Source organism: Cyanistes caeruleus, chromosome 2 (assembly GCF_971803275.1).
Source record: "Cyanistes caeruleus chromosome 2, bCyaCae1.hap1.1, whole genome shotgun sequence".
NCBI lineage: Eukaryota > Metazoa > Chordata > Aves > Passeriformes > Paridae > Cyanistes > Cyanistes caeruleus.
Genome location: NC_141702.1, coordinates 74680363 through 74743503, shown reverse-complemented (window position 1 = coordinate 74743503; position 63141 = coordinate 74680363). Strand labels below are relative to the sequence as shown.

General features: G+C 40.3%; 2 long non-coding RNA genes across 7 annotated transcripts; one reads left to right on the top strand and one right to left on the bottom strand.

Moving 5' to 3' along the window:
- Positions 1-4990: 4990 nt before the first annotated feature.
- LOC147654927 (uncharacterized) lies at positions 4991-7061 on the top strand. The gene is made up of 3 exons (XR_015283465.1): positions 4991-5107; positions 6388-6523; positions 6626-7061. It is a non-coding gene; the product is annotated as an uncharacterized LOC147654927 (long non-coding RNA).
- A 17749-nt stretch (positions 7062-24810) lies between these two features.
- Positions 24811-60778, bottom strand: LOC111927036 (uncharacterized). Of its 6 annotated transcripts, XR_015283456.1 has the most exons (9): positions 59437-60203; positions 48369-48473; positions 46909-47115; positions 32124-32276; positions 31434-31656; positions 29754-29951; positions 28794-28912; positions 26555-26733; positions 25830-26285 (listed from the first exon to the last, which is right to left on the bottom strand). It is a non-coding gene; the product is annotated as an uncharacterized LOC111927036 (long non-coding RNA). The 6 variants fall into 6 exon arrangements; XR_015283457.1 differs by lacking the exons at positions 28794-28912; positions 31434-31656; positions 32124-32276 and having other exon boundaries at positions 24811-26733; positions 59437-59753; XR_015283460.1 differs by lacking the exons at positions 25830-26285; positions 26555-26733; positions 31434-31656; positions 32124-32276; positions 59437-60203 and adding an exon at positions 60586-60778 and having other exon boundaries at positions 28792-28912.
- Positions 60779-63141: the final 2363 nt, after the last annotated feature.

The following is a 63141-nucleotide window of genomic DNA, read 5'->3' as shown; positions in this document are numbered from 1 at the left end:
GCTACCACTACTATGCCATTATATCCTGTAGGGAGAGCAGAAGCTTTCCCAATGTGGAATATTCTTCCACAGTTGCTGATTTAGGCTGCCCTGGGCAAAAAAGACCAAGAACAAGAGACAGAAGCTCTCCTGCTATGGCCACCACCTGCCACAGAGGAAAACACACCTTCTGTCATTTTGGTTTAAGAGCTGGGCAGCTCCAGGAAACTCCATTTTGATTTTTCAGTCTGCCATGATTTGTCAGCAGCCTGCCACGATACACTGAGCTAATCATATCAGCCCCAGAGCCTGACATGCAGCCTCTGGCCTATAACATCCTAAATGGAAGTGTTTGCCAGGAAAAAGATAAAAAGAAAAAAAATTGACTCCAGAAACCAATTATGGATGATGTAAATGAAGGCACTGACTGATGCAGGAGGATGAAGCCCCACACACTGCTCTCACCAAATGTCCAGACAAGGGTTCTCATGTGGACAGAACAGTTCAGGTTTTCCACACTAGCACACACTCTTACACACTCAGTGCCACAAAAAAATTGTTTTTTTACTTGGGTAAAGGATTTCTCTCCTGCCTAAATGAGTTTGCTGAGAGGAGCTTCACCTCTTTTTGAGAGCACCAGACCAGATGATGAGGACCCTCAATTATACTTTTAGGATATGTTTGAATATCCTGAACTCTGCCCAGGTTCCTGAGAGAGTTGATCCTCTCCCTGGGGGCCTTGGACCCAAAGCATCATCAATCTATTGGATTAGTGTCCAACAGGAAGCTAAATGGTACACCTAGGGTCTAAATTTGGGTCTGCTAAATTATAGATGTACTTTGAGGCCACTGGACCAGCCTCACTTGCTAATAATTAGAAGTTTAATGACATTACTGAAATTACAACCAAATTTTCCTCAGTTAGACTGATCAGTATCTAATTTTGAAAGTAGTTATATATACTGACAGGATGATTACAGCTTTGTTCACCCATTTTAGACTCAAATTTAAATAAAATACACTGAGATTGTATCACATGATAAATTGTAGTCAGCTCTTAAGTCTATTTCTTTCAGATTTAATTCTAACATTGTGAAGCTGACAGCATCACACTGCTTGAAAGAGGAGTATTATACACTCCTACAACAGAAGCTTGACAAAGGGACAGATAACACTTGCTTTGAGGCCTGGAAGGTCCCAAGCTACTGGCTCCAAACCATAGTCTGGCTATTGAATCACTTTAAAAATCTGTTGAACACTCACATGCATCTACTTAAAAATTCCCGCTTGTATTCTTAGCTAGGAGAGACTAGCATAACAATAACAATAATTTTATGTATGGCTTAGAAAAGTCTTTGTACTAAGTACCAGTGAATTTTCTAGTGATGCTGTGCAACTCAGCCCATGACAGAAGTGCCCAGTTCTGACACGTAAAGAGAACCAGGCAATTAGGTAGGTAAATGGTTTCAAATTGTTATATCTTGTTTCTAAAATGATCTTTCTATTAAACACAACCTACAGAAAAATAAATGCATTTTATGTAGTAATTTTGGTTGTGACCAGTTCAGAATCATCTGCTTAACCCATGTAAGTTTCCATTCATATGTAAAGCAATTCTCACCTATGTGTGGCAGCAACACACTATTAACAACACATCTTGCATTTAAAAATAAACCTGTACACGTGTGTATCATACAAGTGCCCTTGACACCAGTTCTCATAGCACAGCTGTGCGCATCCCACGCGTGAAGCTTTCATCTGTGCTCTGAAGCTGCTCCCACGTTTACTTTCCCTTTGGTTTTCCAGTCAAGTTTCATGTTTGCTTTTCTAAGCCTGCTTTTATTTGGACTTGTTTAAATGTTGGCCGTCACGGAGCCGGGAGAGAAGAGGCGACTGTAAGAGAGTTTGTGCCCTCTGGTGTTCAGCGCTGGATACTGGAGCCCCGAAGGGCCGCGGCTCGGTGCTACCGCAGCATCCTCCCCGAGCCTCGGCCGCCTCCAAACGCGCCTCACTCCAGCAGGATCCCTCCCCTCCTCTCCTCCACTGTGCTGCTCGCAGCAGCCTGCTGGGCAGAGATCACGCTCTCCTTTTAATTTCATCTGCACAGTTTACAGGCAAGATTTTAGCTTTGGGGATGATTTCTGTAGGCGAGAGCTTTACTCAGCAGTTTCCAAAACCGATGAAAACTCTGGATGTGGCATGACTTTGTGTTTTCATTAGAGCTAATCAGCAAAAGAGTACAGTGGGTAACTTCAGAAGAACAAATCATTTATTGACCAAATTCCCTAAGTTCCAAAGCTGAGGATGTACTCTAGCCTGTACTAAAATACAGAAGCTCCCATCAGCATGGCTTTCAGATGGCTGGTTCATATTTCCTGTTACCATGGCTGTAGTAAAATCTTCAAAATCCCAACTAAAATCAAATTTGCGGGCATAACCTTAACACTCAGGTATGCCCGCGAGCACTAAATCTGCCAGAAATTATTAAATTACAAATTTCATCAGGCAAATTCTGAATAGAAAGCCAAGCTTACTCTCCTTCTGAAATCTACCCAGTTTCTACAGTTCATTTTAAAGATGGTCAGATGTGAGATCTGGGACAGTTTGCAAGGATTTTAGTGACCACAGGGCTCAATCAGCACCACTCCTCTGTCTAAGCTATATACCTGCTGTCTTGCCATTGCTCAGGAGCTCTCATTTTGGAAGAGGGCTCTCACCTCAGCTCCTACAATTGATAAGGATACCAGGGTAGACTAATCCCTATCATTTGGAGCATCTACACCCAAATAACAGTAAGAATTTTTGGAGGAGTCCAGTGGCATCTGTCTATGACCTCTCAAACAGGCTCTCCCACCCTGCTTATCCGAAGAACCTGCTACAACAGCTCCTTTCTGCTTTGCAGTGGCTGCAAACAAGTGATAAAGCTAGTTTAAAGTCATATTCTGCCTTAAATAAACAAGGTACTTTTATTTATCCTTTTTGAGAAACCATTTTCCACCAATTCTCACAACCTTCCCAGTGTTCTGATGGAGCCATTTCTTCTCAGGTCGTTAAAGGAAAATACAGTGATGAAGATCTCATTTACAAAGGTGCCTGAATCTCAGCAAATGAATCTTGCACCATGACATTCAAAAGAGTAAGCTTTCACCACTAGAAGAAACTACCCTAAAAAAAGAAGAAAACTCATAGAAATGCCAAAACCCAGAAATAAATAAGAAAAAAACTGAAAGGAAAAATAAAAAGGGCAAGACTTAACAAAGGATTTGGATTTAATAAACAGTTTCAGTGGAAAGTTAGGAGCCTAAACACTGAATCTGAGTCTAATAGCCCTTTGCTACAATTATACTCACTTGAATGTTGAGCCCTGTGTCATTAAATGAGAGCATTCAGACAGCACACTGCAGTAATAATTCAAAGTGTTTACATTTCAACAAAGCCTTCTCTTGTGTGTTCTTCTAACCATAACGGCAAATTTAGACATTTTATAAACACAGCAGATTTGGTTTTAATTAAGGAACTTCACAGCTGTGAACTCTGATCACTTAATATTTCAAATCTGAAAGCATCACTATTATGGCATGTTAAGAGATTATTCTCTGTATACTTCATACTCAGTAACATTTCCCCCTAAAAAATGCAACACTGCCAGCAGACATTGCACAAAGAGAGTGGCAATGCTTTCCCTCCCTGCAGCTCTGCAAGAAAGCTCTACCTGTGACTCAGGAGAATATGCGCAGACACACTGCTTTCAGGAATCATCTACATCCCTCAGAAATTCTGTATCTTTTAAGCAAAGCATAGCTGAAATCAATACTCAGCTGCCAAGGAAAGTGGAGGGATTTTGCTTTAGTGCTTTGGGATTCATTTTCATGACTGTCAATCATACGATAATTTTCACAATTCCAGCACTGCATTCTAACAAGTGCAATAATCTGTGGCCCAGACCTCTTGCCAAGCAGGAGTGAGTTGAGCTGAAAGAAAGGGCACAAGAAAGGGGGAAAGAAGTGTATGTTTCATCTGATTTGACCAGTATGCAATCTACACTTGAAAGGAAAACTGGGGAAAGCTCTATCTGGTAGAAACAGTTGGCAGCAGGGCCTGTTTGCAGCTAAGAAGCCAAAAGAAGGATTGTATGGCAACAAGGCTTCTGGTTCCTGCATGAATTTCAAATCACAGCATTATGTTTAACCTCAAAACATCTGAAGGGAAACTATGAACAAGCATCAATCACCGATTAGTCATTATTTCTTGGACAGTCCATGGAAAACAAAGAATGCTAGGTCAGATCAGAGGATTGTAGCTTCTGTCAAAGCCACGGGGCTTTCCTCAGCAGTTCCTATAGGGGCTTTTCTATTAAATTGGCTTTTCTATTCCAGCTGGACATACCCAGGATGGCACATGAAGGGTGACAAGCCTTACCCTGGACTAAACTTTGAAGTATCTCACATTAACTGGAGCACACTCCCTCTCCAGCAAGAGGGCTGCTTCCAGTGCCTACCTGGCTACTAAACCAGAAGGTTGCCATCAATCTTAGCATGCCTTTTGCTATTCTCAAACATTTTCCTCCCGAGTCCTGCATTGTTACAACCAGGTTTGTTCACAAACACTGTGAACTGTTTCCAGGTAGTCTAAAACCAAATCATGATCAGTACATGAAAGGGAATTTCCCTGCACCAGTTGCTCCACTGCAAATATGAACCAAGACAGCCCCATGCAATCTGTGAGCAATCTGCAGGCTGAAATTACAGAGAGAGTGCACCATCTCTGTAACAGCTTCTGCCATTCTCCCTCAATTTCTGCTTGCTTAAAGGCTTTAATGATACTATTGGCAAACCCCCTCCATTTAAGCTTAAACTCATCCCTTAATAACACAGATGGTTTATCTGACCTTTAGCATCTAATCTGGATTTCTGTGACTTAGCGTGTGTCCTCTGTGAAGTCCTAGCACCGTGTGCAGCAGCACAATGCTGACCGGTGGTCAGAACTCTGTGCTTTCCCTTCTGTGACTCAGGGGTAATTGAATCCTTTCTCCTGTGAACCTCCCCGGGCCTGAACACTGCCTGACACTGATGATGAGGACTGCAGGAAGCATGGAAAACAGGATACTGCAGGAGCACACTGACAGCAAGTATTTGTGTCACTGTTCAAAATAAGCATGTAATGCTTATTGTATTACAGAATTTAATAAGATATAATAAGCTGTAATCAGATATTTCAGGTATAATATAAAGTAAATGCATTATAAATGCTGGAGAGTAACTAGAATTGATTAAACTGGATAATGCTGTTAAATGATATTTACTGCTAAAAGCAAAATTTTTGTTAACCTGGCACAAAAATCTGACAGTGAATTCAGAATAGTTTTGTTTGCAGACAAAATCATACATTACCATCTTTCTTCGTTGGTTAAAATGATGAAAATACACAGCAACAGATTGTTTCCAAAATAATAAAAATTGCTAGCAACTGAAAATATACAATTGTCTTACATGTAAACCACATACGTGATTTGCTGTCACAGTGTGGCATTACCTGACTGCCAAAGCTCATGAGATTTTCCATGTCCACTGTCATTCTGGCTGGTTTTGGACAGAAGTTGTTTCTGTAACGCTTCAAACTAAATCTGTTTCAGGAAGAGTGTGGAAGAAGCAGTATACCATACAGTTTCCTAATCACATATTTATTAACAAACAAAAAAAAAATGTAAACCACCAAGACAATCTGTTATTAGCTGACTGGAACACAGTAAACCTGTAGCATGGGCTGTGAACCAAGATATAGAATTTCCCTTTCTACTCTCATATATGAAATATAGAAGATGCTTCCCACAGAACTCCATTGGCAAAGTGTTACAACCAGAAGTGTTGCAACCAAAGAGCTTGCAAGCTAGCTGCTCCTACTCTGGCAAAACAACATGAAATAAATAATATCCACAGAGGGTCCACACCATGAAGGCAAAAAGAGATAAGCTGCATTACTCCAGGGGGTAAATTATATTTGGTAATATACAGCAGTTGCTTGCAGAGGAGCAGATCTTTTCCACATCACTAACTGTAAAAATTGTCCCATGAACTAGGGAAGATTACTTTTCGGTCAGTTCGGTTCTTCGCATCCTTTAAACCTCTCTCATTCCCACATCAACATCAAAGCCCTCTTTATCTTGTGTATGAGAGATGGCATGTGTTGCAGTTATGCCAGACTTAGGTATTTGGTTACTGACTGATCTGAACACTGGAGGACTGACCACCTGCATGCTCTCAAATACAGTATCACATGGTTGAATTTTGCCCAATGGTTTGGGGTTTTTTTCTTTGGGAACTTATTCGGGTCTTTATCTTCCATCGGCATTGCAATGGAAAGGAATGAAACTAATCCTATTTTAAACTTCTATCCCTTTTCAAACTTCAGCTAACTTTAGCCTGAGAGTTCAACAGTCAGAGAGAGAAGAGGGAAGAGGAAAGGGCAGAGGGAGGAGACCCAGACACACTGCAGCGCAGTTCCTTAAGAAACTAAGTTTTAGTGTGACTGGATTCTGCTGTGCCTGGTATGTATCAGGGCTGCACAGGGCTAGTGCACAGTGTTCCCCCTCAGGTAAGTATCTCCAGGTGACTTCTAAGGGGTCTACCCACACTCCATAATTTCTCAGCAGCCGAGTGCTTGCATCCGCACGCTGGACTTTCACAGCGGGACACAGCTGCTAATGATGACAGCCAGCAGTGAATCCAACCTCAGTTCAAACTGAAGAACAGTTCAGTTCTTCAGTGGAACTGAAGAACAAAGAGTTTATGCTGAGCATCTTGGCAAGTTTCACTTCTTGGTGCTGTGCCCATAGGAAGGCAAGGAGGAGGAGGGCACACAGTCAGCATGCAGAAACACAACGGTGGAGACAGAGAATGAGCACCATTGTCTCGTCAGCTGATTGGAGAGTATGTGATGCACAAGCTAGGCTGTAAAGTAAGCTTAGCAAAAGCACCACTGAAAGAGATGTAATTTAGCTTATTAACAGATAATAAGAAGCAAAGGTATAGTAACAGGATCATTATGCTAGGAAATAAGACAAAAAAGTCATCAATAAAGGAAAATGCAAGGAAAAATAAGGAAAAATTAGCTTTCCTCACATGTTTTAGTTTTGTTTCTCAGTCTGTGCCTCCAGATACAAAAATAAAATAAAAATTGAATTAATCAGGTCAGCTGTACTGTTTGGTTTGTGCCTGAGTGTAGATTGATTATGCCTGCACTGGCAATGTTCCAGAGTAGTTTCTCAATCACAACAATAAAACAGGTGTTACATTTCATAGATCTCTCCCCTCCTTACTCCCACCCATCTGATTCCTTTCCGTTCTCAACTCCCCCCTTTCAAGGGATATAGGCTTATCCTCTCCTTTCCAGCTGAGTGCTGCATCGGGGGGGAAAAAAAAAAAAAGATCAGGTGAATCTCATAATGAGGGTTCATGATGAAAGGTGTTAAGAGAAAGCTCTGCTTAACCATCTGGTACAAAGGAGGGTTACAAAACTGCCTAAGGATGGTCTCCAAGAGTTTGCTCTGCAATATTTTCAGCCAGCAGATAGGAAGGCAACATTGAGCAGGGTAAAAGGCATAGTAGCTAATAAATAACAGTGGCATTTAGTAACCATTTTCCCAAGAAACAGTGGGACATGCCCCTCCTGCCCCCAAAGAGATTTCCAGGTTGATTGTCCTTAAATATGCTAAATAGCTGCAGAACTTCTATTTTCCTTGCAAATTAGTGTATGCAAATAAGAAGCCTTTGTCTTTCATCACTAGCATGGTAGGACATGCCATAAAGACCGCAGGATTCCTCTGAGGCTTTTCTTCACTGCATTGTGTATCTTCACCACGTTTCCAGTCCATAGAACATTGAAGTAAACAAGAGGAGTCCTACAGATTTTATTGTTTCACCTCAGAGGCAGTTGGGGTTTTTTTTTTCAGTAGTCATTTCAGTGAGCTTCATAGTCTCCAACTGTGAAACCTCTCTTAATTCCAAAGGGACCTACAGAAAGAAGTGTGATAGCTGTCCTGTTCAAACATGGAATAACACAGACAAATCAAAATAAGAGATCTCTAGAATATACCAAAAGGTGTATTTCCACAAAACCCAAACCAAACAAAATCCCCACAAACCACAGACTGTCTTCCTCATCCCTTCAGCTTTTAAACTGTCCAGAGATGTGCACATAAATATTTAGTGAATGATTTCTCCACCACACATGTAGGTACATTTTCTATGTTCTACAGACACCTTAACTATTTTTTCAAGTTTTTCAATAAAACTCTCCCTTTGGGCATTGAAGTAAATGATAATGAAGAGTGAAGAATATTTATGCAGTCATCACTGCAGTGGTGATGCAAAAAACGAGCAGCCTGCAGAAAGAAAAAAATGATGGCATTCAGATTCACACATATTTCACTCTCACAGAGCCAGAGGATCTGCCAGGGAAGCTGTCTGGTGTTTTAAATCTGTATTTCAGAATGTGAGCCTTGTACTGATTCCCCATTAAACCAGAATCTCAGTTAGTGATTTCAGTATAGCTCAACATTTGATTTTTATCATTATGATCTGAAATATATCCCAGTATGACATACTGGCAGTTGATGCAGCATTGTCTGAACATGGCTGAAGAGACAAAGTGGCAGAATCTGTTTGGTTCCCAGATATGTTGATCTTTCTTTCTCATATTTCCCCAAAACTCAAATCTTTTTCCTCTGCCTTACACAAAACCTCGGTATCTCATACCATCTGGACAGACTTCATCCTTCTGCAGGGCCACACTCCCTAGCTCTGCTGTTAGACAATGGCTATTCCTTAAATATATTTCCACTCTTAAAATAATGGTTGGGGAAGGCAATGGCCATTGAATGAAATGTTTATGTGGCCCTGTTCCTTGCCAGATGAGACTGAAAGCAGCAAAGAATTCAGCAGCTGAGGAAGAAACAGCAAATGCATAGTTTTGGAGCACAATCTGAAAGCTGGATCATCCCACCAGCAGGACTCCAACTCTTTGAGGACCATCAGCTCCACTAGAAAGTGAATTTTTTCTTGTGTCCAAGAGCAGCTTGTGTTCCTTTTGGCTCAGACAGTAGGTTAATGTAGAGGAACTACTACCCAAGTAAGAGAGCCACAGCAGAAGTTAAGGTTCTTTAGAAAGAGCGTTTCTTGACCTGAACAGTCTTTGCTTTTGGAATAACCAGTCCTTTGGGGGAACTTGTTTAACATGATAGGAAAAAGAAAAGGAACAGAGCTTCCTAGAACAACTGTATTAGCAAAGTAACCTCAAAAGAAACTCTGTTAACTGCCATAGCCAGCTACACTTTGGCAGAAACAAACCCTGTAGTATGCCAAATGACTTGGTCTTAGAAAAAGTAATTTCTTAATCTAATTTCAGAAGAGAACATACTGTTGACCAATTCCCAAGTCAGGGAGAAGAGTCCAGGAAGCAAAAACAACCAAACTACTGTACAAGTAACCACAACATAATTCCTGTTTTCCCTCTGGAGAAATTCATAGCACTGTTAAGAAGTCTGAATGGGTTTTTGTGCAAATGGGATGGTTAAAACCAGCAGGAAATAGCAAAATGAACATTGTTAGGCTCCAATTTCCATGCTGACGCAAGTGGTGCTCTTGGTTAAAGAAGGTGCTGCACCTTTCAGTTCATTAAGGTATTTGTACATACTCATACTGCATTTGGAAAGAGCTAAAACTGGGCAGGTAGAACCCTGTGCTGAATTCACTGCTGCATGAGTTAGCATATCTCATTTAGGATATTGTGACTAAATAGAGCTAAACATTTATTTGTACAGGACACTTGTGGGATACAGTACATCTAAGTTATTATTGCACCTGCTGAATTAAAGACAAAGGTGAAGTACTCTGTCAATTCTTTTCTCCCATTTCAGAAAATAAAAATTTATTTCCAGAAATAGAGAGGACAAAGGGGAGAAAGGGAGGAAGCACCTACCAAACTGATGAAACAATACTTTTTCCAACTGGCTGGGTTCACCTCCCTTCTTTCATTATAAGGCAGTATGTCAGTTGATGTTGCCAGTTGTCAGTTGATGTGAATATCCCTTATTTGTAAGGGATGTTTTGAATATTCAGGGAACAGTTGATTCTTTTTTTTTTAGCTCAATATTTTTCAAACAGTATAAAAACACAAAATACAATTGTAGAATGGTACAGACTTTCACAGTTCCAAAACCACCAGCATGACAGCATCCTGATCCCATATGGGGCCCCTAGAGGCTCTCAGCATGAACCAACTAATGTCCTCTCTTATATACAATACATATACTCAAATATTTCATAAGCCTGAAGTTCTGTCACTTAAATCTGCTCCTATGAATACATGCAATGTCACTAATAGTTAAATATACATTTTGATGTGACTCTACAAATTTAAAAGTTAAAGAAGATGTTTCAATGTATTTTGAAGACCTTGCTATTAGCAGGAATGAAAGAAAACATACTCTACAATAACTTCAAGTAAGATCTGTATGTACAATTCTAAAAATAGATATAAAAATCATGTCCCTTGTGACAGAAGACAACTCATAAAACTCTTTGCCTCTATTAAACATAATTTCTAAAAAGAATATGTTGCAAAACTCTTCTCAGTACTGATTGGGGTCAACTTGTTAGTTAAACCAGAAATTTATTGGTACCAAGCAGAAGCCAACTTTTTTTTTTTTTTTTTTACAGCTGCTCCCATTCTATAGGTGAATTACCCATAGATTTTTTTACAGATAATGGACACACTTAAGTTCCTCAAACCATCTGAATCCACTGTGAATGTCTATATCCCAGGTGTCCATATCTTCAAAAGAGATATAAGGAGAACCTGAGTGTTCTCTCCAGGACAGGAAATAGAATCTGCCTGTTTAATTATAGATTGCAGAATCACAAAAAAATAGATGGACAACACCTCTTCACAAACCAGTTAGTGTCACAGAAATCACCCTTGCTCTTAGTCCTACTCATATTTTTTCCTCTGTATAAATGCCAGTGCTGCTTATTCACTGTAACACAGGAGACAAGTTGATGGTCTGAACACATTGTAACCCAGCAAAGTATCATGTAATCCTAAAAACTATCCTAACAATCCTAAAAAGGTAAATTTTCAAGTTTTTTTTTTTATTTGATCTTTTTTTGGATTTCCACATATCATTACTATGGGTTCTTTAGTACTGCAAAGACCTGTGTTGCAATGAATTGACCTTTCATGTGGGTCCCATAAATTAAGAACTTAAATAGCTACATTTATCCACATAGAAACAGAATTTTCTGAAAATTGAAATAGTGAAATTTAACTTTGCCCTTTTTATATCGTTGCATATACGAAACACGCTACATAGCTATATAATCTCAGCCATAATTTTGTTATCTATCAATGAGGTAAAAACAGCACAGGAGATCCAAAAGAGAAGTACAGACTGGGGTGCTTTCCTCTCACCTACCTTCCTGTCTTCTACAATTTCTAACACAAAGCTATTTGTCTGAAAACAATGAAACTCATTAAAAACTCACAGTTCAAAAAGTGTGCCCATTAATCTTATGACAAGATTATTTAAATGCCAGGAAAGGAAGAATAAAGATATACTCTCAGGGATTTTCTTTTAGGAAGACAGTTATTCTTGCACACAAACACGCCCTGAGCTGGAGACTGGAGAGCTGTGTTGCCAGGTATTTGAGCACTAGGGGAGCTCAGGCTGTTTTAAGTATCACAGTGTGGCTGATGACCAAACTGGAAAGGAAAAGATGAATGTCAGTCTGGATTAATTTCAGGAAACACTGATTTCTTATTTTAATGGTTAGATATTTTTAAAATAAGAGAAAATGAGAGAAAAGTCTCTTCACATCAAAATGAAGAATTCTTAGCTCCTAAAGTACAATCTTCTGAAAAATTACTGTGACTTATGCTTTTAACTGTCTACACAGAGCCCCTGCTTGGTGTCAATAGTCACCAAACTCACTGATAATGGTGCAGAAAACAAAAATTCTTTTGCCAAAGCTGGTGTTTCCACCAATGTAACATCTTGATTGAAAAGGGAACATACAGGTCATAATTACTTGCAATTTCTATGGGTTTCTCACAAATATTTAAGTAGTACAAGCCTCTCTTACCTAGCTGCTGCACATACCTTTAAGCCATTATCCCAAAGTCTCAGATGAGTGCCAGCACCTTTGGAGAGATTTGTAGATGAATGAGAAAATCTGGTAAAATTTAAGTCTTTCTTTGGCTGCAGATACCACTTCTGCTATACAGAATTAAGCAGCGTCTGTAAACGTTGTCTTCTAAATTGAAGGGAGCATTATTTTACTTCATTTGTAAGACAAAACCAGGCAAAACCAGAAGACATTTATCAGATAGAAACTGTTGCAGAAAATAACAATTCTATAACACAGGGAAAGGGGGATCCCTGTTTTCTGATCTGAGCTAAAACACTCTCTGGACATCATAGAAATAAATTTTTTACTTTTGATACAGTAAATGACAGTACTTTGAACTGCCATGGAAATTGTTTGGGATTTCAAGTGGGCCATTTCTGCACACTTCATGAATCACTAACTATGAAGAAACATCCTGGGGGCCACTAGCAGGGTCCTTTCTAACTGAGGACACCACAACTAGAACAGAAATCCAGGAATTCCTTCTAATCTTAATGCTTTGAACAGCTGGGAACACAATATCAAGTCTGCCTTTCCAGGAGTAAAGGAAGAAGGAAGAAAAGGAAAGAAAGAAATGAAATGACAGCAGAATTTGAGTAAAAGTAACTCCTATTTCCCCTGAGTTTTGAGAAAGCTATTCTTCTGCTGAAGGATTTTAGAGGACCACACAAGATGTTAAAATGGCAAGAGCATCAGGGTGTTCAGGAACTTGTACGATGAATGTAGTGACCAGACTGTGCATGCACTCCAAACATATTTTTATTATCTTGAGCTAACGTAAACAAATATCCACTTTTACAAGATAAGACAATAATGATGGGGCTTTTCCCAGTTTTCTTCCTCACAGCAAAGCACACTCTCTTCAATTAGTGTTGAGAAGGACAAAGATGAATGGTGAGCTTCCTTTGTGTGGTTCACAGGATCAAGCCCTGCTGGAATGCAAGTATCAGCCTTTACAATGACAAACTCCAGTCAGCATGGCCATGAGGATAATCAGAAGCTGTGTCCCTGTCTCATCTTCCTGCCAAGGACAGCAGAATTCAGTTCATTATGGCCATGGCAAATATCCTTCCAATGCCTTTGCATGAATGCACATAGACTATAGTTTTACACTCATGATCAAAACCACAGGAAGCAGACCTCCAAAAGGAAAGGAAAAAGGGGCATGAAAGAGGAACAAAGAAATACATAAGAGATCTGATTTTTCCCAGTGGGACAGTATGAGCTAGGACAAGGATTGCCTTTATATAAACTCTGAAACAATACATAAACAAGTGGGAAATGGGGAGTTCAAACAATGAAGACAGACTAAATCACTTGAATTCAGAAAGCTTGCTTCTCAACTCTCTAATTTGCTTTTAAATTGTCTTACTTTTTAGTACATTAAGATCAATTGTTTGAGCTAAGAATTCTTACTGAGCTTTAAAAGACAGAAGAAGATATACAGAGTAATGCTTCCAATTTACATTAAAGTCTATGCACTATTATCTTCTTATTATCTCCTAAAGATTTTTCCAGGCATTTAATTAACATATGACAAGATACCCAAGTTAGCGAGAAAAAAAGCCACCATTTAATACACTATCTGTAGCCTTTCAGAAGTTAGTTACCTATTGTTTTTTCTCCTAATGCACTACCTAGTGCACATCTATTATTCTATTTTAATAGCACGGATCTGTCACAGAAATAAAAGGAATGGAGTTCTCCAGGTACCCACATTACATTTGCTAATTTGATTCCAGCACAGTGTCTTTCAAAGTCAATGAAACATAGGTAAAGTTTGAAGGTTTCACCCAAGGACTCTGCTGTGACAAAGGGTGCTGGTATCGGCCTGCCTGTCAGAGCTCTGGCTAGGACCTGGGTCCCAGAGAAACCCCAGGGAGGCATTAACTTTAAATGAACACAGCACTAACAAACAGCCTCAGAACATCTCTAGAAAGGTGGCAAAACAATTACCAGGGCCCCAGGCGGTAGGCACTGCCCATGAGGTCTATCAGGGCAGGGTCTGCCCACCAGGACGTGTCCCACCAGCCCAGCCAGGTGCAGGTGGCTGGGGCTGGGCCCAGGTTGGCACAGCTTGTGGGGCTGAGGCTGGGCAGGGATGTGGGGAGCTGGAGATAAGCCCTGCTGCAGCTGCAGCATCACTGGGGCAGGGACTGATGGTTCCAGAGGGTTGCGCAGGAGCAGTCAGGCCTGTGGTGCCCACTGACAATAAACACCCCACGCTCCATTTTCAGGGATCCTCAGTCTTTCGCACACAGACACAGACCATTAACCTTTACCACTTTCAGCCTATTCCAATTCAAACAAAAAATTACCCTTGAACAAGTGGCAGGATATATTGGCATGCTTCACACTTATATTTTATGCATCCCCTTTCTACCAAACTCATGAAGCTCTCTGAGCTGCTGATCCAAGGGAGATCTGTGGGTTCTGCTTTACTAAAGTGGCAGAAAAAGCCTGCAGCAAGTGAAAAAAAGCAAGACGTGCTTTAGGATGAAAAGACACTGTTTAAAGCAAATTCTCCTATCAAACAAGAGTCTGTTTCTTAATAGCTCCATATCTAGTGCCTTCCACTGCATAAAATCCCTCACTATTTTTTTTTTTTTTTTTTTTTCCCTTGGAGAAAGGTAGTGTAGTAGCATTTTCCTGCTGCTCATCTGTGCAGTCACAGAATCTTGGTGGTGGGAAAGAATTTCTGGAGATAATCCATTCCCGCCCCCACTGACCCAAGCAGGGTCAGCTACAGCAGGCTGCTCAGGGCTGTGTCTAGTTGAGTTTTTTATATCTTCAGGGATAGAGACTCCACAGCTTCTCTGGGCAACCTGCACCAGTGTTCAATCACCTTTAAGCTTAAAAAAAAAAGTGTTTCTGATGTTTAAACAGTTCCTGTCTTTCAATTTGTGCCCATTGCCTCTTAAAGCTTTTGTGGGCACCAATAAGAAGAATCTAGCTCTATATTCTCCACTCCATCAGGAATGCAGAGGCATTAATCGGATAGCCTGAGTCTTCTGTTTGGTAGACTGAGCAGTCCCAATGCTCTTAGCCTCTTCTCAGATATCAAATGCCCCAATCAAGTCCTTTAACCACATGTATTGCCCTTTGCTGGACTCAAACTGAGCATGTCCACCCTTCTTGCCTCTGAGGCAATCTCAGACCTGTGCTTGGTGTCTCACCAGTGCCAGGTAGAGGGGAAGGATCACCTTCCCCTTGTCTACTGGCAGTGCTTTCCCTGATGCAGCCCAGGAGATGGCTGACTTTGCCACGAGTGTGCCTTCCTGTCTCATGTCCCTCTTGCTATTCATCACAAAACACAGGTCTGTTTCTGCAAAGCCATATTCGGACCAGTCAGCTCCCAGCCCGTGCTGATGCATGGGAGCTTGTCCAGGCTCAAGACCTTTGCATCTGTCTTTGTCAAGCTTCATGAGTTTCCTGTTGGCCCATTTCTCCAGGCTGTCTGACTTGCAGCACAACCATCAGGTGCATCCACCACTCCTCTGAGTTCTGTGTCATTTGCAAACTTCTTGAGGATACACTGTACCATCCTTCAGGTCATTAATGAAGATCTTAAATAGTATTTGTCTCAGCGTCAATCCCAGTAGCTGAACTCCAGCTGGACTTCATCCCACTGGTTACAACCCACCAGCTCAGGAAATCCACAGTTTTCAGTCCACCTCATTGTCCACTTTTCTAGCTTGTACTTTATCAGCGTGTCAATGAGGATATTAAAAGAGACAGTTTCAACAGCCTTGTTAAAATCAGGATAAGCATAATTTGCTCCTCTAACCACATCTACTGAGCCAGTCATCTCATCATAGGAACTTATCCAGCTGGTCAAATGTGATTTGACTTTCATAAATCCATGCTAACTACTCCCAGTCACCCTCTCATCCTTAATATGCTTTGAAATTATTTCCAGGGGAATTTGCTCCTGGAACGCTTTTACTCATCTCTCTGCTTAGAGAGCTGGCACAACATCTCACTGCCTTGGGTCTTCCGCAGGACTCTTAACATTTATGGCATCAGCAAGTCTTTGCTAAATCTAGTATCAGTTCTGTTCTCCATCCTTCTCACAGAGAAGAATGGAAAGAACAAAACTTTTCCAGTCACATCATTTGACTTTTCATTGAGCTCAGAAGCAAAAAGTACCTGTAATAGTCCTCACCAGAGAATAACTACATTTTCAGTTCTCGTTTCTTGGTGGAGAAGGGGAAATGTGAATGCCTCTCACTTTGCAAAAAAACCTGAAACACTTCACTCCTTGAAAAGGCAAGAAGGAAAGAGCAATAAGAAAAACCTAGATTGCCAAGTAGTTTAAGGTGACAAATCTTATCAGAAAATACCAATGTCAAGTAACATAAACTTGGGAGGTAGAGCCAAGCAGCTCTGCACTCAAACTTAGCCCCATTGCCTCATACTCTTAGGTCCAGTTCTACAAGATTTCACTTTTCTATACACAGCTAAGTATGTCTGCTCTAGGAAAGGCAACAAAATGCCATCCTGAATACGTAAATTAAGAACAGTACTATTTGCGCATTTTGGATTTTTTGTCAACCTCCTGATCAAAGTGACCTTCAATCTCACTTTTCATATTTATAATCATTCAGTGTAAGCCCATATTAATCCACCTATTTAGTAGCCTCAAAATACTTTAGAGGACTGGAGAATGCTGACTGATTTATAAGATGACCCAGGAGTTATGAAGAGGTCCTCTGATCGCTGTAATATGTGAGAAACCTCTGGAAGTCCTTTCCAGGCTGGTCCCAACTATCAGGCTGAAGGCTGGACTCTCAGAAGATACAAAGAGGGAACAGGTGAGCAAAGGTAGAAAAGGAAGAGCCACTTCAGTTTTTCTCCAAGGCTTTTACTCTGTTTCAGATGGCAAGTGCCACATACAACTGTGAAACGCTTTCATAAAGGAATACAGAGACTACCTTTGCACCTGATCTGAAGGTCTGTCATCAGACTACATGGATTTATCGAAATCAAAGCCCTCCACAAGAAAGACCCAAACCATTCATCAGGAATATGTCTCAGATTCTGGGTGAACTTTATTGTTAAGAGCAATATGAAATGTTTCTCTTCTCTGTCTTGCTAAAGAGTACACATCTAACTCTCAAAGGTAACAATCCTACAATAAAAATACCCAGGTGAGTGTCTGACATATCTGTTGGATTTTACACAATCAATGCAAGTTCATGAGCCAGTAAGACACCAGCTAATCTAAAGCATGTCATTACCTCCTTTCTCTGTGCGTCACAAAAACTGGCTGTAGGTTTTCCTCATCGCTGCAGATCAAAACAGTGTGAGAACCCAGCTTTCTTTATTAGAAGCCTCTGCTTGAAGCTTCCTTCTTTGCAGCACTGTGAAAAAAATTTTCAAGCATCTGGAACTTGACAGCTCTTAAAAAAATTTCAGTGTAATAGCTAAGCAGTAAGGAGGAAAGGTGTTTGGAATTCTTTTTTTTTTTTTCCTTTCTTAAAGAAGAATTCCCAAACCTCAGATTTTCTTAGCACCTTCAGTGGAACTACCTAAAACTTCATTCTTTCTGTGATACATAGGCTTTCCTTTTGACATATGTGAGAAAGAGATGCACACTACACTGCTCAAACTAGCAACAAGTGAAGACCTTTTGTGTTTTCTCCTCTCAAGACCTCAACAGGTTCCTTCATTTGGTATGTTTAAAAACTCCCCATTTATGTTACTCTATCATTTGTTTGTGTATTGTGTGCCTTTCTCCGTGTACCACAGGATGGCAGCAAATGTTAGAATATAAAGAAAACAGCTAGGCCAGAGACAAAATAAGAGCATTACAGCTGTTTTATATATATTATTGTCATTTGAAACAAAAAGACTAGTTCCTGAATCCAAGCTTCCAAATGCACATGCAAAAATACATGTTCTCAGGCACATAAACACAGTAATGCATGAATTGACACCATAGCAGGTCAAAGGCATTTAGTAAAATATTGTTTAAGGGAATAAAATTATATGGGATGCCATTACAAAAACTAACTCTGCAATTGGCAGGATGTTTTGTTTGAGCCAAAGTAAATAATAATCAGCAAAATTGAGACGGAGTACAAATTTGTGTGGAACGACAGTAAGTTGCAATTGAGTAGGATTATATTACTTAAATGTGTTAATATTGAAAAAGCATCCATAAAAACTAAGCCTGAGGAAACAAATTCAAAAATCATCTCAAGAGACAAGGACTCTTTCTGTTTCAGGTACATTAAAAATGCATGCAAAATGTTTTACATAGATGGGTTCATTTGATTGAGGGTAGCTGCCACAGGCAAACATTTTTTAGAATAAAGTAAATTGTGTATATATTTTGCATGGAGTTCACAATTGGTCTCAAAAATTTTTATTAAGCCTTCTCAGAAGGAGGAGCTCAAAAGGATGACAAGAAAAAGAGGACAACGTATATGGAAAAAGCACCAAATAATCTAATAGTGACATTTTCAATGTCACTATGGGAGCTGTACACTTCAAAAGCAGATATTTGAAAGTCTATATTTATCATTATTATAAAATTAAAGACTAAGAAACAATATAGAAAACCTCAAAAGCCAATTAAAACATTTTTAAAATGGGCCACGGGTAAGGTTTTAACATAATTTTTGTAGAATGACCTTAAATTGAAAATTATGAAGTAATTTGAGAGGAACTTGTTCATACAGTTTCTAGTGATGAAAGGATTGATAAAGAGATTCTACCATTGTGCAAAGTTATTCTCTCTAAATCTTCAAGACCTTTTTTAAGTTTTATAGTAAATTTAGATTAAATATTTACTTTTAATTTGTGCCACGTCTGCTTCTGCTTCTAAATGTTTCTGCTTTCTTCCCACCTCACCATTTTGCTTCTCTGTCTGATGCCAAACTAATCAAGAAACATGGTATGATAGTTATAGGGTATGTCAATTGTTTGCAATGCACCTCTTCCCAAAAAGATAAATGAACCTAATTAGAGGAAGCCATAAACACTGGCATGGCACGCTCTGATTTCAGGACTCCAGCTAATCAAACTTGTGATCTTTGCACTGTGACAGATAGACTTGACACTCCCTCCTAGACATCCCCTTAGAAAAGTGTGATAAATTTCCTGACCACTGGACATAAAATCAGAGGGCGGGTGCGGTATGTACGTGGCCAAATTGTTCTTAGGGGATTGGGAAGGAATGTGAAAATAAAAACTGGAATAAAGGCTTATGCCTTTGTCTCAGGCACAGAGCAATTTGTTTGGCAGACATTTTGGCTGGCCAAAGGAAATTTACAATCATGTTTTAAACTTTCTAAGGATTTTTTTTTTTTTTTTAAAAATCATATCTGATGCATGGAGAAAAATGACTTCTGGATGTTACATGCAGCTATGCTTCTCTATTATATCTGTTTGTGTTATAGCCATTGCCTTTTCCCTCAAAAACTGTGGGATAACCATTGTAGTTGGCTATTCCTTTTTATCTGCTGCCAGCTCCTGGCTGTACAATGAGGCAATTACAAGTGCACAGCTACTAGCCCAGTCTGTACAGCTTTCCCTCCCTTCAGGCCACTCTCACCCTACAAATACGAATAAAATACGAGTAAGGTTCTGAAAAAATAAGCATTTCCTATAGTCTTTTGCAACCTTCTTGCTGTAAAAATAGATTGCAACCATGCTTATGTCACATTGTTGCTGAGCAACCTTTTTACAACCCCCCCCCCCCCCCTTAATCTCTCTGTTCTCTAATATCTTATTGGTCTTCACCATGATCAGTCTGCAAACTACGACTCACTAGTCAGAAACAGCACTGCCTGCTAAGCTTGCAGGACACTCTGCCCTTCAATGATTACACAGCTTAGGGAGATACACCTTATAGAGTAACCAGAGACAGGATGTTGACCTAGGGGAAAAAAAGGCTAATAGAAAACATGAGGGGCAAGGAGAGAAGTCAGGGCTGGGGAGAAAGAGGGTCCTCTCTCTTGAGGAAGCTTGCAAAAAGAAAGTAAAATTTAGATCTCTAATCCCTTTCCCTTTTGTCAAGGTCAGCAAAGAGGAATCAATGACCTTATCATAGTCTGTCATTTTCCCCAATGAGCTCAGAACAAGGATCTTTCTTCAACAGAAAAAGGATTGTCAGGCAGAACAGCAAGGACTCACAGCTGAGCTTTGGAAAAGCTTATTGTTTGAGAGGAAATGACCAGCAAATGAAGCTTGCAAGCACAGCATTCACACACAGAGTCAATGGGCTCAGCAAATGAACATCCAGCAGAGCAGTGACACCAATGGGTAACGCCTAGATCCATAGAGCTATTTTGAGAGGAACTTAGGTGCTCTTAGAAGTCATAAGGTATTCAGTATGACTTCCAGCTGCTGCCCTAGAAGAGGGTGGGTCTCCAGTAAAGCCCACGTCTTAGCTGCCATCTCTTTTTATTTGCCACATTTTAGATGCCATCAAAATATTGCCATCTTTTGCCGATGTCTGGGGTACCACAGGAAATCTAGAACCACATTACATGTATGCCTGTGCTTTGGTCCCTGAATCACTCCTCAGCTATCTGATTTCTGTCCAAATACTTTAACCTCCATTGGGTTTAATGAATGATGGAGAAAAAAAATACCCCACCTAAAATGCAGATATCTGCATTTATATCCCTGCCAAAGGGTAATACACCTTGCATCTGTCCTGTTATTATTATTATTGCATCATGATTCCACCTTCCCAGGCAGTTCCAATCCGTGTGACAGGGAACACCAGTAGACCAGGACATCTCCAGAGATAGTTAGAAACCTAACATCTATTTCAAATCATCTCTGAGCATTAGCCTATGGAAATACAACCAGATTCTGGGGCAAGGTTTTCTACAGTCTTTGCAAAGGTTTAACCCATCTCAGTGGGCCTTGAGATTAATCTGTCATTCCAATTCCATCTCTACAGCTGACTTGAAGTCACAGACAAGATATTACCTGATTGTGGTTAGGTTAGTCAGCACCTCCCAAACCAGCAGCTGATGGGAGCATTGCCAATATCAACCTTATGGGTTAACAGTGAGGTGAATACAAATACCACCAAATACCTTTGCCTTTCCAGAAAAAAGATTGCTCAAACTTCTAGAGTGAAGTCCTTTGCCTCTGTAAGGTTTAGCTGTGGTTAGTTTTATCAGAAACAGTGAAACACTGCAACAGTCCACATAAGCTTCTCAATGCAGAGGAATCACCATCTACTTTTGTTCATATAGTACTGATTCCTAGTGGATCCAGAATGAAGTGGCACTACATGTAAAATGTAATAATTACACTGAGCACAGAAAATTTTGGTGAGCTATTCTGATCATGAGCTATTCTGGATTTCTTTCTTCCAGACTACATCAAAAGTTTAATTTCAGTATTTTACAGTGAAATAAAAACAACACATCATGGTAAAATGATAGATTTTGTTCAACAGCATTAGCAAGGAGTAATAATATTAACAATGATGAACCTTTTTCTCATACAATTAAGGAGCTAAATATGACAGATACAATCAGCTACTTTAACCTCTTCAGTTATTCAATGCAGTAAGAAAAGCAAATTTATATTAGCTTTTGGGGAGCAGTGAGGACATTATAAAAAAATCTAAATATAGAATATGACCTTGGACAGAAGGATCACAAGAGGTCTCTGTTTAAAATTAACTGGAAATGTAAAGAAAAACTCCACAACAGATTTCTACAATTAAAACAGATAGCTCAGTTAAACTCTATTAGTAAGATCAGATGGATCAAGGATGTCAGGGACTTGAATGAGAAGTCTGGAACTTCTCCAAGACAGGTACCTAGGGCATAAATTCCAAAACTGTATTTTCAGTAATTATGAGGACTTGTGTTAAGGGGCATCAGGTCTGCTGGATGAATAACTACCTGGAGGTGGACACTAAGAGTAAGATGAAAACCTACCAAGTAATGGAAAATAGGATGAAATGGAAAAGAATGAGATCTTCCTAATACTAGAGATCAATAAGGAAAAGGATAAGTGAAAATAATAAAAAAATTAATATTTTTATATTATTTAATAAAATATTTATTAATATTTATTTATTAAATTATTTAATAAAAGCCAATATGTACTTTGCTAAATAAACAAGAGAATGAAGACAGAGTAAGACGGGGCACGTTGCCACAGTGCAAAAACTAACACAAATATGGTCTCAGGTGAATGCTTTGTCTGCGTTACCAGTAACAAACTTTGCAAGAAAGTCAAAAGTCTAATGTGCCCCAGAGACAGGGCATAGATAAACCAGGCCAGGTTTAAAAAAATGGGAAAAAATATTGAAGAAATGCTGAAGGCAGCATACAACGTGTCTCCATTCATACTACCATAAAATGAAGGTTTCAATTCTCAGTTGTTTATATGGTTGCAAAACAAAGCTACAGTTTACAGTTGGATACTTTCAGAGTGATTCAAACTATGTAAAAGAATTTAAAAAAAAATTCCAGAAGCTGGCTGATGATTTAAGCCAACTGAAGTGCCATACACTTCATTAAAATTACCTTCACAGGATCTGGAACTATTTTAGGAGACAGTAGAATTTTTAAGTGTCTAAAGCATCTTGCTTTTTTTTCTTCTAAAGGTTTATTTACATGAAGTATCTTGAGTTAAATATATGCCTTTCCCCTGACTGTTTCAGATTAAATAATAAAGTGCATTTATTAAGGAGGAAAAAAACCCTTGGGGTGGGCGGGGGGTGATATCTGAAGAGGCCTTTTTCCAACTGTCAACATTTTGAAGCTGAGTAATAATGCAGCCTTGGGGTTGCCATGGGAACGTGTTTCATTTCCTAGGTGACAGCAATTGTATGTCGTCACCAGTGAACTGCACTGACTCTGGAAGTATGTCAAGTTTCCTTCAGACGTTGGCATCCCAAGACTTCCTGCGCCTGCCTCAGGCCAGCACCTCTAACCTGGCTCCCACAGGACCTGACCACTCATCCTCTCCTGGGAAGAACAGCCAAGTTTGTCCAGGGCAGGAGTAGGGTGCAAAATATCCTGATCTGGAGACCCTATCAAAGAGCAAACTCACCCATCTCCTTGTCATTCCCCCCCATTGCCTTACAAACCTTCTACAGGCACAGCTTCATTCTCACTTAAGCAGCTCCAATCTCCAAGCCTTTGGCCCTGGGTAAGTCCCATCAGCAAGGCTTCCAGTATCAAAAATCACCCAGATCCTTAGGTCACATTAGTAACAGACACATTATTTAAGTCAACTCTTATGGAATCACCTGTACTAATAATTAACCTCTAAAAATAACCTTAGAGTTCAAGGACTTCATAGACTGTTGTTTTTAACCTAGAACTTCAGGCTCTATGACTGAAGACCCTCCTTTGTAGAACATATGTTCCCCAACACAACTTCAAGGCCACCAGCTGCACAGTATGACCAGCAGGATTCACTTGCCTGTGAACACCAGGGAGGGCAAATATAGTAAAATAACTTCTCCCTAACAACTCCTCAGTGCTCATGCACTAGTCCAAAATAAGCAACTCTGATTCTGTAATAATTATTCTGCTCTGGAAGTAGGGTGATTATTTTATTCTGGGATAATTACTCCATTTCCAAAGTGAAATAATAGTTATAGAATAAAATCATTTTTATTTTGGAATATTTCATCCACATGTGGGAGTTATTCTAGAACAGCTAAATTATACCCTCATAGTTAGAAGGGAACAGCCCTGCCAATCAATTTTCCTCATGCAGGCGAATCCTTAAATCATCGTGCTTTTGAAGGGAACAGTGCAGAAGTTGTCATTGCACAACTGGAGACCCCTACTGTTTAATTTCAAGAAGAACCTGCAATCACCTACAGTAAATCTGGTTAATAGTTCCCCTAAATCATTTAGAGAGGAGTCAATAAGATAAATTGCACATACATCAAGTGATTTTCAGAGCATGCTACAAATATTATTACTAGTAGATGAACCTCATCACATGATTTGAAAATAGTATCCATGTCATTGAATGCCCTCTCCCCACTCACATGATCAGGAATTGCTGCCAAGGATGGCCCTGGTCTACACTCAAAGAACCCTGCCTGTTGAGGTAAATGTGGGTAGAGGAATATGCCAGCAGCTGTAACAGCACTTGATTTCTAAAGGAACTGGGGGCATACCCCAGTCTGTGCAGCTATTGTGCTATTTGTGACTACCTTAGATAGAAATTTAAATTTAAAACTGTTTACTTGAAAATACGTTCAAAATCTGTTTTGACTTTGACCACTGTTTTCTAACATATACAGCTCTCAAGAAATTAAGAAAGGAGTTCAATGGGAATTAAGAAGTCAGAAGGCTCAAAAGTTTAGGTTCCCACAGCAACAGTAATTCAGCAACATTCAAGATATAGAGCAAGCATAAATTAACAGTTATTGGAAATGCTGCATATGTGCAGTGTGGCCATGTTAACATTGCTATGGGAACCTTAACTTTTGAATAGATAAGCATACTACCAAAATAAAAATCATACAAAAGAAAGCATTACAGATTTTGCTGGAAAATGTTGCAGTCAATTCCTCATCTGAAATCTGTTGATGCAGAGCATGAAGACCCTAAACACTCAAAAATCCAAATAGGTGAGAAAATAATCTCTAAGAATGGGGCACCAGAGCAATAACTATCACTGACACTAACGCTGCAACTTTACTTCAGATTTGAATTTATAGTCAAACAGTATGCAAAATCACTCCAAAATTACAACAGATTAAAAAAATAAAAGTTCATGTACATCTATCAACCTTCCCTCTTTTCCTCACAGATTTTTCATACATTAAATATTTTGGAAGAACAGAGTGAAGTTTGCTACTGGCTTTAGTCTTTTCCAGCACATTTCAATTTAGGGGGGAAAAAAAATAATCAAGTTGTATTCTGATATAAACCTATTTAGTAGCTGCAAGTCTGGATTGCCTGTCTCACAGTATGATAAGTAATCTCAAGGTGTTCATTTCAAAACAGCTTGATTTGATCAGGTCTTCGATGATGGAAATTTTGGTATTTTTAAAAGAACCTAGTGACAGTAGGTTGCTACTGCAGCCTTACCTCTAGGACACTGGATGTGCCTTCAGGGTAAATAAAAACAGTTCTATCACTCCATCCAATTCTCTGTGATGCATGATCTTGGGTAAGCCAGGCTTACTTCTCTAAGCTTCACTTCCTTGAGCTGTGAAGCAGGGATAAGGACACTCACGTTCCTTTTCATGCACAGGTCCATTACATTAACTAAGTGGCTTTTCTCTCCTGTTTAAAACAACGACATAATCTTCAAGGCAGTCTTTTTATAGCATTTGAGCAGAATTCCAGCAGCATCTGAAATAATAGCTCCACCAGCCTTTCATCTATGAAAAGAAAAACTAAAAGCTGCTTTCTGCCCCTCCAGCTTTTCATTTCTGCATGGCATATATGGTTGGTCCCATCCAAAATCCCGTTGAACAAGTTTCTTCCCCAGAGTGGCTGCAAGATCACCAAATATTTTAAACTAAGAAACAGGGCAGGTTTCAGAGTCCTGGAACTGCAGAGGCAAGATAAATAGTGTTCTCCAGTCCAAGTCAATGCAAAAGGCTTTCTTCCTGATATCCTGGCAAGCATGGCTGGAATTGTACTAACATCAGCAGGATTTCCTTGCTCATAGCAAAAGCAGGATATTGGCTTTGAAACAAGCCACACAGTTCAAAGAGACCCTAATCTAAATTATTTGAAGTGACTCTGATTTCTTGGCATTTACAGCATGGACTTAATGAAGATTACATGGGCCTATCACTTGAACATGTTCTCTGTGTATCATTAAGATTTTCCTCAGGCCACGAACTTGAGTTTCCCTAGAGCGATTCAGAAAAATAAGAAAACAAACTAACACTGGTTAGAATAATGCTTTTACAAAATCAGAGATGTATGTTTCAAATAGGTAGTGACGTCCCTCACTAGTAAACATGAGATGGACAGAAAATTTTTCCCAGTATACTCATGATTGAATTTCTCACAGCAAACAGACAGTGTCTTATTTGGTCAAAATTAAAAACTTTATACTCCTTTATATACACTGATTCCTTACGTTCTTCCTCCACCTGGCAGGGTACTGTATTTTCTAGACTGGATGAAACAAGTCTTCTCTGAATGGAGCCTAAAAACCACAAAGTTTAGGTGGCAGAATTAGATTTTCAAACTGCATTTAAGATGTTGAATGAGAAGGACAGAAAGCATGGTTTAATTGAAGCCCCTGTCATTTCAAGATGTTTGCAGCTACCCTTCAACAAACTGCCAAGTGCTTTAATAACCAGCTGCCTTCAGTGTTCAGTCACCTCTCATAAATGGTAACCTGCACATTTCAACCTCCATACCACTATGTCCAGTACCCTGAAACCTCTCTTGTGCTGTAGCCAGGACCCTCACCATCTCTGCTTGCTTTAGACCCAGCCCAGCCTCACAGCATGAAGGACATTTGTCTGGATAGGCTCCTTTGGTCTGCAAAACTCTGATTCCTTCCTGAGACAGCTGAATTCTTGATTGCTCTTGCTATGTGGCTTCTCCAACATCCTCTGAAGTTCTACTGTTGAATCCCAATCCTTTTCCTTCAAAAAAGGATGTAGTTGCACATTAGTTCACTCAGTACATGAAGTGAGAAAAAATCATGCTTTCTAGTGAAACTGTTATCTTTAAATTATTTAACATATCTTCTGCTCATCAGTAGATCTTAAATGAACTTTTTCAGGCATGTAGGAGGTAAATTTTTGAAGAAATATTCCCGCACCTTATGAACTTAATTCTGGTGTATTGAGAATACTCCTAGGCTTACTGACTCCCACTTATGACAGGCGGGAATTATTTAGCTTGGTTTTCTGGGACAGCAATGGGAGTCACAAAAACAAAGATCCTTCCATGTACTTTTTGTTCCTACAACAATAGCCATCAGCTTGTCACAGTTTTATCATCACAGTTCTATCTACAGAAACTATCCATGCTGTTCAGCATGTTTCTAGCTATTAATTTCCCTCCTGATCTCCACTCTTAGAGGCATCTTTCAGTTTCAGAATGTATAGAGTACCCATCTCTGCATTCTGACATACCATAGAAAGTGTAGTGTACTGAAACTGTTCTACTAGTCTACAAGTTCCCTATTCACTTCAGCATCCAGTGCTGGTATGACTCAAAAAAAAAAAACCAAAACAAAACCCAAAAAACAAAAACACCACAAAAAGCCAACCATATCAAGCTTATGTAGTAAATCTCTTCCAGATGCCAGCATCAACCCCAGCCGTATCCACAACATTGTGAATTTTGGTAAAAATTACTCCCTATTAGCTCTTGCTACCTCTAATAACCACCATACAACATTCAAACATTTAAATTGGACAGACAACTTTTCCCCTTACCCTTAATTTTCTCTTTCCTTTTTGACCCTATCCCCTGTCAAATATAAGCTAAAAATAATTCATGGCTGATTCAAGCTATTCCCCCTTGCAGTGGCATAACATGGTAAGGGGCTAGAGCACTGATAGCGAAGGAGTCACGTTATATAAGCAAACATAGTACCTCCTGGCTAGATGCAGATGAGTTTAATTTATAACCTGATGCCTTGTCCAAAGATCCATATCCTGTATGCAAACCATTATGCTAATTTGTTTTATTGAATATCCAAATTCATCACACTCTAAAATGTTAGCAAAAAAAGTCATTTCTGAAATGCCAAGGAGATTAAGCTCTGCCTAGATGTTTCTGTTTCGATAATACTAATTGCACAGTGAGAGATATCTTGGTGTACACAAGTTCTAATGAACCGTGTGTATAAGAAAACAGAAGATGTTGGCAGGTCACTTTACAGGTGACTCAGTACAGGTTTGCTTCCTTTCAGGTCTCATTTCATACTGCTTCTTAGTGTTCCAGCCATAAGAGCACAGTGGTGTTCTAAAACACTTCAGAGAAAATAGCAAGGACTGTACAAAGTCCAGGTAAAGATTCCATTCTGTGTATCATTTTACTGTATGTCTCTTTTACCAGTGAGATGTTAAATCTCCTCTTTCTTCACTACTGTATTTGGTGCTCATAACTGAAGATTAATTAAATGAAGAGGACATGCACAAAATCACACCACTCCATAGACTATACATCATTGCTGACCCAAGAATAGTCCTAAAATCTGCTACAAACCAAGTCATGGTAGTTTGTTCACAGAACACCATTATATTTATTAAAATCAAATTCTGCTTTAAAATTAACTATGCTGACCAGCATATCTCAGACAGTTATGCCTGTAGACCTGTATCTGTTACATATCTACTCCATGAGAAAAGGACCAAAAAAACCCTTCAAATATGATTTTGCTCTTTAGAACACTAAATCTTTCCCCATTTCTATTGCTATTGAAGCTTTCAAGATTGTACTTTTTTTCTGTGTGACAGCCCAACCCTCCTCCTCTGTTTTTACGGCACCTCTCAAATTTCTGTGATCATTCATCATTTCATAATTGCTCCCAACTTTTGTGCCAGAGGTCAACATCAAAACATTACTTGCTGGAGGCCCAAGACCTCATGGAATTCCACTAGTAGGTCCTCACAGAGCCAGCCTGGGACTTCCCTCTTTTTTTTCTGCCTGCCACCCTCCCAACATTAGATCCTTTTGTATCATACAGTACCTGTTTTTCTCATCTTTCCTTCTGTTCAACCAAACGTTCTCTACGTGGCACTGTACTAAAAATTCAACTTTACCATCTCTGGAGACAGCAGACTCCATTTAGTGTGCACAGATGACGATCTAGCCACAGAAGAGAACAGCTATGAACTGGGTGAGCAGATGAGGGAAAAGCATCCCCAGACAAGATACCCTCCCAAGTGCCATTCACTAGTGGCAGCTGTCTCCTTCCTTCCACTCTTACCAAACCCATCCTTCCTGTCCTGCATGAAAAGATGCAAGTTGTAGCAGCCCTCACTAAACGGGAGGTGCAACGTGTGACTATTTTGCACCTCTCCTTCCCCAGAAACTCAGAATCCAAACCCTCAAAACATCAGAGAGTTGTCCCTACTAACTATCAAATGATGCCACCTCCAGGCACGGTCCTGTTAACAGCAGAAAGTCAGATACCAATAAAGCAAAAAAAAAAAAAAAACCTCTAACCTAAAAAGAGCTGATCCTGCCCAAGCTGTCATTAAACAGGGGCTTTGGGCACAAGGCAGGATCAAGTCCCCCAACTGCAATGTAAAAACAGTGAGACAGTTGGTTTTAATTATCTATCCATCCTAATCCTGTTCATTTTAACATTTAATCCAAAAAAAAAAATAAAGTATTAGAACACATGACATTGACCTAGCCATGAACTACAACACAAGTACATTGTCCATTACAATTATAATTTCACTGCCAATGTAATTTTCTGAATTCTTGCATTTTATGAAATGTTTGGGAGAGTCTACCAAGACAAAAGAGAATTTTCCACATCCATCCCATATAAGTGATTCCTCTTAATAAGGATAAGCAGTCTTATCCTGCACTACTTTCCACAAAACAAACAAGGATCTAAAAACATCAGGGTTTTTTACAAATTAAAATTTAAAAACTACTGGTTAAACACACAAAATACAAAGACAAATCTACCCACCTTACAGAGATATTTCCATATGTTCGTTTAATACTTGGGAGTGTGAAGGCGTCCCTCTTCCGATTGTGCTGAAGTAACAGCCACAGACTCCAAGCAAGCTGGCAGCATTGCTCAAAAAGTTACTCTAGATCTGTCCAGTAGAGGGCAATGACATACACATACACACGTACAGTGAAAAGTTGAATTTGAAATGCATGCCTATAAAAAACAAAACTAAATTTAAGAAATCCCTATAGTTCTGAAGCATTAATGACTGTTTTATCTATAATATTTATATTCAGGGGTATACAGATCAGTCTCCCCCATTTTAATGCCTCAAAGAACTTCCAAACTTGAAATTATACATTAAAAATCTTTGTGATGTTTTTGCAAAATTGACCACTATCTATACAGAAACAAGTCAGCCTTACATAAAAGAACAATATATCTTTATTTTACATTTGGCTGCAGGATAAATGCTGGAAGTGTTTTTGTCCCTTCAGCAACACATATTTTAGTTGCTAAAAAAACTTCACTTTTTGATTAAAATTGGTCCAGAAGGATACTATTAAATCATTTTCTTCCTGTCACACACACATCTACTACAAGGAATGCTCACAGACACTAAGTAAGATACTGTGTTTGCATGGAAAGCTGCTGCTGCAGCCCAGCTGTGTCTTTACAGTTCTCAGTTTTTGGTTTTTTTTTTCCCCAATGACACTTAGAAATAACCCAAAACTTCATTGGGGTCTGCAGCACATTCGGACTGACAGACACAAGGAGGTCAGGGCTGAAGCACTGAACCATCCCTGCCAGCTCCTGACAGACCCCAGTAGCAAGGTAAGAGTGCAAGCAGTGCCCAGCACCCCTGTCTCTCCAAGGACAAGAGGTGCCCTTCTGGAGAAAACAGATGTGGTAGAAAGCCCGATGGACACAAGTGCTTGTTTATGTCTGGTTGTGACTTGTTTCGAGCGCTGCCACCTCAGGTTATCTTGGCTCCCAAAATTTTCCACCACAGTTTTGTGCAATCTCAGGTTACAGTCTCAGATCTCCTACCTCTGTGCTGCAGATATTGAGAGAACACAGCTGTTAAACACACCCCCAATAGCAAGCATGAAAATGAGATGCAGCTTACAAGTAATGGTAAATTTTATGATATTTTTTTATTATTGTTGTTATTTTTTAGTATGGCAAAGAATTGTTCAGGTCAACACATATCATCATCTGAACAGTTTTTCAGTTTTTTCCAGAATATCCAGCTAACTTGGCAGAATGTGGTAGTTCCTTGGGCAGCTGGTCAGGACTCAGAATTTGCTGCAAAAGGCCTACAATGCACTCCACTCGGGGAGGGAGGAACAAGCCTCCCAAAGCCCAAGTACACTGGCTGTTGCCAGAGTTAGCAGGCAGTGGGCGAGAACTCCTCCAGCTCCTTTTATCAAGATGTTCATCTCATGATCTACTGGTTTCCTAGCAGCTGCCACAGCTGGAAGTGTGGGAGAGTGCCCCAGCTGAAGCAGCATGCATGGAACAGCTGCCCAGTTCATAGAGCGCAAAGGCCCTGGAGCCTGCAGTGCAGACAGCAAGCCAGCAAGATACTTGGGTTATGGTGAAAGCTCATCAAAGTAGGAACTTCTAGGATAGCCTTACATGGTTCAGATTATCCTGTGTAAAAGAGACAATTTTAGAAGATCCACAACTCACTGTAATTTACACCTCAAGGACTGACGCTTGCGTGCTGTTTGGTAACCTCTCCCTGCCCTGGTTACATCCACCTCACATGTTTTATGTTTCCTTCATCAGAAAGACGTCTCAAAAGTGTTTGGTTTTTTTAATCTAAACAGCTGCTTGAAGAACTTGATTGAAGTTTTGGAGAAGTGCAGTTATGACACATGTATGTCAGATGGTTCACAGCCTTGGGTATAGCCTGTGTACAAAACACTTGTAGCATTTATTAAGATTGATGGACAGAATAATTTTCTTATGATTAAAGGTAATTCAGACTAGAAAGTTTACTTAGTTTTTATAAGTCTTTAAAATAAAATGTCATTTAAACAAATGTAAACTCACTCAAGAATTTGCTTCATATGTTCTCAAAAAGAAAAAAAAAAGTTAACATACTGATTTTTCATATTAGATATTCACCAAATCTTAAGGGAAAAATGTGTTTGGGTTTCTTTTTTGGGGGGCTTGGGTATTCTTACTATTGTACTTTATATATATATATATATATATATATATATATGGTACCATAGCAAAAGGAGATATTAAAATCTTGTTATGAAACTCATCTTCATGTGATTTAGCTATCAGAATGCTAGTTAGGTATAATTAATAATCTACCTACTTGAAGGATGGAAACTATTAATTTTGATAGAATTAATGTAGGCTTACCTCACCAGGAAAGCAAAGTAACAAGATATATCTAGAAAGGACGTATCTACAAATAGCATATTATCATCATCCAACTTCAATCAATTTGTATCTGTCAACATACAGAGGGTTTCTGTACGCTTGGGCTTCTGTAAGCTTGACTCGAGGAAATCCCTTCATATAAGGCAAAGCAAACATTTTAGCATTTCACACCTGTAGCCCAAAAACACCTGCACATTTTGCTTATGGGTTTGAAGCCTTTTTTTTTTTTTTCTTTTTTTTTTTTTTAATGCTATGAAGATCCTACCTCAAAAGCCTTTTGGCAAACTATCAGGACAAAAAAAGACCCTAGCAAATAAAATATGATACACAGGCCCTTGTCATAAGGTAGCAATTAACATGAGCTACAACACCTAGGCTACATGCACCAGAGCTGGAATTAAGGTGGTGTGAACAGTCAGCACACAGGAACAAAATGCAGGAGGAATTTCAAGACATACAGGTTACCCAGACAAGATGGCACAAGACAAAGCTCAAGGGTGCCTGTATGGAAGCCTGACAAGTACACAGAAATAGTCTGCAGCCAGCACACTCATATGGCACACAGGACATTCCACACCAGGAAGGCAGAGTCGTTGAAAGCCTTGCAGCACAGTTCCAGTACTTCTACTTTACAGACATGGAAAAAAAAAAAATCAAAGCTCCTAGGAAAGAAAGCTATTTTGTGTTAACTGGATAGAAATTTTTTGAATACAGTAAAATCATTCTACTACTCTGCCATAAGAGAGCAGGTCCCATGAGATTCCTGTCCTTGAGTCCATCAGCAATCATTTTTCCTAGCCCAAAACCCAGTGAACCATCTGCTCCTCAAGAAAAGGTACTTCCTGCGATAATTAATATACGTTTTCCATACTTTCTAGTGAAGCCATTTATTTTTACTAAGGCTAGTAACATGTTAGCAGCAGCTAAACCTCACCTACAGTGAGTAATTTCCCACCTCTTGGAGGCAAGTATGGAGCCCAGGTGAGTCCTGCTCCTGTCTTACCTCATCCCCTCCACCTCAATACCCCGAGGAAACGAATGAAGGAGTGCAGGCATGTAAGGAGCCAAAGCAGGGGATACATCTCATTTTTGGCACTCAGAAGGCTCAAAACATACATGACCCGTAGCTCAGAGATGTGAGCATGCTGACGCTGCTCTGATGATAGTAGAACATTGCAGGGCACAAACCACACAGACACCACTGGGACAGGAAGTCTTTAAGCAGGCAAGTGAGCAGACACACAGAGATTTTGCTAAGTCATGTCATATGAACCTCACACGTGTGGGGAAGGCAAGAAATCCTCCAATTTCTAGCCATCTTGGAAGGAGTCAATCAAACCCAGTACAGACCAGCTGAGTCTGAATAGAACATAAATAAAGAAATTGACTCCCACTTGTGCGTTTTGTTGCCTGAGTCGTGAGCATACTTTTAAAATTGCAATGGCTTAGCAAGGTCTGCCATGAGCCCCAGACAGTGGTTGCTGCAAAACATTCTTTCTGTGGCTGATTTTAGTTCTTTCAGACAGGTTCACAGATCCCTGAGCAAGGTAAAGATCTAGGTTGCGTAAAATAATAAAAACAATTCTTTTTTACTCCTTCCTACAACTCGTTCTAACCCAACTTTTAATTTGAGACACTGGATAGTTTTGCAATGAAGATCCATAGACACAGAGGTCTGCTTTGGAACAAGACTGAACATAGAAATACATTCATCTGGACCTTCTTTTTAAAGCATGATACTTGCCTAATTCTGCATTCAAGTATTTTAAGGTTAGTTCTGAAAATACCCCACTAGCCTTAGCCATTAATGTCTTAAGAACCTAATCAACTGCTTTTTTCTTTTTATATCTCTAAAGCTGAATCAACAAGATTGCAGAGATCTGTCTGAGATCAGAGTAACTGCAGAGCTGAATTTAGCCCAGTGTATTTTTGTTTAAAGGAACACCACAGAATGGAGAAACACTGTACTCACGAGTGTTTTGGGACTGCATGAAGGACAAGCTCATTAGGCTGAAAAGCAGTACTTCTATCTAGATCTAGTAATTGTATGAATAGCATGTTAACCCTTTCATCTGGAGATTTCTTCAGTAACTACTGCTGTCTAAGGAGGTGTTTTTAAAGGCCTTATAACTATATAGGAAAAAAAAAAGGAACATAGCAATTGAAATATATGGAAATACATGAAATGTGACTAATGCCATTTATACCTACATGTCATATTTTCACCAGCTCACAGAATTACTTCTCATTTCTTGCACAGGATTTTAAGGGAAAAAAAAATAATCTCTGCACCTACCTCCTCTCCCCAAAGGGAACAAAAAGTCATTTTAAAAGCCAAGATGAAGGTGCTAAGTACAATTAATATAAAGCATAGGATAATTCAGCTTGTCTGGAGTTTTCTAGTCCAACCTTTTGCTCAAAGCAAGATCAAGCTAAGGTGAGGGGTTCTTTATCAGCTGGGTCTTTGAAAATCTTCAATGGTGGAAGTCGAACAACCTGTCTGAGCAACCTGCTTCACTGTTTGACTGGCTTCAGACTGAAAAAGCTTTTCATTTATCGCCAACTTAAACCCCTTACTGCAATTTAGGTCCACTGCCTCTTGTTCTTCTGCCATGCATTTCTCTGTAGAGCCTGGCTTCATTTTTTCAATATGCTCCTCAACAGAAACTGATGGACTACTAGTAGCTCCACCTGCAGCCACCTCTTCTCTAGGCTGAACAAGCCCAATTCCCTCAGCCTTTCTTCACCTACCATGTGCTCCAGCCACAGACATCTTGGTGACCCTCCTCTAAACTCTATATAATTTAGCAATCTCTTTCTTGTATATGGGGATCCAAAACTGGACTCCAGGGGAAGCCCAACAATTGCTGAGTAGAGGGACATAACCACATCAACCTACCTACATGGCATTCTTCTGTTACTGTAACCCACAGTTACTATGCTGTTAGCTGCTGCCTCCACTGCCAGGGCATGGTCCTGACTTCTATGCAGCTTGTCTTCTACCAGGCCCATAAAGTTGTTTTCTGCCAAGCTGTTCTCTGGCTTGTATTGCTCCAAAGTAGGGTTTCACCCCAAGTGTGGGTCTTGACATTTGTCCTTGCTAAATTTCATAAAGCTCCTTCTGGCTCTTCCATCCAGCCTGTCTAGGTCACTCAATGGTGGCTCTGCCTTTAAGCATTTTGACTGATTTCTACAGTTCAGTATCAAATCATCTGCAAACCAAGAGCAGGCCCTCCATCATCCCCTTCAGGTCGCTGCCAAAGATATTCATTGACAGGTGTCAGGATAGACCCCTGTGGTACTCAGTTCAAGCAGATTCATTATTGAGAACATATCCATCTGGCACATCCAAACTCTGAGCATTTAATAATAGCAGGATTTCAAGGCATAAGTACAAGTATAGAAGCATATCTGAATTTAATATTTAATCTAGTCATAGAAATCAGCTTTTAGATTGTTATTTACATGACCTAACTTTAACACTAAGCCTAGTCATCACTGGCTTCCTTTTTAGTCAGCAGAGAGAAAAAAAAACATCAATATAAGCTGGGGACCAAATGGTTGGACAGGTTAGCAGCTCTTCAAAATCAGATGTCAAACAGCAGGGTGTTAATAATCTGGAGAAAGTACAGTAGTGGAGCACCAGATGACTAAGACTGTTACTTAAATATCTGAAGGTGCTAGAAGATATGCCAGGAGAGGCTAGAGGAAATGGGTTAGGTTACTTGAAAAGGAGAAGGCCAGGAGCCAACTGCTGAATACAATGAGCTAAAGGGGAGCTGTAAAGAACGTGGTATGAGAGACTTCTCACAAGCGCACAACAAAAGAAGAGACGATGCATGACAAAATTGCCATGCTGGAAATTCTGATCAGATGGAAGAAAAAAATTAATCAAAGTGGTTAAGCACTGATACAGGTGCTCAGAGAGGCTACAAACTCTTCATCCTTGCATGTTTTCAAAACTCAACTGATAGGCCTTGACCAATCTGATCTAACTTGGAAGTTAGCCAAGATTTGAGCAATGGGTTGGATCAATGACTTCAAGAGGGCTCTGCTAGTCTAAATTTTTCTGTGATTCTGTGAGAAAGGCTTCTTCAGTGGGTGATTCATCTTGTCTTAAAATAGGTGTCTAAAATAGATTAGATGAATCACCATCTGGTGGTGCCTGTGTCTCACTGAAAATATTCTCCACTAAATACAACCTAAGCTGACCAGATATGATGAAATGTCTTACAGTGAGACATTAGTAAATTGGAAGAGATGAGAATTATCATTAGTGACTTGTGCCCCAAAATGATAAAGTTCTTGCCTTGTTTATATATTATCCCTTTAGGGCATGAACCACTTACTTAATAACCAAACTCAGCTGTGGGAGAAGGTAGACAAAACTCTCATACAACACATAAAAATTAAAAATTAAAATAACTTAGAATTGGAGCTACACAGCTATCTTAAACAGTTTGTTGCCATATAAGCAATTCCCTCCATAATGCAATGGTACAGTTTTATGATTGGGTATATATTACAATATGTAATATTTTTGTCTTTAAAGACAGCTGACAAATTAGAAGCTGATAGGATGGTTTTCCCTAGCATGAAGATATTTCTATCTTCATGCCTTATCTATTAAGACCATAGGGGACAAAGGAGAATGAGTTTAAATGTCCAGGTCATATATTTTTAAAAAATTATTGTTGTTGTTATTATTATTGCTATTATTATTAACTGTAAATTATTTAATAACACAGTTCAGAGCTGTCTGAAATGTTCACTGACAAGAGAAGCCACAGATGTTAAATAAAAGTAAGTAGAAACCATTGAGGTTGAAGGCGGTTTTTTGGTCCCTGGAAACAGTATTTAGCTAGAACACTTCCTTCTTCCTGGAAGCTGGAAGGAAAGACAAAAAAAAAAAAAAAGATAGATAGATAAAAAAGAAAAATCAATTTTTTTTTTTTTTTTCAGCCCCCACATCAACAGAATGACTCTGTTTTCTTCTATCTGAAAAACTGAAGTACAATTAAAAGTATTAAATTAATTTTAAAAGCCACTTTAACAACATGTATACAGAACTGTATTGGTTACATGTCTAATAAAATCAATGTAACTTTTTCCTAAGAGAAATGGTATTTTTCCTACATGCACTAAGTTCCATTTCCCATGTTCCAAGATTCTTCCAAAGCAAACTTCCCTGTTGTTTCCTTGATATCCAGCATCCATTTGTTTGGTACATCACACAAGGAGAGGAAGCTCCCTGGCTGCAAAAAATGACCCAAAACAAGAGCACTACCACTACCAGAAAACTGTGGTTGAAGGCAACTGGAAAAACAGAAGGGGCAAGTAACTTCTGCTACACGTGCTTAGTTTGGCACCAGAAACAACGGTAGGGGTCCCAAGATGAAAGCGAGTACTTTCCAAAAGAGACAGTTCTGGTTTTGCCACACAGCTGACAAAGTCTATGGAACTCTCACACAGGTCCTCCAACCAGGCCTGCCTGAAAGGAAGTCAACACATCCCCTGAGCAAGACAAAGGGCAGTGGAAGGACAGAGACAACTGACAAACATATTTCCTCATAAGAAATGGTCCTGAGCCAAGAAACACCTCTCAAAGCAGCCTATTTGGTAGTTTAGATATGACCCCTCTCTGTAACTACTTCTCTGTCCCTGTGGAACAAATTCAAAGATGAGTGCTCATGCTCTGTTGTCACTTGGCCATCACTAAGAAAGAGAATGTTCTAAGCATCTTAAGAGAATATGAATCAAAACTTAACAAAACTATTAACGTGTGTTAGGTTTCAAAACAGTCTACACTGATTAAGAAGAAAAGTCAGTTCTATAGAAGTCTTTGCCAAAACCACCAATCCCAAGATTTTACATTTCACTTCTGTTTCAGAACCACGATTGGAACTTCTAACATTCCAGCTATGCAAATGTGAAAACTTTATTATTTTACAATTAATAGAGACCAATTCACACAAGCTTATTCTGAGAACTAGTCTTTGCTCCCAAAGTATTCTGGTAGCTAAGTGTAAGATAGAAAATTACTCTGTGAACAAAATTATTTCAGATTCTGTGTTTTATTTCAAGGCATTAAAATTTCTATATTGACACATACCCAATACCATCAGGTCTTATTTTTCTTTTGAACTGAGAACTATGAAATATTGAATCCTGTGTGAGAATGTGCATAAGATGTCTGGTTTTAATAGAAGCTTGCCCATGCTTTTCCTAGAACAAGGCCAGATCAAAAACTGCAGGGGCAAGCTCTTAGAATTTTGAATGAGTTTTAGTCTTTACAAATATCTTCCAGCATGTTCAGGCAGTCAGCTTTAATCACACATTCTGGGGAAATATTTTTTTCCCTGTATAGTTCCTAGTACTATGTGCTGACAACTCTCATGCTCTCATATTTTATCTTACCCTGAAATGCCATCCTATTTTGCATGACTGAACTGTAACTACAGTAAAACCATCATGTATTAAGTCATTCTATGAGAAGTCTCCATCTCCCCCCTCCACACAGGAGAAAGAAAAAAAACAGCCATAATTATGAAAACAGAGGAAGAGAAGAGGTATATAAGAAACTGCCATTTCTCTGGCTTGCCTACTCAAAACTTTTTCCATCCTAATACCACATATCAATAGAAAAAGAAATAGTTTAGTGCCTCCTTATTACTTGTAAGGGCTAAATGTTGGTAAGATCCCAGTACCTGCTTTCATGCAGGGACAAGTTTGTGATATAACTTGAAATCAAATCACTGATTTACTTCAGCAAATTTACTAGTTGTGATTGTGACCAAAAAAAATTGGCTCAATTTGAAAGTGAAATAATTTTTTTCATCAAGCTTTAGAACGTAAGAGTGACTGAGAACCTCATTCATCAGACATATGAAAAATAGGTAACGCAACTGAGAAACAGCTAAGTAAATACAACCTCCATTTATCAAAAACACACAAATACCAGTCTCAATCTAGGAAGGCATTTCAGAATGAAAAATAAAATACTTTGAGTTAACAGGATTTCAATTTTTAAAATATTTTTTAAAAATAATTTACAAGTAAAGGAGAAATAAAGCTTCCAGATTCTCAAAATTGGGGTCAAAACCGTTCTAACTGCATATTGACATTCACAACCACAGTGTATAAGCACTGCTGACATACACAGAAGAAAACACTGAAAGCAACCTGGAAATCACAAACTCAAGAGAGTAACAGGGAAACACAGTCATTCAGTAAAAACTCTAGCAATTTTCAGACCAAATCTCCACTCAAAATTTGCAGCAATTCAGATCTACACCAGAACAATAGCATATCTTCCACGTACGTGAAGAGGGATGACGTTGCAGCAGAGAATCTCAGTGTGAGATAAAACCTTTAGATGTCTAATCTTAAAGGTTTGCTCTTAAAAACTTGGAGAATAGGAACTTGCATACTTTCTAAAGGGGGGAGACAAGACAGACACCTACAGAGGGCCAGTCTTCTGACAGAAGTATTATAAACATTACTCAAGTGAGGTATCAATTAACTCTCCCAGGCCACATGTCACTAATCACAGCAGAATAACTAGACAGCCAGATGGCAAGAAAGAGGACAAAAATAATGAAAAGATACAAAACAACCTAGTGATGACACAATGAATTGGTAAAAAAAAAAAGGGAAAGATGATTGAAAACCATCTTTTTCTCTCTCAGCTTTGTCTAACTTTCCAATAGTATGGATGTATGCAAAATAATTTAGCAATTAAGGGTCAAAGTTAACTTCAGGCCAAAGGAGTAAAATGAGAACAGCTTTTTTACACCTCTCATGTCCTGAGGCTTTCAGCATATAAAAGTCACACACTACAAATTCAAATGGATGTATAGAAACATCATGGTGCCAGGTTCACATCATTCTACTCCAGAGTAAAAATTCATCCTCTGCTGACAAACATCAGGACCAACTCCTCTAATTCTCTTTTCCCACATAAGAACCATCTGCCTGTTCTTTGGGAGGATCTGAGGCCACCTGAGACAGCATATATACATCTGCTGTTCAGCATCAACTCTTTTGTCTCTGAATAGTCAAAGCCTTTCCTCTTACCACTCAACTACAACATAGTTTTCCCAGTACCTGCTAGAACTGTTTTGCCTGTTCCAAGCAGCATGCCAGGACACTCCTGAGGCACATGGTAGTTATGGACCCCTCCAGGTGATTTCTCCATCACACCCAACTCTGACCTGGCAGTTTCCCAGTGAATGCTTTTCCCTGCTTTGCAGGATAAAGCTGACTGGGGAGCAGAATGACTGTGGCAGAACACATTCTCCTAACATGTCAGACTATCTAATATGTTAAAAAAAGAATAGCCTAACTTCATGCTCAACACCTCTCTCTCTGGCTGTTCTTGGCACGCTGTTTTTACATATATTAGAATAAAAAAAAGTTTACAATGTGTTCAGTAAGCTGAGAGCCAAAGTGAGGCCATCCTTAAAAAATGTTCAGTTTCCTACTCCCAACAAACTGTTCCTACACTAATGTCTGCAACTAGACTTTTAGTGCTGGGATAGAGTTTTAGTTTTTCATAGATTTACTGTTTGTTGCAGTGAACTTTTTGTAAACAAGAAAATTCATCAAAGGCTGCCCTACAATGAGGAGAAACAAACAGAAAAAGCAAACAAAAAAATCCTAACCTAAACCACAGGAAAAGAAAAAAACAACAAGCCAGAACAATTTTTGAAGGATGGCTTGAGTTATACCTAGAAGAATCTAGGGACTTGCATAGATTTTCCAGAATGAGTTTAATGCTCTGACCATGAACAAGGAGAAATAACAGAGCAGGTCTGAGAAGAATGATGAAATACACAAAAAAGACTATAGGAAAATAGAATAACATCAAGCTGGCTTTGCTGAGACTTACTCTTAGTTTGTCCAAATTTGATATGTTTGCTTTTGTTCTTCCAAAGTGTTCTGACTGAACGGCACAGCTGCAAAGCAGTCATAAAGCTTTTGTACAATCTGATCATCCTCCACAATCATCTTCTCACTATTGGTCAAAGCTTGAGTTATATATTTTTTTTTGCTAAGTAATGTAATTAAATTAAATACTACATCAACAACAACAACAATTAATAATAATAATAATATATAGCTGTACTTTATAACATGACTGGAAAATTCTGGGTAGAACCATAACCTGCTGACAGATTGTTGGCAATTTCAGATCCTTGTACATTGTGCCCAATAAATGCACATGCTTGAATGCTTTCTTATTGTAAAAATTAAAATAAATTAAAAAAATATTAAAAATACCTAACAGTAAGAGAGTTCAGGAAGTGCATTTTGATGTGATTACAATATTTTTTTAGTAAATTAAACCACACTCTTTGGCCACGACATGACCCAAAGTATGTTGTAATGGTCCACAAATTAAGTGCCTTCTATATGTTATGACTTAGGTATGTACTGCAAAACTTGGCTTCATTGTACTTCAAAATACAGGAAAAGAAATTTTTATGTCCTATGACAGAATGCTTTATTAAAAATGATGATGTTTCAAGAACTTGTAATACTTGCAGAAAAGAACATTTCAGCAAGGAAATACATCTTTGGAGCATTTCTATTTTTACAGTGAGGCAAGTTACATCAGCTCTAAAAAAAAAAAAAAAAATCACAACAAAACCAGCCTCCACAAATATGTTCAGGTCCTCTCTTACTACAACATCAACATGAGAATATCCCTCGTGTATGTCTGTACACAACGAGACAAGTTCTCTCACACACACGTCCTTTGACACTAACACTCTTGCCTTTGCATGCTTGCACACAAACACTGCACTCACATGTTAAGCTTCTCACACATAATCAATCCTCCAAGCTCTGGCGCTCTCTCACACAAACACAGACGTGCTTCATACCTTCTCCTGCATTAGAAAACCATGTGAACCATCTGTCACTATTTAATCTCCCAACCCAAGCTAAGCAAATATGTCCCATCTCAACCCCAGACACCCCAGTCAGCCTTTCTAGCAATACATTCTTCACAAATAGACCATTGTTTTTGCTGCTGCCTACCTAATATTAATTTGCTTTCCATGCCATCTCTTCTCCTTTTGCTGCCATGTGCCCCACAGAAGGCTCTATTTTGCTGCTCTTTACAGCAGTCAGGCCTCAAGCAGTCTAGGGTTGGATATTGCATAGCCAGGGCCAAGACACGTTTTGCAACAGGCAACATATACCACAAACTACCCACTGAGATCAGTGAACATCACAGATTTCCCTTTTTGCTCATAACTTCAGCCTTCACTGGTTTTTGATTGGTGAGCGTTTAGGCAAATGGACACAGAAAGAATCTTTTTAAAAAGAGATACTAGTTATCATCAGAAGAAAAGAAAGAAACCTACACTTCAAAACTTCAACTGACTATACTCTCATTTCATAGGTGAAAAAGGGAAGGAGCAATAGTATTGTTTAGGGAAAACCCCTCAAAATTCAGTCTCAGGACAGAAGGGCCTAAAAGAAGCCCGGAAGCTTTGGTGTGTAAAAGACAGGCCGGACAAAACACAGAAGAAAAAAGAAAGACCACCTTGTTTTAGGGATCTCAGAAGTGCTGCTGAAGGCAGCATGATGGATTTGGAAGGAACAGCATCAAAAGCAAGGCTTAAGTACTTTCAATGTTTCGGGGAATGTAACAGTACTCCGCCCCCAACCAGTGAAGAAGGCTGCTATTGCTCACAAAGGTGTTCATTAAACTCTACAAAATATGTCACCCTGTTAAATGTCTCTTTAAACTACTCCTCTTTCTTTCCACAAATGAGAACAGAGGTTCACATCTATGTTTTGTACCAGAGAGACCCCTCAGGACCTTTGAGGGTGATACTGCCATACTAGAGCTTATACCAGTCCTGAAAAACTGAAGCAAATTCCTTTCTGGAGACAGAGCCAAAACACAAACCTCAGCATCTCCAATATTGAAAAGTCCCCAGATTGAGGATTAAACCACAGAGTTTCCAGTGCACATAGTATGGACAAAGCTCACCATCCACTGCTAAGAAAGGAACCAACACATAGTGGATGCTTTCTTCTAAAGATTATTAAGTTGGCATGCACTTTAAAAAAGGCTTAGATAGATACAGATTCCAGCTTTACCTAAATATACACTTTATTAGGGGGAAAGCAGGGGGAGTAGCATCTGCATACTTTTTGAAAAAGAAATTGTTGCATGATTTCTGTTTGTACAGGACTTGGGGTAATGTCACCTACTAGGACTGTGACTTACAGCAAAGACTTTAGGAAAGAGGCTACCTCCATCTTTTAGGAAATGGAGCCACAGTTGGGAAATCTCTGCAGGCAGCTAAATTGTTTTATTAACAAGTGACAGAAAAGTGTCCCACTGGAGAAACTAACATTTAAAAGTCTAGGAACCATACACTTTCAGCAGGACTAGTCAGCAGACTTTAGATGCCACTGCAAAACAGGGAGAGCTTAGGCAAACAAAACCCTCAAGTGTAAGAGAGCTCAGCATATCAGCCTTTTTTGAAAGCAAATTCCCTAAAACTGCCTGTTTTCAGCACATATAGCAAGTGGTACATGCAGTGCCATGAGCAGACTCCAGGACAGAGAAACCTGTCTGCTCTGTGGCCAACTGCCCTCTGTGAAATTAGTTTCAAATTTTTCCTTGATGTCAAGCTGCTTTCACATTTCACACCACACACCTCTCACCTAATTGCAGCTACTGTCTGTGCCCTAGGAGAAACTAAATTGAGGCAGAAATCTTGTGCAAGTAACAAGGATTCTTAAAATTATTAGTGGAAAAAAGCATATGAAGACAACAGTCTTCATATAGCAGCAAATGAAAAAAAGTTCCATGATATTCTACTTTGGTCTTCTTTATTCAGCTATCGTAATTAACCATTACTTTTGAATTGTGTGTAAGCTTTAAAAAGACCATTAATTACCCTAGAGAGATACCAGCAAATGAAAGATGGACAGTGGCTAACCCCAAAATGCTCCTACTGCTTCATTCCTAAAAATGTCCCCAAATCTTCTAGTGACAAATTGTGTACGTTTCCAACAGAAAAGGCCAGAATGGAACTATTTCAATGGAGCAGATTGCTATAGATGGAGAGATTATTTGCAAAAGTGGCTGAGAGGTTGTGGTCTTTGACTTCAACCTAAATATTGATGACAAGTCATCCATATAGTTAGCAAAAATCAGGAAAAACCTTTGCCTTTTACAAACTTACTAGAAGCTTTGCTCTCAGAGGTTTTTTGTTTTTGTTGGAACACCATGGAAGCTGTTTCTCCTACCTAGGACTTGGATGTTCAGTGAGCCTGCCAGGAAACACCAGATAACATTTCTTAGGCTGTCTTTGGTCACTTCTTAGATTATAAGACCTAAATAACCTAAGTGGGAAGGCATCTGGTCTTCTCCTTTCCAATGTTATCCTGCCATGAACAACTGACAGAACCTACTTCTTTGATCCCTACACACATGTGAAAATGCAAAGGGAACAAAGTCTATATAGGCTCTTTCCTTAAATCAGTCACTGCTCAGTGCTTTAACTGGATTGTCCTCCTCCAGTATATCCTACTGCTGGGAGATAGTTCCAGTAAACACAACATGAAGCATGTCTTAAATGTCCATTTTATTTAAAACCAAACAACCCTGCCCTTCCGTCTCCTCCGCAAAAAACCACCCCTCCCTTTTCTTTCACCTTAAGGCAATCCAAAGGATTTTCCAAGGGGAAGGGTCTGTTTATATTAACTGTCTGTCGCTAAGAAAAGAAGCAGGAGAAGCCAGTAACCCTGAAATAAAGCATCTGTTCAAGCTACCGTAAGATTAACGACCCACTTTGGAGGCAAAAGAAAATCTCCCAAGATGAGGGAAAAAAAAATTGGAAAACTCCAAAGCCAGATTTTCAAACAGTAATTGACTGCCAGACTAATGTGCAGGTAGAACTATTTAAGCAGAAAACATGGCTGCTTTCAACTCCTACTAAAGAAAGAAGCCCACTCACAAGAATCTGGATAGTTCACCTCCTGCTGTGAGTGAACACTCACAACATGTGTAATGGGCTTCAAATGTGAAATTTTCATGAGAAGACAACAGAAAACATCCAAATGCTGTAATAGCTTATTAAAGAAAAACATGGGGGGGTTATTACACACGCTATTCAAAAGGAAGTATTTATTTCAATAATTGTTGCTCAGAGTCTCATGCCAGATTCAATTCAATCACCTTAAACTTCACATCAAGAACATTCAGAGTAGGCCCCTGACAAGCTGAAGCAAGGCTGAGAACAATAAATGAATGTTCATTCCAAACTTCTTTTCCCAAGCAGCATCATTTGTTGTTCTAGATCGGTTAAGCAGAGCTCAATTGTTCTGGCCAATGCAGTATTTCTAACAATTTTCCCTATATAAGGACGTAGCTTAATTTCATGTACCATTTTCTGTACCATGTCAGCAAGGATGAGGTCAAAAGCAGAAATAAAATTCTATTCTTCTCTATGATAAAATTCGAAGTATTGCAATTATTAATTTAGGTTTGGAAAAGCAAGCTAAATATCAATATAATATCAAAAATAACCAAATTTGTGTCACTTGTAATAGAAGTTATCATCTTAAAGAAGAATAAAAATAAACCCCAAAAAACCCTATAGGCTCCAGGAACTAAAAGTATTTCTTCTGGCAGATGGCAAAGGTATGGCCTGTAGTTAGTCAATATCAACCCAACAGTCAAGCTGACAAATTCTGGGGTAAGAATAAGAAACAGGAACAAAAGCAGTTTTTCCACAGGGAGGTTTCAAATTTGACAAGCATAGAAAATGTTTTAATTATTATTACAAATATCTGTATCTGTATCTCACTCTAGTCTTGTAACCATTTTCCCCCATACTTTCAGTACAACTTTGAACTCACACTAAGTAGCATCTGCTCCACCTGGATAATTCAGTTAATTTTTAGACTTGGTATTTCTCATCTTCTGTTACCTGACAAACTCCTAAGTGATTTCAAAATACAAAATCCCAAATGAAACAAACCAATAGAACAAATGGCAAAATTCAGTCCACAGAATGAGATGAAGTTGACACCAAAACTAATCTCTCTTTCTTTCTTCCCTCTCTAACCATTTCTTTACCAAGCCCCAGATCTGACAAGATGTCCATGCTCTAGAAAGCAAGGCAGATTTAGAAAGAGGAGGAGGAAGGAAAGGGTTTTTTACCGGGTTGAAAAAGCAAAAGAAAGCAAAATGAACGAAGATGGGTACAAGAACAATTACATGTAGGCAGCACAAAGAGACATTTGGGGCTATTCAGCATCACCCTGATGTCTTTGTGCTTTCAGTGATTAACAGACTGCAAGAGAGAATATCTGCTTTTTCCAAGTTCACTGAGCTGATGAAATAGCTGAAGACATTCATAACTTTTGCCCTCAGCTGAAGGGTTGGTCATAATAACGTAAGACCCATGGTATCTGGTCATAATTTAAATAAAAATAAGTGGAGTATTCTGAGACACAACTCAATAGTTAAGGAACAAAAAGCTTCTTACAATAAAAACACAACAAACCACAAAAACAACAACAAAACCCACAAAAAAAACAACCATAAACCTAACCTGATATAAATAATGTGTAGGCATATCATTACAAGTATTAAAAACAGGACTTCAGAAATAACTTTTAAAGTTTTACAAATGCCATGCTCTAGACATGTTCCATCTCTAGCAACCCCTGGTACCACATCTGTACAGTAACAGCACCACCATGGCATCCCCTTTTATGCACTTACTTAATGTCTCTGATTTTCCCATAAAATGAGGACGTTTAAGAGGACTGAAAGTTCCTGAAAATCAGAGCTGCGACAGCAGTTTCCAGTGATGACCTGACATGATTTTTCCTCCAGCTGATATCCAAGTAGTTAAGGAATTTATATAGTCCAACCCAGCTCATTCATTTAAAAATTAACTTTCTGTACCATGCAATATTCCAGATACATCTAGAGGATGGAAGAAAATGGTTAAGGAAAATCATTAGCTTATATGTTATAATAGCAGTTATTTAAATTTTGCAAATTAAGCATGAACAACTGGAGAGGAGGAAAGCCCAGACAGTGTCCCATAAGAGAATGTGGAGGATCATTTTATACATAAAAACTTAAAAAGTAATAATACAACTTGGAAAAAAAAAAAGAAATATGGTGGAGAAAGCTGTAAACCAAAGTCACAGCTGATTGGATTTTTCCTGGATTTCTTCTCTCAATAAAATTGGAAAAAAAAAGAAAAATTTCTTTATTGCAAGGAAGAAAATTCAACCTCTGTTTCAAGAGCCATGCTGAAAACCCCTTGGCATTTTATTTAGCACCACAACCAGAAGCAAAGAGCTCCAGTGGTCAAATACAACTCTATAGTAAACTTGTACTACTATAGCCTTACTGGTGTCCTCTTCAGTAACACTTACCCAAGCCCATTATCTTTTCTAAATTCTTTTGCATAGAATGTACAAAAATTTTAATTTTTTTGGTAATTTTTCTTTATAGTTAACAAATACTACCACCCCCCCCCCAAAAAAAAAAAAAAAAACCCACCAGTAGTCCATTCTTCCTGATGATCAAGTGGGTTTTGTTTCCCTTAGACTATATTTAGTGGGCAGCAGAAAATAAAAACCCAACTACCCTAAAACAATACTCTCTGATGGTAAACAAAAGGTGTCTCTAAATACCCCCAGAAAAGTATTATAACGAGTGAATGATGTCTTTTTAGGGGGTAATAAAAAACTTGTCACAGCAGACTGAAATACTAAGAACATCTGGTTATTTTAAAATAAATTCGGTTTCAAACAGAAAGGTTGATCAAACAAGAATTTCTGTATGTCTAATATAATTACTTTTAAAAAACTGACTTATGGTTTTAGTAAAAGGAGACAGGATATTAAATTCAGTGAAGAGTCACCTTCAAATGGTAACATAGTGCAAAGAACCATCTTACCATACCAGAAAGAGCCATGAGCTATTTCACATTTTAATTTGTATACACTAACTGGTGTCATTCAAGCCATGTCAGGACAAGCTTGCAAAGACCTGAAATGCCTGTAGGTACTTGGAAACACAGCTCATTGCTTTGGAGCTCACAAAATGCCACATGAGATACTATGTGGTTTGCTATGGCTATGAACACAGCACAAGGCAAGATGTTTTTTTCTTGGCTTTTTGGCTTGCAGGTATCCATGCAAAACACTCTGGCCAAATCCTACCTGAGTTTGTTTGACTTGGGGTACTTTGTCCTCCATCCTGCCATTTGAACAACAACAGTATCACAGAGCACAGATGCAGCTGAACTTTCACAGAGATGGGCATTTCTGTGGAAAAGGGAATTTGTATGACAAAACTGTGAATAAAGATGATAAGAGCAAGCAGACCAGGCTTCCTACTCTCTTTGTAGATCTACCAGAAAACACACTCTGCCCCATTTCCTGCTTCCCTTCTGTTGATCTCGTGTTTGTCTTCACACAACTTGATAGTACTTCTGTGAGTTAAAAAAAAAAACACTTTAGACAAAACTGGCTTGCTGAAGTATTAAGAGAAAAGATGAGTAAGTAGAGGGAGGTAAAGAAAGAAGAATACAATGACTTCAAATACACAAAAACGAACCCAAAAACCATAAAATGAGCAATTTTAAAAATACAGCCATGTATGTGTGAGCCAGATTTATTAGATTGCAGCCTAGATTCCTCTCTGGAGCAGGGACCATGCAAGACAAGGTGCTTATTCAGTGCTCAAGTACAAGTTTGCCATCAGCTGAGGCTGCCTTTGGACATGACCTCATTGTAAAAACATTACCTTCGATCACAGTGGTCCTTGAAAACTGCCTCCTGGCTAGCTGATTGTTATTACAGATTTCACAGTAGCTATTAGTTACATTTGCATCTGTCTCTTTAAAATAATGAGTGAGAGAGAAAGAGATACCTGGGGAGTTGCAGGAGGAGAAATAAAAAAGCATGTCTGAACAGATGATCCTTACAGTTCCCTCCTCCTGCTGCTAGAAGCTTCCCACTCAGCTTCTGCTCCTATTTGTTCATCTTTCTCTGGCAAGAACTACTCTTAACTGTGTTAATTTTCTTTTTTGTGGGTTAATGTTGGGTAACGTGCTTGCAATTGCCCACAGCTAATAGATTTCCAGTGATTGACTTTACTGCACTCCTGGCAATAAGTAAGGCATATTTCTTGAACCAGGGTCATTTTAAGGGATTCCAGAAAGTACCTTCAGACAATTCATGGCTTCATTTAAACAGCTACTTTCTTGGTTCCATGCAGGATTTTGAGCAGAAGGACAGAATCTTCAAAGAGAGGTCACTGTCCTCTAGAATATTAAGTTAGAACCATTTCAAGAGTTTGAACAAAGCATGAAGCATGACCTTTTTTTCATTTATTTATTTAAGGCTAAACTTGGCAGATATGAGAATATCCAACTGTAGTTAGACAGCCATGATCTCAGCCTCTGGCTGTGCAAAGACATCTTAAATCTGTAGGTTCTCTGCAGATCCAGAGGATTTTTGCCAAAAAGTTTCCTGAATAAAATTAAATATTCCTTCATGTTAAGCTTTACAATTTTCTCTTCTTCCTATCCTAGCCTATTATAATCCTGAATTCAAAATATATAATGCTTTAAGATTAGCACTGCTTATACTGCAGTTTCCCAGCCAAAAATGACTGCTATAATTCTTTAACGATTTTAAAAAGGTAAAGTGTCACATATCTTCTGCCTTTAAAAACCAGTGAGGCATAGCCTTTTCCTAATTACTGTCCAGTTACCTGGGAGTGAGAACATAGACACAGTCCTGCCAAGGAAAGTCTTGGGAACACCCAATGTCTGGGTTGCACTTGCAGAATGAATGGTGTCCATCAAAAGCATTCTGTGAGAAGGTGGCAGTGACACAGTAGAAGCCACTTACATCCTCAGCTTCTGAGGAGATAAAGGATTATCTAGATGCTTTGGCCCTTTAAAAGCCCCCCCAAAAATGTATAAAGCATATATATATATGTATAACTACATTGGTCTCTTCCCAGTGTTAATCTACCCCTTCTTTCAATTTAGCAGCTTCACATCTTCATGAAAATCTTTTCCAAAGCTACATGTGCAGCATTAGCAGAGGTGTACATGTAGCTTTCTTTGCAAGTGCTAGCTACCACCAGCCAGGACTGTGGCTTTGTATTTCACAGAGCAAGGAGAAAATGATGATGACCTGTAGCTTTTTAACTATTTCTGCAGACTAACTGCAGTGAGTCTCCTTCCCCCAGACATGGCAAAGGAAGGTGTGTGGCTAGGTCACAGTTATCTTCCTGTGTAGTTTTGAATCTCTGCAGAGCTGTGCACTGACATTGTCAGTGTGCCAGCTATAGGCCCTTCATCTGGTTAGGTTCTCATGTCTCCTGTGCACCTTCAACTCCTTGCCTAACCTCAGCATGTGGTTCTTGCATATGGCACTGAAATCCCAAGTACTGTCAAGTGCCTGAGTAAGCATACACAGTTTGAAACTAACAGGTTCTGTGTGTCAAAGGACAAGTAAGACAGTAACAGCCAACATTCAAATAGGCCTTTCTGCAGAGAAGTATCTGGATATTAAGAATGAACCTTTTTCAGGTACCAAGACCAGAAGAACCTAATGCAATCCACGTGATCTGCCTGAGCCACAACACCATCTCCTGGAATCAGAAGTTTAATTGGAGGAGAATGCTGAAGTTCTTCAAGTACTGTGAAGAGAATCAAGCAAAACAAGCAGAAAAATCCACCAATATCTCCAAAACACTGCAGGCAATCGGGCTGGAATTAATGAAAATTGGCCTGCACACCATTTCTCGTGTTTCCAAGAAATTACTGCGGTTCTTAAAAAATAAAGGAAGATCAATGAAGGAGAGAACTGTCAGCAGCTCACTCCATCACACAACTGAGGACATTCTTCATGCTCTGGAGGCACATTAAGCTGTTAGTTATCACTTCCCAGACAAGCCACAATGCAACTCTGGGAACCTGTTTTAGGTTGGCCCTTGAAAGAGACTACAAGTACTCCTGCAGTCGTATATAGATGGCACAAAAGAGCTGCAAAGCAGTAGGAAGACCATTGATACAATCATTTCTATACAGCCTCTAGGTGTGAATGCTCCCAGTCCCACTTGTGGCAGGGCCACACAAAGTTGAAGCCCACCTATAAGTCATTAGCTTTTTTTCTCAGCGATTGCTGGGGAGCTTTCATGGACTAAACTCTGTTAAAACAGACACTTACCATCTGAACATACTAATTTGCAATTTTTAGTTCCAAAACATAACATTAGAAAGTGATTAACAACATACAGAACAGATCTGCAAAGCCTGAATAATAACTACAGCATAAGCCTATCTTGGCTGTATCTATACTAAAGGAAACGTAACAGGAAAAAAATGCAGGTGAATAAACAGTAAAAGTGAGAAATAAATCAGACTTGGCATGGGCAAAGCCTAGAAAGCCAACCAGATTGCATACAGAACAGTCAAATTTGTTACTCTAACCTAACAGCTACATAAGACTAAAAGGCATAATCAGGATGATGAAAAAATAGATATTTGTGAAGACAGTGTTTTTCTGATATTCAGCCTCTGCTCGTGCAGTTTGCCTTCTTCAGCTGTCCTGGTATCTTCACTCTATCATTTCTCAACCTTCATCTCTAAACTTAAGTAGGCCTTCCCTTAAAGGCTGTACGTCTCAGTGCTTTCTGAGGATTGTTTCCTCTTTCATTTGTTGTAACTATTACTTCATAGTGCTGTCATGTATGACTCCTCCACCTCTTATCCATATTGTACTGGTTTTAACTTTCTATATTACATCTGGGCCCAACACAAACTGAAAAACAATGTAAGAATCAACCCATTACCAGCTGCCCCTCAGCTCTAAATAAAGCACTCAAGTAAAACACAGTTTTGCTTTTGGCTTTGATACAGCTTGACACCTGAAATACAGCTGCTCATTCCACATGTGATCAGACATACTAGGAATGGTATGGACTTAGGAGTACAAGCTCAATTGCCCAATGTGTGGGCATGCCTTAAATGTCAACATTATTAGCCATCACACTGTGACTGAAGTGATAAACATACAAACCAACTGAATCCTAGCCCATCACACCCAGACAGCATCTCTCTTCTCCTCCTCCAGCATAAAGCCACAACTGTTGCTCATTGAGTTGCCAAGCTTTCTACATTATCATTAGTAACTTAAAAACAGGATTATGTTTAAATAGTACAGAAACTTTAGGGCCACAGGGTAAAAACACTTAGTGACTTCATTAATGAACAAATGCTTCAATGGAGATTAGAGTCTCTATTCTCGTGTATTAACAACGCAACGCCTTTAAAAAATAAATATATCTGCATTTTCATGTCACTTGCCTTTTGCGTCTCTCCACCCTTTCCTCATAGAAGCACTAAACTTAGATATGTTGAGAAACCATCCAAGGTGGTACCATCAATACAACTCATCCTCCTGGCAACACAGAGTGATCAGGTGAATCTGGACACTCTAACAGGGGACCAAGACTCTCCCTCACACATTTCATGGTAAGGGTAGATGCACATTACTTTGCTGACCTGGAACATGGAAGCAGCTTCATTTATTTATTTATTTGCAGAAGGAGTAAAATGGCTATGAAAAAAAACAAACAGAAACAGTGCAATGCATTCCTAGTAAATCCAGGAGATTCACACACATTTTCATTCTACGATAAGTTAAAGGAAACCTGCAAAGCTTTTACATTTTTTGTTTCCCTTCCTTTATAATCCTCTTGCCTTTATGCTTCCCTCCTTATTTAGACTTCCTTCAAGTGTAAGGAGGCATCCCAAATCAAGGGTCTTCTTCCTCTGTCAGCCAGGGTTCTCCATTTCCAAGGCAGCCCCTGACCAGTCCAAGGAGCACCTGAGGCCAGCTGAGGACCAGGTTCTCCAAAGGCTAGTCCTAGTCCTCTTTGGAAGGCCACTCAGGCTCATGTGCAGTCAGGAGGATGTCTTCATTGAAGGTCATTTTCAGAGCTGCTCTTTCCCCATTGCCTCTCTATCAAGGTAGAGAGAGAGCAACCACCAGGGATGGATTCAGCCAACTGCACAACTTTATTCCGTTTAGCCACAGTTAAATTGCTACATTGGAGTTAACTCTTCCTAGTACACTGAGTATCACCATCTGCAGGCTGGGGCCAGACAGGATGGACATCTTTCCCTCACAGCAATGGGAATGAGGCTACAGCACCGTCATCAAGATAACTACTCTGAAATTTTATGGAGCCCAAAGCAGAGTCTCAAACAGTTATCACAAAGCTTCAAGATAGGTTTGTCCTTGAAATCCTGGTTATTTAACCAAAGCACCATTTTTAATAGCTACTCAGGAGACTTCTTCACTGCTTTTTTTTCCTGAAATTACAATTCCTGTCTCACAGGGTGTTTTTTATAGCATTACCATTCATGCTACATGACCAGCATAGCTGAAATATCTAAGTGCCCACAAATAATTAAAAAGTCATCTCTACTTTTTAAATGTTTGGATAAATTTATTTATAGGGCAAGTTGGCAATTCCCCCAAAGTCATACCTTCCAACCAAAGCAACTATGTCAGGTACTTAAAATATCCCCCCTTTCCCTATGGCTCTGCGTCTCACGTCAGCTGGGATAGCTTTTTTCCCCTAGAATGCAAATAGTGACCCCAAGACTTGCTAGCAGCAGCTAAAGACCAAGTTGAACTACACAAGTACTGCACTGCTGAGCAGAAAAGGCCCCTCCTACATGGAAACACCAACTCAGCATAATGCTCAAGCATTGGCATTTGTATTTTACTTCAAACAAGGCTCATAAACTTCTACTGAGGCACACACTAGCACACCTCTCTAAAACAAGTGGGAAAAGAAACGCTCCTCAACAGTCTTTATGACAAAGTGGACGGGAAGGCATGTCAGCAGCAATGCCTGGGGAAGGTATTTTTACCAGAGAGTGTTTACAACACTCTTCCAACTACAGCATATGTGCTTGACCCTGATCTCTCTTCCCAAACATTTTGAATTCTCCTTAGCTTTATGCTTTTCCACCTTTCTCAGTTTGCAGCTTCACATCCATTGAAGTAGTTGACAAAACTGTCATCTTCTTCAGCGTATTATATCTGATCCTCTGAAAAAGTTAGATGCCATAGATTGTTCACAGCATCTGGAAGGCAGATCCTTGACTGTCTCAGAAGAAAGAGATTAAAAAAAAAATTAAACACAGGAAATTATCGGTAACCATTGAGCTAATCAGCTTTGGAAAGCATGGTTCCTTTTCCATTAACAAAACCCTTAATAAGCTGTTGATGCAATTCTTTTGTCTTTTTTTTTTTTTTTTTCTGGTGACAAAAACTTCTTCTTGTGAATGGAGTCGAAAGGATCACTTCTTTCAGTGTTATTACAGTATTGGCACAAAACCCAAGCTGTATAATAATTCCCTTCCCTTTCCCATGCCCTCACAAACACATAAGCCTCTGTCGCTAAACACCTGATTAGCCAGATCTTCCAGAGTATGATCCAGAGAGGGCTTGTTTGTTCCAGGGATCAGAAGCTAAGTGGAAAGAAAAGAATGGTCAGGACACAGAGACTGGAGAAAAGTAAGTATGTGAGAAACTGAAACCACAAATCACACACACAAGTCAAGAAGTGCCAAAGGAAGAACTTCTTTGCTCTTCTACCTGCATTGGAGGAACATGAATATCAACTACAGTGTTCAGAGCTCTAAGGAATCACAATATTCACTTTCTTAATAAAACAACAGATGGAATAAATACTCTTGCTAATTGTATTGAGAAGACAGTATTTGGAAAACCGTAATTCAGAAGTTGGGTGCATTTCTGATTTTCATTACATCAATGTAAGCCTTCAATATCAGGACAGAAGTTGGTTTCCTGTGCCTGATGATCCCAAATTATGATTTACTAATAATCAGAACTTAATACCAAATTTCAAGACAAATGTGAATGCTAAGCAGTCACACAAATCATCAAGTGTTAGAGAGAATAGTTTAGTATAAACTGCTCCCCCTAGTAATTACTAGGGAAGTATTCCTTACATAGAAGTGACCCTCAAGAGGGTTTTGATTAATAATAACTAAGAGCATCAAAATTTTGAAAACATTCTTTATGCACATGATTAACTTCTATGTAAATGGTCAGTACCATTGAAAATAAAAAAAAAAAAGTAATCACATCTTAAAAGTCACTTGGGCAGACAGGACTTCAACTTTGTCTCTGGAAGAGTTTTGCAACAGTTCTCTCTTTAGAGACCAGTTTTGTAAAGCACAGAAAACTCTCAACTGTAACTCATATTTATGACAATGGAGACCATTTGTACAACTGGACCACAGGGGAAGTGGAAGAAATGCATTTATTTATCTTTATACAAAATGCAAATTGAGAAAGAGTAGTCCTACGAGAACTTACAGATTACTCCTTCCTTGAATCCATCATACGCAAAAATCTCTGCAAGAAAACTTCCAAAATACTGTATTGCACTCTATCCAGAAACCACTGGAAAATTGTGAACAGCATTACTGTATAATTTAGGCACAAGATCATATTGCATTTGATCCTGAGAACCGTCAATACTTTATTTGTTTGTTTTTAACCAACACCCTCCATTTTCACATCTTCTACACTAGCTTTCAACACATTCATAGAAAAAAAGTAATTCACAGAAAGACAACCCTTCTTCAGTTTTTTTTGTGCTACAATTTTGAGCAAAAAGGATATTGCCAGAAGGGAAGTCCTCTGCTTCAAATTCAGCTGAAAAATATCTTTGTCATTTGACTTGCAATGAAGCCTGAAAGATCTGGTCAAAAGTCAGGAGTCATCTGCTGAAATACAGCTGTCTACATCCATGCTAGATGTTTGGACTACTTTTATATTCAATGGGCAGAAACAACACTTCTCAGATCTGATTCTGCTGACTAAATGTAGACTTCCACTACAGGAAGAGATGAATTGATCCCTAGAAATGTTCTGCTTCCTGACTATAAAGGGACTGCAGAGAGCTGAGTTTCAACAGACAACTCCCACCTTCTGCGTGCTGGGTATCACACTGAACAACCATATCTGATTTCTCCGCTAGGACCTTATCAGCTTTGCTGGAATTCCTGCCGCTTTAATTGGTACTAATAAACCAGTGTAGTTACCCTAAGCTTCATGCACAATCAAGGTACAAAAAGGGGCACCTCTGAGAAGAAATTCAGCTCAAGTAAGAACCTGAATTCTCCCCAAAAGATGACACTGTGTCTTCAGAGATCATGGGAATGAGCCTTATGAGCCTACCCCTTAATAAGGTGAAGCAGTGAAGCGCCTTGAATTAGACAGACAGGTTCGGGCTGTTGCTGCTGAGGAGGTGGGAGATAAAGAACAGCCTCATCCCTTATCTCTCCACACCAGTGAGGCTAAAATGTACAGCATCAGACCCCACAATTAAAGGGAAGGTTACAGTACAGATTACAGAGTCCTTCATAAAATACTTTGAAGGAGAATAAAAACAAAGCCACACCAAGGAAGTTTGAAAAATCTGTATTGTGGCCTACATAGTGTCTATCCACCCACATCTTTGCCAAGTGAGGATAAACAAGAGCTGAATGAAACTCTGCAAGCACACACTTCAGTTGGCCAAATATCCAGCACATTCTGGAGCAGCTAAGAATTAGTCCTCACCCACTTAATATTTAAAAACGGAAGTGCAGACCCTCAAAAGGGTCTGAGACTCCTGTTAGCAGCACCTGCTCTTAGCTGACCAGGTAACACAGAAGAATAAAATGGCAGACCTGGATCGAGGCTCTCACTCATTCACACTTCTGTCACAGAACGAAGTCACCTCGTTAGCTGAGGACAGCCAGGCTTCCGCATTCAGCTTCTGCAGGAATACAGGATTTGGCAGCCTCCAGAAATCTGAGCTTGCTGTTTTTCTTCTCCTGGTTTACTAATGCCCATTTCGCCTTCCCTGCCTCCCTGCTCCCAATGCACACACATTTGAATGCTAAACCTCAGGTGTTGCATGGTTTCTCCATACTTCCAGGCAAACACTACACACCTGCCCTCCAAACTTAGCAAGTATCCCTTCTCCACAGAGGTAGTAAACCTGCTGTAAGACCACAATGCTTCATAGTAAGATGCTTAAGCTTAATTTTTAAAAAAAATTCTTCCCATCTCATGCCTTAAGAAATTCTCACACCCACCATCTTACACAAAAATACATTCCCTACAAGACTGTGATACATTGCACACTCTTAATGGTTTCTACAGTTACATAGGCACAGACAATGTAATTAACAAGCAACATTCTTTCTTGTAAGATAGGAGGAAGAAAATTAACAGAATAGAAGTTCACAAAAATATATTTAAGCTCAGAAATAACTCTACATTTTTTATACCTAATTTCAGTATTTACTATGTGAGAAAAGACAAGACCCTGGATTATCTAGGTGCAAAACACAAGTTGTCAATCTGTCTGATTTACAAAATACCTTGTGTCCCCTTATGAAGAAAATGATACCTTATTTACTCCCTGTAGATACACATCAATACTTTATCAAGTATTTTTTCACTTTCCATTTCATTTGTTTTGTGCATACTGAAATCAAGAAAAAGAACAATCCTGTGTTAAAGTTATATTGTGTTTTCTGTTTCTTGTTACATAACCAGAAGTGTTACAAAAAATATTATTGTGGAGTTAAAAAAAAAAGGCACCTAAAAAACGATTCTAACCAGGCAAGCATCACTGCATCACAATAACATATAAGGTACTTCTACACCCACTACTGGCATACATTTAAATTAAAATTACATGTAATCTATACCAAACTTTCTGAATGCTGAATCTCTGCTGAATGCCCTTTTCTGTATTTAACCTCCTCTATTGCTGACAAAGAGGCAAGATTTTCCAGGTTAGTAACAACAAAATTCCACATTGCAAAAACATTGAATGCTGTCATGCATATAAAGTCATTGACAGGGTCTGAAAATATCCCTCCCATGTCAAGATTAGTCTTAAGCAGAGAAATGGCAAGGCAATATTAGCATGTTATTTTCTTGTGGGAGAGCCAAGCAATTAAAAACCAACAACCACATAAACCCTAAACCATATCTTTTGAGAGAAATGGTGAATTTCAGTGCTCCTTTCTAAGGAAACCAGAAGAACACACCAACCACTGTGCTGGAAATATTTCCTTGCAAAAGCAGACACATCCATGGTGGTAAGGGAATTTCACGATGTGGGTGATTTGTGACATCAAGATCTTTCACATAATTTACAAAGAGGGCCACAGACTCCATGTTGGAAAACACACTCGTGCCATCCCTCTCTGCTTGATGTACACCTGCCCAGGCAAAAACACCAGGTTTCTGAATTTGAGCATGCACAGAGACACACTCACACCGTCATCTGAACCCACCACACACCCACCATCTCCCACCAGAGCCACTCGCAAGAGCCTGAAGCACCACTCCGAATCCAATCCAGGAGAGGTATTTTCCTCTCCTCTCTGCATTACAGCCACAAGCCCAAAGCCCTGTAGCTCGGCTTGGTTCATCTGGGCCCACTTTGTTAAAATAAACACAAAGGAAGGGAACCCACTGGGCTGGCTGAACAACAAGAAATTCATCTGCAGAACTCCCTCACACTCGTGTGCACAGCTGATTTTACACCACGCGGCTGCTACGTTCGTATTATTTTGTCAAAAAAGTACGGAACAGCTTTCACCACAAATACTTGGAGCTTGAAAATTACAGCAAAACCAACTTTAGCCGGGCGCAAAGCGCGCTACAAGAGCGGCGCTTGAAGCCCCAGCGTGACACAAGCGCAATCGTACCAGGGACGGGGGCTTGCTGGAGGAAACTGGACCCACGCAAAGCCACAAGGTATAATATCTGGTGCCTATAGCTCATCCGCTGCCCCGGCTGGGAGCGCGCCGCAAACAGATTTACACAAGCTACAAATCAATGGGGCACTGTGGCTATGCCCACGCCAGTGACCAACTGCAGTGGGGAAGGAAAGGAGCCCGGAGTGCTTGGCAGACCTGCCATTCCCCTCGGCCACCCTCCCGCAGCCCCTTCCCTCACCCCTTCCCCCCTCACAAGTCCAGCGTGGCTGCGGTGGCAGCAGCCCCTCAGCTCTGCGCCCGGCCTGGGAGCAGCCCGGCCTAGGCGCCCAAGTCACCCCAGTGTGGGTGGGCTGCGGGAGGCCGGCCAGGCCGGCACGTCCCTGCGGTGGGCTGCCAGCCGCCCGGCCACCTGCAGGCCTCCGCCGCCCTACCTTGCTCCTCGCCGGCCCCAAAGCTGGCTCTGGGGTCCTCGGGGGGGAGCGGGGCTCCGCCGCCCTCCAGGGCTTTGCGTTTCTTCGACATCTGGTCGGTGTTTGGGAGTTGAGTTTTTCCTCTCTCTCTCTCCGGGGAGATGAGTGTATGTAGAGAGAGAGGGAGAGTGTGAGGGAGAGAGACACAGGGAGGGAGAGAGAGAGATTGAAAGAAATCGCTGCTTAAAGAGAGGGGAAGAGACTTTGGAGTGGCTGGAGAGCAAGTAGGAGGCAGGGACTAAGTGGAGAAATCCTACAAATCACAATCCCATCAATTCAGCCCCACGTCTAGAGGGGCTGTTGAGGTCTCCCCCTTCCTCGCTCATTCATCTGAGTGTGTGAGTGAAAATTAAAGATAGAGGTAATAGTCTTCTGCTGCTTTTCCAAATGTTAGCAGGTGGTGCTTTTTTTTTTTTCCTCTTTTTTTTTTTTTTTTTTTTTTTTTTCCTGTTGCGGGGGGAGGCGAGGGGGGAGGAAGGACGCAGCTGATTGATATTATTTTCCTCTGCTGGGATTCCTTCTGGTTAAAAAAAAAAAAAAAAAAGGGGGGGAGGGGGAAGGTAAAAGCTGAATGGATTGGGGGAGATGGGGGGGAGAGCTGGAAGGTGGGTGGCGGTGTGTGGAGAGCGGGGGGAACGAGAGGATTAAAAAGAAAACCAGGAGCAGAGGCGGAGGGATGAGAAGAGCCTGCAGGTGCAGGGAGGCAAAATTCCCTGCAGGGGTCATGTGCTCCGGGAGCCGGAGATCCTCGGCTCCCCGGAGGCTGGCGGCGGGCAGGGGCGGCTCGGCGGGGGCTGCGGCCACCCCGCCCGGCACCTGCGGGAGCGGGGCTGCGGGGCGCCGCAGCCGGCTGGCAGCAGGCAGCGGGAACTCGCACCTTGCAAACTCCGCCGCGGAGTCAGTACCCCCGCAGTCGGTCTTCCTCGCTCCCTTTGTAACCCTTTCGGCTCTGGGAACGAGATGTGCCCCTCCCCTGGGGAGTCCCGTGCCGTCCCCCGCCGCCCCCGACCTGCCCCCTTTACAGGCAGATTTCAGAGCTTGCTAGAGGGTATTTGTTAGCCGGGGTTGGGGGGGGGGGGGAGGGAGGGAGGGGGCGAGGACACAACTTACCCTCCAAACTATGCACAAGCTCGTCTCTGCTTTCCACTTCAGATCAACTTTAAAGAGCAGATTCTCAGTCAGTCCGGGAGGCAAACAGGCAGGGGAGGAGAGGGGAAATTGTTTAGGAATAGCTGCTGCCAAGTGGGTGAAGTTCAGGGCACAATCCTGGCTCTTCCACGCTCCAGCAGCCCAGCATCTTCCCGGGGTCTGGAGAACAAGGTGTTCAACAAGTCTTCCTTGTTACCCGAAATTGATTGATGATGGCTTTCCCGCCGGGCTGTATTTAACAAAACGATGCAGAGAGCTACTCTGACGAGCAGCAAATTTTAGAGGAGCTTGCAATATAGCTGCAGCTTTAATTTATCTGTCTCTCTATACATACGTACTTACACACATACACATGCACACCTGTGTATGTGTGTATGTATCTATAAATAAAAAGATATAACTCTATCAATACAACGTTGGGTCCACAGGATCTTAGAAAAGCTTGCCTGTCGGCTGCGTGGAAGTTAAAGAGTTTTTCTTAAGCGAAAGGGGCTGATGCTTGGACACATCTCACGTCCAACAGGAGGCAATGACGTCTGTAGCTTCATTGCTATAACAGCACCAAGGCTGCAATTGCCATTCACTGAAATGATAAGGGGCGCTCAGACGTAAGCAGTCTGGACCTCTAGCAAGAGACTGAAGCGAAGATGATTTCTCCCCCCCCCCCCAAAACAAATAATAATGCTAAAAAACACCTAAGGAAAGAGACGGGGAAAGAAATCTAGTTCTTGCAGTCACACGCGTCTGCAACATGATCCTCTAGCACCAAAAACATTTAATTTTTGCGGCTGACTAGACTTTGGGAAATTTCAATATATTATGATTATTCGGGTGGGGGGAGGGGAGAGCTTTGGGGGTTTTTTTGAGGTTTTTTTTTTTTCCTAAATTATTTTTGTCTCTCTTCAAGCAGGCATTGATGAAAGCCCGGTAAAAGTGCCCTCCACACCCCCACCCCATCTTTCCAAATATATTTCGGCTCGGGTACGTGCTGAAGTGTTTATAGTGTATAGCTAGGTTTCTTAAGTAGCATTTTCTTCCTAGATAGGGCGCGAGGATTTTTTTTATTATTATGTTTTTGGTTGGTTTTTTTTTTTTTTTTTTCCCCTACTTAGCAGAAACGCGAATTTAAAACGCCGATGCGAGGCGGGGGGCTCCTTCTCTCGCGGGGTGACGCTCTGGCAGCGCCGCGGCTCGGACCGCGTGTGGGGAGCGGCGGCGGCAGCGGGGGCGGCGGGCGGCGCTGCCGGGGGCGGGGGCGGCCGCACCTCGGGGCTGCCAATCCCCGCGGGGGCGGGGGCGCTCCCCCTGCCGCCAGCCGCGGCCCTGGCAGCGACAGCGCGGGTGCCGCAGGAGCTCCCGGAGGCAGCGGGCACCGGCACCGCGCCCGGCCCCGCCGCGGGGGAGGCAGCGCCGCGCCGGCCCACGCGTGTCCGCGCTGCGCCGCAGCCGGGCGGGGACAAGAGCGGGCAGCCCCTTCCCCCCCCGCCCGAGAAGGGGCCGGGGGTGACACGGGCGGCGCCGGGGAAGGTGCTGGGGAGTCGCCGTGCAGCCGGGTGCCTTCGTTCCCGCAGCGAGCCGTAGGGGGGCTGCGGCGCCGAGCGGCTGAGGCGGTCATCGCCACCCAGCTGGGGAGGCCGGGGTCCTTTTGTGAGGGGCCCCCCGAGCGCTGCTGTCTGCTCTCTGCATCCCCAGCCTCACACTTGGTGTCCAGATTGTTCCTTCTGCGTCCTGTCAGGCCCGGGGGCAGGGCTTGTTTGGCCTCCGCATGATTCCAAGCAGTAAGTGGCTACTTGCCCAAAGCACTGAGCCATTCTTTGCTGGAACAATTGTAGATACCGGTGATGTAAGTGGTGTCTCTGCGAGCCCAAATCAGGTTCGCAAGCTGCTGATAGCACTCACAAGGTACCGGGTTCTTTCTCCTTTCAAAGTTTATTTTGGTGAGAAGCAAAAGGCAGCGAACAGGAGTGCCAAGCAGGGAGAGGAGGCATAAAGACTCCTGCTAGCATGGATGTTAAATTTGGTATCTGTGGTGGCCCTTGAGATATCTGCTGTGATAATCTCCCACACAAAGCTTTGGTGAGATTGGCTGCATAGTATAGGGGAAGATTTTCCAATCATTAGCAGGAGATGCTTTCTTACATAGTCTGGTTTAGCAAGACTAAACCAGTCTAAACCTGTTTATTTTTGTCAATGATGATTTGTGGAAGTTTTGGTGACCGAGTAGCACATCCCTTCAGCAAGACACTCTAAAAAAAATTACAGAGACCAGAATTGTATGAATTTGTCAAGCTTTAGGGGAAATCCTATGCTATCTTCTATTTAATTTCATCTTAAGTACTGCGTTGCTAAATGGATTTTTTTTCTCCCACCCATTCAGCGCGCAGAATTCACAGTGTATCTGTCACAAAATAAAAACATTGTATTATTCTGTATCCGTGTTTTAGGACGTTCCCACCGAGATCTGCCTTTACACAGGCGTTTCCACTAAGTCGTTTGCCCCGATGACAGATCGTGTTA